The 70,671-nt window shown below is 48.2% G+C and overlaps 2 protein-coding genes across 2 annotated transcripts in view; one reads left to right on the top strand and one right to left on the bottom strand.

Annotated features, from left to right (window-relative positions):
- The window catches only part of PLEKHG4 (pleckstrin homology and RhoGEF domain containing G4), a 76,953-nt gene extending 56,694 nt beyond the window's left edge, over positions 1 to 20,259 (top strand). The window contains exons 16-25 of the mRNA XM_015408394.1: positions 6,724 to 7,604; positions 9,105 to 9,354; positions 10,193 to 10,282; positions 11,435 to 11,659; positions 12,843 to 13,013; positions 14,241 to 14,418; positions 15,324 to 15,440; positions 15,536 to 15,781; positions 17,495 to 17,691; positions 18,062 to 20,259. Of these exons, the coding sequence (XP_015263880.1) occupies positions 6,724 to 7,604; positions 9,105 to 9,354; positions 10,193 to 10,282; positions 11,435 to 11,659; positions 12,843 to 13,013; positions 14,241 to 14,418; positions 15,324 to 15,440; positions 15,536 to 15,781; positions 17,495 to 17,691; positions 18,062 to 18,067 (2,361 nt within the window). The 3' untranslated portion in view covers positions 18,068 to 20,259. The remainder of the gene's footprint in view (positions 1 to 6,723; positions 7,605 to 9,104; positions 9,355 to 10,192; positions 10,283 to 11,434; positions 11,660 to 12,842; positions 13,014 to 14,240; positions 14,419 to 15,323; positions 15,441 to 15,535; positions 15,782 to 17,494; positions 17,692 to 18,061) is intronic.
- Positions 20,260 to 22,909: 2,650 nt separating this feature from the next.
- Positions 22,910 to 61,685, bottom strand: KCTD19 (potassium channel tetramerization domain containing 19). The gene is made up of 21 exons (XM_015408393.1): positions 61,674 to 61,685; positions 60,974 to 61,273; positions 58,221 to 58,371; positions 57,085 to 57,276; positions 53,531 to 53,667; positions 53,372 to 53,381; positions 52,986 to 53,199; positions 51,019 to 51,179; positions 49,395 to 49,492; positions 46,365 to 46,507; positions 43,371 to 43,454; positions 42,588 to 42,699; positions 41,187 to 41,832; positions 38,357 to 38,551; positions 34,239 to 34,406; positions 33,956 to 34,130; positions 31,632 to 31,795; positions 25,129 to 25,266; positions 24,036 to 24,190; positions 23,414 to 23,515; positions 22,910 to 23,023 (listed from the first exon to the last, which is right to left on the bottom strand). The coding sequence occupies exons 1-21, from the start codon at positions 61,683 to 61,685 to the stop codon at positions 22,910 to 22,912; spliced, it is 3,471 nt and encodes a 1,156-aa protein (XP_015263879.1).
- Between the last annotated feature and the right edge of the window lie 8,986 nt (positions 61,686 to 70,671).

Raw genomic sequence — 70,671 nt, 5'->3', positions numbered from 1 at the left:
ACCCAGCGAGGTTCCAGGGTAGGGGGGGTGGGATTTGAATCCAGGTCTGCCACTTCTCAGTCCAGCACTCTTAACTGCTGTACCTGATGCGCATAACTGGTGACCCAATTAGGATCCAAGATGGGATACCTCAGTTGCCGTCCTTTCCCACCCCGCAATTCCTCTGTGTGCTGTGAGATTCAGAATGAGCTGGCAGGCATTGGCTGGTAACGGTAAGCTCGTGAAGACTGAGTGGGCACGCAAGGAGCTCCTTGTGCTTGTGAGAGATCTTGACAGCCTTTGGAAGTGTGTATGTGTCTTTTGTGAGAGCAGAGGTTGCACTCTTTGACAAGGAGCGGTGCTCTGTGGCTGAACACACAAGGTTGGCTGCCTGGGTCCTCCTCTCCAGCTGGCTCCAGCTGTCCTAGCAGCCCTGCCCCCCCGCCCCCCTTCTTTCTTCCAGTTACCAGGGGCAGTCCATCTGGTATTTCGGTATTTCGTTTGCCTGTGCAGGGGGCTCCCCTCATTGGTTGCTTGGGCCTTCAGGCTGGACTGCAAAGGATGAGGGAGAGCAGCCCCAGGGCTTGATGCCTGCTCTGCACTATGGACCCTCTTGGCAGAACCATGAAGGTATGCCGCTCAAGCGGATTCCCTTTGCATTTTTTGTTCTGGTTGTGTCTTTGAGTGGATGCAGTTTCTTTCTGTCTGGGTGTTGTGGGGGGGGGGGGATGGGGGCAGGCAGCCCTCAGGCGTCTGGAAGGAATTTCTCACGCAAGCAGAGCCAACAGGGAGCAGGGACATCCGTGTGCTGGTGAGTTTGGCCTAGGTATGGAAGCACCAAGATCTGGTTTCTAGCTCATGAGAAGAGACCTCCTTGTCGGCCGCACCTGGGCAGCCATAACTGGTTAATGGAGGCAGTGAGGCAGTCGCGAGGCCAGGGTTGGGTTTTGGTCCTCTGAACCAAACTGCAAAGACCTGTTGCCGGCTGGCCTTTGGGCTCCGCTTTTGAGCACTGGCAAAATGAAATGACAGTTCTCTGGGCTTTCCGTTTCTTGAGCAGAGGCTCCCAGGAAGGTTTTTACAGAGTTCGTTTCCTTCAAACATTAGTGACTCAGGGCTGCTGATTTACAAACCAAGACGGAGGGAGGGGGTAGTAGGAGAAGCAGGCTCGCTTTAGACAGTGCTAGCCTGATTTATCAGCCCAGAAGCCCCCCCCCCAGCTTCACATTCTTTCAGTGTCTCAAGGTTTGCTTCCAGAGCACTGTGGAGGAAGAATGCCCCCTAGTGGTGAGGAAGACCCAGAGGGAGCTCACACCGTGAATAAAACTTCGTTGGTCTTATAGGTGTCACTGGACTCTAACATTTCCCTCCTAAGATCTCCCTGGGTCTAGTCTCCTAGGTTTTAACTCGATTTCAAGATTCCCCAGCCAGCTTGAAATTCTTTCTGGAGCAAAATCTGCTTGCCCCTTCGGAAATCCCACCCTTGCACACTAGCTGAGCATAAGCTTAGGGAAACTGTGGCAACTGAGCAAGAAAAGGAGCAGAAAAACTTGGCTGTGCTACAGATGTGATCCAGCAAATACCCAGGAGCGACTAGCTGTAGAGTCTCCCCAGACAGGCTCCCAAAAGAGCAGAAAGTTAGACACATTATGCTCCCAGAGACAAAAGCTGGCTGTTAACTAGCCTGTTGCAGGCTTAAAGAGGCCGGCAGGAGGTACAGTGAGATTGTCGGTGTTAGCATCTTTCCATGCTCCCTTCCTGGCACAAAGCCACCAAGTCTCGGGAAGTGGTTCATGTCCCTGGATTGGCTTGAATGAGTCCAGACTCTTCATCAGCCTTTTTAGGCTGGCCAGCTTCAGTATTTCCAGAAAGGGAAATCCTTGTGGTTCTGCCCTTTGCAACCTTTTGAAAACTGTAAGCAAGATCTGGTATGGCAGAGGGAAAAGGAAATGATGCATAAGATGTATATGGGGAGAACATGAACAGGAACTGTCCTGCACCGTTGAACAACTTCAAGGTCTTTTCTGCGAGCTAAATCTTCTCCCCCCTTCCAAAAAAAATTAAAAGCTGCTCTTTGTCCTCCTGAGGGAGAAGTATTTAGGTACCTGTATTTTTCCTACTAGGGTTTAGATCAAGAAAACAATATGGGGTGGGGGCAGGGGTCTGGATTAGCCATTCCTCCCTCCAGCATGGTGGCCCCAATTCAATTTAGGGAGCAACTGCTCTTCTATAAAATTAAAGACATTTTGAGATCCAACCACAGATTTTCCACAGTTCATGCAGTAGTGCCATATGGCACCCATAGTTTCCAGCATTGATGTCCAAACAGCGTGGTGTAGGGAGAGCCCATGTGGTGTAGTGGTTAAGAGTGGCAGACTCTAATCTGAAGCACCGGCTTTGATTCCCCACTGCTCTTCCACATGAAGCCAGCTGGGTGACCTTCGGCCAATCCCAGTTATCTCGGAACTCTCTCAGCCCCACCTGCCTCACAAGGTGCCTGTGGTAGGAGAGGGAAGGCGATTGTAAGCCACTTTGAGACTCCTTAAAGTAGAGAAAAGTGGGATATAAAGACTAACTCTTCCTCTGTTCTTCAGCTGTGAAGAACTAGAGCTAGAAACTACTGACTCTGGAATACCCAGGGGCCAGATTCTGAACCATATATTATATGCAGTAAGATTTGGATCTGTCTTGGATCTGCAGGCTTTTCATCAGGAGCTGGCTTTATACTGATTCTGTACAGTGGCTCCCATGGTCTGCTCTCAGACGTGACCCTAGCCTGTGAGGATTTGAGGCTGCAGAAGTCTTTTCCAGCCCTGCTCCTTGAAGTCTCAAATGGAGAATGATTGATTTTTATCGATTTTATTTCCTTCGTACCCTGCCTTTCTCCCCAACAGCATTCTCCTCTCCTCCAATTTATCCTCACGTCAACCTTGTGAAGCAGGTTAGGCTGGGAGAGTGTGACTGGATCCAAGGTCACCCAGTGAAATTCCTTGGTCGAGTGGGGATTCAAACCTGGATCTCCCAGGTCCTGGTCTGACACTCTGACCACTGCACCACACTGCCTCTCAAGCATTATGCATGCAAACAGAGTTCCCTCTCCCTGGCACCCAGTGACTACCTGTGTGCATTGCCCTCATTCAAACTGTGCAGTCTGAAGTCAATCAAAGGAGCCTGTTGAAGGCGCAAAAAGATGCAAGCAGGCTTTTTGGAAAGTTGGACAGAATGCAGAGGAGAGCGATGAGGATGATTAGGGGGCCTGGAGACCAAGCCCTGTGAGGAAAGGCTGAGGGACTTGGGAATGTTTAGTCTGGAGAAGAGGTTGAGGGGGGACAGGATTGCTCTCTTTAAGTATTTGAAGGGCTGTCACTTGGAGGAGGGCAGGGAGCAGTTCCTGTTGGCAGCAGCGGATAGGACTCGCAATCATGGGTTTGGATTAAGGGTGGGAAGGTACCGGCTGGATATTCGGAAAAACTTTTTTGCAGTCAAAGTTGTGCGACAGTGGCATCAGCTGCCTAGGGAGGTGGTGAGCTCCCCCTCACTGGCAGTCTTTAAGCAGCGGCTGGACAAGCACTTGTCAGGGATGCTCTAGGCTGATCCTGCCTTGAGCAGGGGGTTGGATTGGTTGGCCTGTCTGGCCCCTTCCAACTCTGTGATTCTGTGACAAATTTATATCTACCTACCAGGTAGACTCTGATTATCTCCTGGCTTCTTCTTGTTTTTAAAAAAAGGCCTGATGAAGTTCAAGCAGATGTCCCGGTCACATTTTCCATGTCCCTTTGGCTGGGTACTGAGTAGAACTAGTTTCTGAAAGGGCCAGCCTGTGTGTGATAGCACTTGGTTGCATTTTGTTTTAGAAAAGCTGCCAAAAAAGCCCTCTAGTTTTCTGAAACGGTGTTAGAGGTTGAGCCCGCCTGGTCCTAGTGGGTAGATTCAGGATTCACGCTTGTCTGAACTCATTTGATGGATGGCCCGGGGGGGGGGAGCTCATCACGTGTGTCTGTCTGAGGCTGGGAATGGAGTGTGGGGGGGTTTGCTGCTGCCACTCGTGGATGCAGCCTGTGTTTGCAAATGATTTCCCAGTCCCAGCTGCTTTGCATGTGCAATGAGGGAGGCCGGGCACTTAGCACAAAGAAGGATGGGGAGGGGAGGAGGTGCGAGGCGCTGTGCATCTGCTCCTCTCTTCTGCCCCACACCCTGATTTTTGCACTCTTCCGTAAGGCGCCTGTGGCTGTGCATCCCATGTTGGGGAAGCTTCTTAGCACACGCTGTATGTTGTTGTGTTGCCTGCATAGGATATGCCTTCTTCAAGGAGCAGATGCAGCAAAGCAAACAGGCACCAGGAACCCTTTGCAAGGAGCCCGGGGATGCTCAGAGAGCCAGCTGGTGTAGTGGTCAGGAGCGGTAGACTCTAAATCTGGAGAACGGGGTTTGATTCCCCACTCTTCCATGTGAAGCCTGCTGGGTGACCTTGGGCCAGTCACAGTTTTCTCAGAACTCTCTCCTACCTCACAGGGTGTCTGTTGTGGGGAGAGGAGGGGAAGGCGATTGTAAACTGTTCAAAGACTCCTTCAGGTATAAAAAGGGGTATAAAACCAACTCTCCTCCTCCTTCCTCAGTTGACTTGGACATGTATTTGTCAAACGGTCCCCCCGCCCCCCAGGGCTTCATTTCTGAGTGCCCCACTGGAGACCAGGGCCACACATTTACTTACACTGGCATTCTCTGTGTATCTGATCCATGCTGCATGAGAACTGCAGCCCAGTGGGAACGACGCTGGGATTGTTCTGACGCAAATTCCCCTTGGCCAAAACACAGCAGAAAGGACCATCTGCCCCTCCAAAGAGTCACTTGCAGGGCCTGATGCCACGCATGTTGGGGAGTGGGGGGGAGCGAGGGCATCCATCCCCACCTTCATGCACCGGGTTCCTGAGGATCGCCTCCAGGACGTCAGGTAAGCCCACAGCTGAAGGCTACTACCCTGGGCTAATGGGGTCCTGTGACTGAGGAAACCCCATTGTTGTCCTTGACGCGATGCTGAAGGAGGCCTTTCTTGCCTTCTTCCTGCATCTGCCCCTCATCTTCTGTTATGCCGGATCAGGGGCAGACTGAGACATCAACACGGCCCTGGAGGAAGCGAAGCGGAGTGGCTCCTGCAGCCCTTGAGAGTGCCGTAGGGCCTGCTTGGCTCAAGATGCAGAAACGATGACAGCGTAGGTAGGCTAGCCCATCAGGGTGAGACAACATGCCGGCAGTTGCTGTGGGCTGAGCTGAGTGAACCTGGCAGCATCCAAGAACCATTTGAATGTAACCAGGTTTTTCTGTGGTTTCGAAGCTCGCTATATCTCTGCCAGGGGGCCTTTGGCTGGCAGTGGCCCTGAGCTAGATGGGACTCTGTTGCTCGATTGTTGCGCAATCTGAAAAAACCCAAACTGGTGGTAATGGCATAGTCAAGACCATTGGGGGATGAGGAGGGAATCCAGCACGGATGTCCTTCTGCACCTGGACTTGTCTTTTCAGGTACGCAGTTCAGGACCATGAGAGGAGAGACTCTTGAGGGGCTAACGTTGTACCCTCACGAGGGGAAGAATGTTTGCGTGGACCGCATAGCGTAACCAGAGTGCTTTCCAAAGTTTTCAGTTATTTTCAAAACTTGTAGATGAGCTCAAATTTCTTTGCAGGAAGTACCCAGGTCCTGCTTTGTGGCCTTCCTCTGAATCTCTGTGTTGTCTCTGGGAAAGAGAAAGACAGACAGAGGTCTCCCCTGTTCATTTTGGAGGCAGCTGGGAGGGTCATGGCTGGGAGCCCTCTCTGGAACAAAGCTTGCCCTCCTTTCACTGCTTTCCAAGAGGATCTGGACCCTCTGCCTACAGTCCCTGGTGTGCAACCCCTGGCCCACTTCTGGGCAAGGCAGATGTAGACATTTGGAGGCAGGTCTCGCAGCTCAGGCTTATCTTACTCCTGGAACCCTTAGGAGAGGCATTTGGACAACAATCTCACCTCGCTCTTGGACACTGCTTATCCCTTAGGGACTTGCGCACACAGAAGCGCATGTTCCAGTAATTGTGCAAGACATCACATAGATGAGGAAGTGAAGACAGGTGTGAAGAGCAGCCGTAGAGAGGCCTGACACCAGAAACAGGTTACAAGATCACCCCGGAAGGCCCCGAATGCTGTAGCCAGGCTGGAAGAGCGACCCGCCATCTGTGCCTGTGCGTTGCATGCATATCCAAGTATCACAGTCAGCCTGGGCTGCAGCGGCCCCAGTGTCCCTTGCCTGAAGTGTTGGGGCGGGCCAGCCCACTCCTAGCACCCACAAGGCTTGGGGATGTGGAACGGACATGGCAGCAGCCACCGCAGGCGTTTCAAGGGCTGCAGGGAGTGGCTGGGCAGGCTCAGAGAGAGATGTGAGGAGACCCGCGTGAAGGCACTGAAGAGCAGGGCTGTGTTTCTCAGGCCGCTCCGAGCAAAGCCCCGGTCTTTTGCCTTTCCCCCAGGGAAACCCTTCGGAGACCAAGCTGCTGTCTCTGTCGCGGCCTGGCAGAGAAGCGAGCAGATCTTCGACGAGCTTGGCTGGCATTCAGACTGATGACAGGGCCTGGCACAGCTGAAGCCTCATATAGAGAGACACTTGTTTTGCCGCCAACCCCCCCCACACACTCTGCTAGGCCCCTCCCCCCCACGCCAAGTAGCATTTCTGTGTTTTCACCAGCTAAACTCTTTGTTCCACCCCCCTTCCCCCTGCAGGCATACGAGTGGGCACTGGAAGGGATGCGACAGCTCGCCAGCATCAGCATGGAGGACTGCAGCTCCCGGGAGCACTGCTCAGCAGCCCTCAGATGCCTGGAGAGCTACAAGGAGCAGCACCCAGAGCTGGGCAAGGCCAGGTTCCAGGAGGCAAAGGAGCTGGCGTGTCAGCTGCGGAGCAGCAATGGCCTGAAGCAGTGGCAGTTTGCGTGGTCCAAGTGCCAGGAGACCAAGCTGGCCTTCGAGATGAAGCTCGAGGCTGCCCTGAGGACCAAGAGGTCTCTGTGTCCAGAGGGAGAGTGGGGCTTGCCCGGCCAGGAGGGCAGGCTGCCCTCGGAGGGGGCCGCTTGGGGGCTGGTCGCTGGCGTGGCTTCAAGTGTGCCTCACTGCCAGGGGAGGCCCAGGCAGCCTTCTGGGGGGGACAAGGAGAATCCCGCAGGCCAGCGAGAGGGTGTTGGAGCTGGGGAGCGGATTGTACTGCAAACCGCCACTCCTGAGGCTCCAAGGCCACCCCACTGCACATGGGATGAGAAGTCGGCCCTCGAGAGCATTGTGGAAGCCCTGGGCGCCTCGCCTTCCTGCCCTTCCACCCCAGCCTCCAGGCAGCCGTTTCCCAAAAGAATCCTGAGGAAGGCCCAGAGTTTCGACCTGGCCTGCGCCGAGAGCCTACGCTCCAGCTGCCAGCGGGCTCTGAGTGAGCCGGCCCGCTACGGCAACACGGGGGTCTTCATCAGAGGGCTGGAAGTCAGCAGCACCGAGCTGGTGGACTGGCCTGGTGCAGCCCGGCAGCACCTCGGCCCAGCCAACTGGACTGCAGGCTGCGAGCAAGAGGAGCAGAGGAGCAGTGCGTCTGTGCCAGAGGCCAACAAGAGCTGGGGCAGGTATGCCAAGGGCCAGGGTCGCCCCGCTGGGTTGTGGGCTTAGCCAGGCTGCAGACGGAAACAGGGTTTAGTTATCCCTTCCCTGGGGAACTGAAGGAGTAAGCCGGGAGTTCGAGATCTGTGTGCCAGAGAGCTCTACCATAATCTACAAATTGGGTGAAGTTATGACTGCAGGGGACACTCACTCAGTGGCCCAGGAGCCACGTGTAGTTCTTTGACATGTGGCTCATCTGAGTGCCGTTCTCCAATGTGTCACCTTCCCCATGTTTCAGGAAAACTGTCAAGGTCTTTGCCCAGAGGGGCTTGTGGGTGAGCAGGTCGCTCCCGCCTTTGAAACAGCTCCTGTCAGAGGAACAGTGAAACTGCGAGCTCCCCTGAGGTGCAGGCCTCTCCCACCAGGGACGGAAGGACATGTGTCTCATTTGGTTGACGACAATCATGAAGGTGGTTCTTCCTGAGAACCACCTGAATACTGCTGTCCCAAGACGCTGTCAGATTTAGGAGGCCCCATAGCATTACCCTCCCAATGGTATTTTAGTGATTATATTCATGTATTTGTATTTAGAGGACCCTCGTAATCTGAGGCCCTAGGCTGTAGCTGAGCTTGTGTGTCAGTCTGACTCTGCATGACAGTTGAAGTGGAATAAAAGCAGTGGATGTTTACACTGTGGAAGCCTCTGTCATCTCAGGTGCCATTTACTGTCGTGGGGTGGGTCTAGACCAACCAGATGAGGGAAGAACTGAAACTCGGGGGAAAGGCCATTGTGGCAAGCAGGGGAATCTTCCTCCTTCCTTAACCCAGATCATGTTCTCCACGTGCCATGAGATAGGGATGTGTGGGCAAGGGCAGGCCAGAAACGAGCCAAGAAAGCGTGTCTGCCTGTCACCTGTCGTCCCCCCGTCAAGCAGCAGCCAGTGGGCAGGGGTCTTGTCTTCTGAGGGAGGGGTTCTGGCTCTCCCTTGGATTCCTCTTCCTGGTCTTAGTCTGGGAAGGGAGTGGCATGGATCCCAAGAGGAAGCAGTGAGGCCTTCCAGGGGAGGCTGGCACGGTGCAGTGCTCGGGCAGCCTGGTCCCTCCCTCCCATATGCAGACACACAGGCATGGTGCCTCTGCTGGCAACGTGGCTGATGGTTGGACCGATTGGCCTAGCTGGAGAGGGCCACAGAGAAAAATCCTCATTGGCTGCCTCGGACCCACCTCGCAGAATGCCCACCTGCTTCTGGTTGCATCTGTAGAGCGTGCTGGCTGATTGCAGGAGCTGCACATCACAGCAAACCAACTTTTATGAACAGCAGTCTGAAATCAGTGACACGTACCTCTTCACAGGAGTCCATTGCTGTGTTGTCACCTCCCGTGCTGTCGAGGGGCTTGATGTATTTGCATCCGCACAACAGAAGCAACCCTTCTGTGGTGCTTTGCTGGGCTGTGTTGCACTGGAATGTAAAGCTCTTCAGAATCGTCAGCTCCTCCCTTTCCTCCCCCTCCTGTTTCTTGGACAGCAAACTGCGGCACATCATCGACGAGATGGTGACAACGGAGCAGGAGTATGTCCGGTCCCTGCGCTACATCATTGAGAGCTACTTCCCCGAGATGGAGCGTGTGGACCTGCCTCAGGACCTGAGGGGGAAGCGAAGCGTCATCTTTGGGAACCTGGAGAAGCTCTATGACTTCCACAGCCAGTACTTCCTGCGGGAGCTGGAGAGCTGCTGCAACCACCCTCTGCGCGTCAGCCACTGCTTCCTGAGACATGTGAGCTGCGCCTGGGGATTGGTAGCAGGGGAGAGGAATGGAAGGGTCAGGAACGGCCTCGAAGGGAGCACTGTCCTGCTCCTTCAGGCTTCCTGGATGGCTTCAGAAATAAAATCCATGTGATACTGAGCTGCTGCTAGCAAGCTAGGAGGATCTTCCCGACTTCCTTCCCTGTCTCCCCCCCGCCCATGCACACTCACGTGCACACCCCCTGAACTAATCAGATACAAACAAATAAAACAGAATTAACAAAAAGCCTGGGTAAAAGGGAAAAAAAGCCTTAGCCAGGAACCAAAAAATGAAGAAACAAGGCCAACAGCTGTGGGAAGGGGTTTCCACAGTTAAGGTGCCACCACAGGAAAAGCCCTCTCAAAGGGAGCCTGCCACCATTGCAGGCTGTGATGGTGAGGACACCCAGGGCAGGGTCTCAGGAGAGGGTCTGAAATGGATTAAGAGTCCAGCCAGTTTTCCTGAATCCTGTTGTTCGAGTATGGCTGCCTGTTGCTGGCCAGGTGGATGGGATGAGAAGCTGGTGAGACGAGTTCTTCACGGTGTTGGTGAAGAAAACTGATCCTGGGGAGCTGACCAGATATCAGCCAGGAGACATGCAAGGGGTCTCAGCAAAGTCCTTGCCACAGAGGAAGCCACTGGGGGCCTCTGGCAGTCAGCACAGGGGGCACCTCCATCCCATGCTTGGCCTTACGTTTCCCACTTGTAGCCTGCCTGTAGACATGCCTCTGTTCCTGGGATACCCCATCATGGTACCAAAGGCACATAGCAACTTGGAAAATGAGAAATCTGTGGCCTGTCTCGTATTGTGTTTCTAACCCTTCTGCAGAAAGACCAGTTTGGAATGTACGCACTGTACAGCAAAAACAAGCCCAAGTCCGACGCACTCCTGGCGAGCCGCGGAAACACTTTCTTCAAGGTAAAAATCTGCCCTGAGAATGAAGGCCCGCGCTTCCCTCCTCCCTCCCCTTTAGAAGAGAGTGCCTAGGCTCCTGGGGTAGAGCTCACGCAAGGCCCAGGGAAGCTGCGGTCTGGATTCAAGCTCCTCCGTCTGCTGACTGCTGGTCATAGAGTGCTGCTCAGTCATCCAGGGCAGACGGGCACTTCGGCTCACTGGGAGAGTCTTGGGTGAAGCCCTGCACTGGAGGGCCACCGGCAACCAGGAGCCAGCTGAGCAAGCATTGGCAGCCTGTCGCTGCTGGCCAGGCCAAGTGCCCCCTGCAGTGTTGCTCGGACCACTCGGCTAATCTGGCTCCTGATTTGCTTTAGTGTCCCAGTCTCTTCCCCCTGCGGTCACCTCTGACCAGGCCAGTAGCCAGAAAATTCTTACTGGGGGAGGCAAGTGAGTACAGCGGTGGTCACCCCATCGTTATTTATTTATTATATATTCTTTACTAGTTATTTACCGATTTTCTACTTGAAACTCAAAGTGGATTAAATAGTATAGAACATTGTAATCAAACAGCATGAGAGATCTAATATAAACGCAATAAAATGTATCAAACATGCTTACGTCAAGCAATGCAGAAAATGGAATTACAAAAAATGAAAACAGCACTGAAAGAGCATGATAGAACAAACAACAAATCAAAAATATATAGTGTATGTACATTCCTACTCTGTATACGCTTTATAAAAATGCCCTCCCAAGCAACTGTTTTACATAGTTTGCAGAATTAAACAAATGTGAGAGCCTTCTTCCACTTACTGAAACCTGAAACTGTAAATTCAACCTTCTTTTCTCTCTAAATGGCTAACTATAAGGGCTTTTAAAGGTGCCACCCAACAGCCCTGAAGGCTTTTAAAATCAGGACTCTTCAGCCCTGCTAACTGTTAATTCTGTTCTAGCCAATTGCATAGAGAATTCACCCTTGGAAGCTTTATGACAGGATTCACACTTTTTACCTCAGCTCCTTCCTTTTTTACAAAGAAAATCTATCCCTGAAAGACGTGTGACACATTTCACAGCAACCTGTAATACTGATTGGAGGGGCATGGCAAATGATTGATGGGGCACTGCCCGCTTTTGCCCCACCATGGTTACGGGTCTGCCTCTGACTTTGGCTTTCAGTTCAAGCAGATGCAGCTTGGGGACAAGATGGACCTGGCTTCTTACCTCCTGAAGCCAATCCAGCGCAGAAGCATGTATGCCCTCCTGCTGAAGGACCTCATTAAGCAGTGTGGGGAGGCGCAGGAACAGGAGTTGGTCTACCTGCGGGCTGCCGAGGAGATGGTGCGCTTCCAGCTGCGGCACGGCAATGACCTCTTGGCTATGGACGCCATTCGAAACTGCGACGTACGTCCCATCAGGCGAGGGCTGAGTGGTGGGAGAGGGTCAGAGATCCAAGGAGGGGCTGGGGGGCAGAGGCAGCTCCTGCTAAGATTCAGGCTGCTCCCAGGTCTCTCTGGGCCTGTTGAATTGTGAGCTCTGGGAAAGGCAGTGGAAGCTGAGCAACGGGGTGAACCAGAAAAGACTGAAGAAAAAAGATTTATACAGGGTATACACAAATGAAATATGAGTCCAGTAGCACCTTAAAGACTAACAAAATTTGTGGCAGGCTACGAGCTTTCATGAGTCACTGCTCACTTCTTCAGATACGGAAGATATCTGAAGAAGTGAGCAGTGACTCACGAAAGCTTGTAGCCTACCACAAATTTTGTTAGTTTTTAAGATGCTACGGGACTCTTGCTCTTTTCCACTACTACAGACAAAATCTGCTATTCAGAATAAATAGAATCTAAGCAAGTAAACTATTCCTTAATAAACATTCCTAACCTACAAAATGTTGCCATTAATAAACATGGAAGACGTGGGAGTTTGTGGTCATATTTTGTAGGCTGTTTTATTTTAGGATATTTAACTTGATTAGAATCTATTTATTCTGAATAACAGATTTTATTTGTGTATATCTTGAATATCTTTTTTTCCTCTTCGTTTTCTGGTTTGTTTGGTTTGTATATTGGTAGTAGGTTTATTCTCCCCCCTTTTTTATCTCTGTACCTCTCCCTCCCTACCTCTGAAGCCGGTGTTCCCTCTGTGCCCATCTTCCTAACTCCCCAGTATTTGTAAACGGCTCTGCCACTTGAGGCCTCTGCCTCACTTCACCTTATCGTGTAGCCTGTTAGGGGAAAAGGGTTCCCACTGCAACTTGTGCATGGCTGCTCTGCACCATGTGCCAAGCCACATACCACCAGCCACACAGGACAGGCCTGACAGGTGGTGAGCCAGACCAGACTGGTACTCTGAGGGGCAGCGGTTCCAGGCCTTGACCGAAGCAAGCTGCCCCGGTGGGAGGAATGAGTTGGTGTGACCTGTCTTCCTCTCGTCTGTCTCTCCATCCCTTGGCTCTTCCTTGGCTGGCTGGCTGGCTGGCTGCCACAGATGACTGTCGGGCTGTTTTTACTCACAGGGGACTGTGTGACTTCTCTGGTCCCTGCATGTCCCTCCTCCTGCCTAACTGATCATGTTCTGCACCCAGGTGAACCTCAAGGAGCAGGGGCAGCTGGTGCGCCAGGATGAGTTCAGTGTCAACCTGGGGCGCAGGAAGTGCCAACGCCATGTCTTCCTCTTTGAGGACCTGATCCTCTTCAGCAAGCCCAAGAGGATCGAGGGAGGACTCGACGTCTACATCTACAAGCGCTCCTTCAAGGCAAGCCTCCCTCTGCTGCTTCATACCGTAGGGGTTGGTGGGACAGTGCTGGTAGAAAGGACCTTCATGGGGGATAGGGGGGGGGGGGGGGGGGGGGGGCAGCGTGTCCCAGGACTGGACTGCATTCACACATTCTGGTCGCCAGATTGACACTTGGCTCACAAGTCAGGACAGGCCTGCACAGCTGATGAACACACCCACAGCCTTGCAGTGCAGCCTGCCATGTGTTTCCCTGCCCTCTTGTTTGACCGTCTTGGGTAGGTGGTGGAATAGGGACCGATTCCACAAAACAGTTGTTCTGCCCTCGGTCTGCTATTTCCACCAGTTGTACTGCTCAGTTTCCCACTATTTGCTGTGCAGCTGCATTTTGACCTGCATCTCCCCCTGATTTCCCCCGAGTCTTCTTGGTCCTTATTTTTTAGGATCAAGAAGACACGGGGGAAATCGGGGGGAGATGCAGGTCAAAATGTAGCCGCACAGCAAATAGTGGGGAATTGAGCAGTACAACCAGGGGAAATGGCAGACCGAGGGCGGAACAACTGTTTTTGCAGAATCGGTCAGGGTGTTCCTTGGCCCCGGGTGGGCCACCACGTGAGGCTAAAGAGCTGCATTGGACTTTGAATTACAGGTTGGTCAATCCAGTGTGGAATTTCACTGGGGGACCATGCGCCTCTCATTCTCCTTCAGCCTAGTCTCCCTTACAGGGGGCCATTAGGATAAAAAAAGGTAAGTCCTGTGTATGCTGCCCTGAGCCTCTTGGTGAAAAGACAGGATAAAAACGTGAGAGGCAATAGATCCAGATTCTGTGGTGGGATCACATAGCCTCCCCTTACCCATCAAGCTTAGACAAGGCTGAATGTTTTAGAACCAGGGACTGCGGTGCAGTGGTGGTAGACCATCTGTTTGGCATGCAGAAGTTCCCAGGTTCAATCCCCAGCCTCTCCACTTAAGGATCAGGGAGCAGATGACGTGAAAGACGTCTGCCTGAGACCCCAGAGAGCAGCTGCCAGCCTGAGTAGATCGTACTGACCTTGATGGACCAATGCTCTGATTCAGTATAAGGCAGCTTGTTCAACTTGTTTTCAGGTCAGTTCACACTTAGTACTAACAAATGGGACATGCCTACATCCCTCTTCCTTATCCTCCCATTCCCAGTCATATGGATGTCCAACCCAGCAGGTTTCTTCCACACATCTTGGATTTGAACTTCCCTCTCCCTCCCTGCAGACAGCAGACATTGGGCTGACGGAGAACTCTGGTGAAAGCGGCCTGCGCTTTGAGATCTGGTTTAGGCGACGGAAATCGAGTGACACGTACATCCTGCAGGCCAGCAGCCCAGAGACCAAGCAGTCCTGGACCAGTGACATCACCAAGATCCTGTGGGAACAGGCAACCCGCAATAAAGGTTGGCCTGAATGCAACACACACACATGCGCACGCACACACTGGTTTCTTCACCAGTGGAACCCTCCCCATGGTTTCCCACGGCAGGGGGAAGATATGTGCCTATTTTCTGCAGCCAGGGCGGTGTAATAGTCAACCAATGCAGACTAGGTTCTGGGAAATCCAGGTTTGAATCCCCACTGGTGCCATGGAAGCGATGGAAGCTGTCTGGGTCCTTTGACCAGGTGTACTTGCTCAGCCTGAGTGACCTCAGAGCTGTTGATGTGAGGATAAAAAATGCAAGAATGGGCCCTACCCAGAAAGCCCAGGCAAGCCCGATCTCACCAGATCTCAGAAGCTAAGCAGGGACAACCCTGTCAAGTACTTGGAAGGGAGACCTCCAAGGAAAACCAGGGCCAGAACACAGAGGCAGGCAGTATCAAAGCCACCTCTCTGAAATGTCCAAGCCCCACTAGGGGTCACCAGCAGTCAAACATGACTTCCAGGCAGACACACACACACAGAATCCTCACACACAAAAAATGTCAGAATGGGAGAATGTTGTTGTACACATCACTTTGGGTCCCTGTTAGGGAGAAAAGCAAGGTATTGCTTAAAATAAGCAAGGGAGAAGCCTACTGTGGTGACCACAGAGGGCTTCATGTGGAGCAGAGGGCATTTTGTCGGGTGCGACATGCCCTGCCATTGTGCTGAAGAAGGGGGAGAAGCTGCCCCTGCTGATGTTCCTTCTTCAGACGACAAGTTTGTCCTCTGTTGCATCTGGTCACCCAGGGGTGAGGGTCCCGGGGCCTTAGCAGATCATACATATGCCAAGGATAAGCCTGTCTTGCAGGAGAGCATGGGAGCCTACAACACAACTGTCAGCTGCCAGGGCATTTCCATCATGGTCTCTTGTCTCCCCACCAGAAATCCGCATGCAGGAGATGGTGTCCATGGGTGTGGGCAACAAACCTTTCCTGGACATCAAGCCGAGCGAAGCTGCCATCCACGACCGTGCCATCGATTACATTATGAAAGGCAGGGGTAAGTCCAGCCCCACCTCCTTGCCATCGCCACCTCGCCCCTTGCAGCTCAGCCCAGGGGGCGCTCACACTTGAATGTGTTGCTATGTGTGGCAGGAGCAAGGACCCGGGCTTCCATCGCCGTGTCGCTGTTTGACCACACCAATCCCTACAAGCGATCACCAGCCCCTCTGCCTGCCGGTGGCCCTTCTTCCTGCTCAGTGCTCGGGCCCCTCAACCTGCACATGTACCTGGATCAGGCCCTGCTGCCAAGCATGCTGAGTGCCAGCCGGCCCTTCGACGCTGATGCTTGCATTGAGGAGGACGAGATGGAGAATGAGACCAGCAGCCAGCCTTCAATGAGTACGTATGGCATGCCTTTGCTCCTTATCCTGGGATTGTAGGAGTCAGTGGCCATCCCAGAAATGTATCAGAAGCAAGAACTCTTCGGGGCAGATGGGATTGCTAGGCATAATGGGAGAGGTGGGGAACAGCTAGGTCGGTGAGCCTGAGTGGGGTCTTGTGGATAGTGTGGCGCCCACTTGTGGATTTACTGCTGCCATTTGCATCTTTTTCTAATCGAAACAACTATCAAGTTGTGGCTTTCCTCTGCTGCAGTGGAGCAGGAGTTGCTTCCAAGAAACTCAGGAGCATCCATTCAGAAACATTCGTCAGCATTTCCATCCTAAGAGATGCTTGGTGTGCAGTCGCCCAACATTTTGTGATTGGTCCCACCCCCCGGTGGCTGCCATTTTGTGGCCACAGCCACTTCTGTTCTGCTCATGTCAACAAGATGTGCATGGGCTCAACAAGACCAGGGCCCCCAGGTCTAGCCCAAATCTTAGCCTAAGTCAGTCACACAGTGAATGCGCAGTAGACCAGCCCCTCTCCTAACCTCCTGCCCCCCATGAAAGCCCTTCAGTGCACCAACTGTTCATTTCAGCTGCTGGCATCCAAAATCCATCTTCCAGGAATATTGTGCATGGAGCCTTAGGGGTGACAACCGTAATGAGTAGGTGAGAAGTCCGTGAAGGGAAGGATGAGAAGGGAACTCTGTGGACTTGATATAGACCACAGATAGGGTTGCCAACCTCCAGATGGGACCTGGAGTTCCCCCATCACTACACTGATCTCCCCTGGAGGAAATGGCAGATTTGTAGGGTGGACTGTATAGCATCACATCCTCCCTTCCCTAAATTCTGCTGCAGAAGTAGTGCTGCTTTGGCCTTTACAGAAGGGCCTGTGGATACTCTGACCGCCCGTGAAATGACTTCCAGCAAAACGGCTGCCTCTGGGCTCTAAGGAGACGGACCAGGCCCTTGTGACCCAAAGGCGGTCAGTCTTTCCAGGCCAGTACAATGAATGGGGAACTTAAAAGACAAAGCGTCTCAGCCTTCTCCTCCTCCTTCAGCATTCCCTGCTCCCATTTTGGTCAGTTTGCAGCGAGCAGGACATTCTCAATCTGCTAAACTTCAGGATTGCTCTTCGTTTGCACAGCATGCTCCAAGCAAGGTGCGCAACTGAAGGTTGAAAGCAAGCCTAGAAACCAGAGAAGAGAGCAGATTTGGGGCTGATAGCCACCCACGTGAGGGCACATCTTCAGTGAATCCTTGCTTGGGAAAGTTTTATCTTAGAGAAAACTGTTTGTGTGTTTGTTGTCTGACAGCCACTTTGCACATGCAAGTCAATCAGTATGAGGTGAACCAACTTGCACGAACTTACTTTAACAAATGACGTATCTTCCTATTGATACTATTACTGGTACTGATCTTAAGTGGGACATGCGTGTGATGGGACTTCTTGCCATGTGTGTGAGTTGTCCCTCCAAGTGTGTATCTCTAACATCCCCCCATAGCCCCCACCTTGCAGTCTTCACCTTTGTTTTCATTTTACTGACAAAACGGAATCAGGACTGGATGCTTCTTTTACTCCAAGGTTCCTTTGGTGGGCTGTTCAGCAGGGCTGTTCTACCCTTGCATGGCTCTGAGCGGCAAGCTGGATGGACATTGGTTCAGGAGGGGTGTTTGGGGAGTGGGCCAGGTCTCTTCCTGACACTTCTGCCCTCTCTTTGCTCAGCAACAGAGAGCTCCGAGTCCTCCCACTACATGTCTGGCAGTGGCTCCAGCAGTTCGGACAGCGGCTGTGTCTCTGGCATTCCTCGGGACAGTTTCTGTGAAGACCCGGGTTCTCCGCTTTCCATTCCCACAGGTTCTTCCTTGGCCTCCCCCCTGGAGGAGAAAAGCTGTTTCCCCAAAAGCCAGTATGTTTCAGCGGTGAGTAAGCAGGAGCCCGTGTGCAGACTTGGCCGGCCTGCATACATGTTAGTGGTAGAAAAGAGTAAGAGTCCAATTGCGCCTTAAAGACTAACAAAATTTGTGGCAGGGAATGAGCTTTCTTGAGCCACTTCTCACTTCTTCAGATAAGAAGAACCCTTTCCGTCAAGGGATATGTTTGGCCACCACTAGACAGGGACCCTTCCCAGTCAGCGGACATGCCGGGCTTCATGCTATAAATGGAGCCTGGATGGTGTTGGTTAGTGGCAGGGGGAGAGAGTGGGGTTTGTGGAGGATCAGTCCCTTCCAGGGCATGGCTATCTGTGAGTGGCTCCTGGATCCCCTGACTGTGTATGATGCTGTGTTACAGGTTTGAATGCCAGTTTCCGTTGACGTTTTGGAGGAGCCCGGAAGAAGGAACTTCCCTACAGTGCTCCGGAGGCCACAACAGTAGCTAGGGAGATCAGTGTCTCTACAGGCCCACAACTGACCAGACATGACAAAGACCCCCTTTTTAGAGTAGTGCCACCCAATACAGTTGAAGAGTGGGCCAAGACTGCCACCTCAGGGGACAGACCTGGCTTGTTCCACGGAGTCTACTGCAGTCAGATCCGAGCCACCGTGTTTCCTTCTGTTAGCGCATCAGAAAGCAATATGGCGGCTGGACCTGGGGAACTGGAAGCAGCAGTAAGCAACAGCGAAATGGGGGTGGTGGTGGGAGGGGTCAGGGGTTCCGTGGCAGAACACAGAGGACTGGTGGGCCAGGGGTGATCCTGTTTAGATGAATGGCCAACAATCTGCACCAACGGACTGGAGAGATCAGAGGCATCAAGAAACTGTTTACTACTCGTTTTTGTTTTCAGTTGACCGGAGTTTTGTTCTGCAACCTGCACATTTCTAACCCTTTTTTTCAAAGGGTAGAAGGAAGCAAAGTTATTTATTGGGGGGGGGATGCCCTCTCTTGGGGTGAACCTTCTTATCCAGGCCTGTTCTCTTTGTTTAATTTTGCCTGGTGCTGAGATAATTTATTGCCTTTTCTTCCTATGAATTCATATGCAAAATCCCCAGGAGCCTCAGTGCCAAGTTGTGCTCTTCATGTAGTTGCCCCCAAAATAGCACTCTGTCTCTGATGGGCAGAAAAGGGTTTCCATCAGTGAGAAGCTCAACCAGCTACTTGGGCGGCAGCAGAGAGCTGGAGAAGCACTCGAGGGGGTAGGGCCCAAGACTGGCCTGATCTATATTGACAGCAGAATAAGACAGGAGTGTCCTTTGGGGGCATGAAGACTGCCCTAGAGACTCTAGGGGAGGGACCATGTTTTTCAGGGTTTTTTTCTCATTTAACAACAACCTCGACGCAAAAAGAAAACATGCCTAGCAAAGAGCAAGCTGGGCTAACACCTATCTCCATGATTTGCTAGTTTTCAGCTTGCAAGGCATTCCTCCCCCCAACCCAAGGAGGGAAACCATTCAGGACTGTCATTTCCTCACCTGCATTTGGGAGTTGCTCAAACCACTCCGGCACCTTCCTTTGGCTGCTCCTGTGCTGGAGGTGTCTGTTCATCATCGTTGTCCTGTGCAGTCCCACATGGGAACTGCACAGGCGCACAGGCCAACCACCAGAAGATTTCTTAGCTAGCCTTCTGAGAGAGCAGGAGGAGCCAACTGGAGCCGTTGGAGCCGTTTTCCTGCCCAGCGGTCACGTGCTGCAGGGATGGTCTCTGCACTCTCCCTCAGTTCTCCAACTCTGGCTCTCAGTCACCAAGAGAGTAACACAAAGGCTCTGGGTGGGAGGATGAAGGGGAAGCACGGGCAAGGCTCACAGGGGGTAGGGAAGAGTTCAGAGGGGTGTTCCAGCCAGTGCTGTTCAGGCATAAATTGTTGCTGATAGAAGCGCCTCTGGCAATTGGTTGTCTCTGCCGGTCTAGTTGAGAAAGGGCTGGTGAGCGCCATTTGCAAAGCATCCAAGGGGCCCCCTTTGAGCTGTCAGCAAGGGCTGCAGCATCTCTCAGCACTGTAGGTGTTTGCCTGTCACACCTGACTCAAGGATGCCATCACATCCTGGCTAATGTTATGGTTCTGCTCCCTAACCTCTTGCTTCAAGGCCTTGAATGCACTTCTGTTACCCCTTGCGCATTAATCAGACTCCATTTTCATTCTGAAAATCCAAGTGCTGTAAATATGACTCTTATTTTATACATTTATTTAATAAGCTGGATTTTTTCCAGCCTTCTCTTTTTTGATTCTAAGAATGGAGTTACAGAACCTTTTGCCATTTTGGGTAGAATACTGTCTGAAAAGCACCTGGATTTAGATGCTTCCAAATTTAGATGCTTCCAAACTCTTGATTAATCTAACCTTTGCTTTTAAAAAGGAAGAGAGGTGAGCAGAAAACTGGAGGAAGTATGAAAGAAATTTCACATTAACCATTTTCTGACCAATATCTGGTCAGAAAACAAGTAAGACAAGTTCTTTCATTGCTGGGGAGAAATGCCTTAATGTCCTGCTAACATCTATGTTGTTTTTAAGATTTGACTGAATTACTTAATAAAAGTTATTTCTTCCAGTGCATTTTGGTTTGAATACATGTTCATTTCTAAAAGAAGATCTGGGAAGTTTGTTAATTACATGTAACACTCAATATTTACATTTTAGGCTAGACTCCAAGAGACCGAATATTTTGCCATCTGCGGCACTTCTACAGAGGGCTGCATTTACCTGTAATTGCTATTCATCAGCTGGTAGTATGCTAGAGCATCAGACAAAGAGCTGGGAGCCAGATTCAAATCCCCAATCTGCCCTGAAGCTCACTGGGTGACCTTAGATCTATCACTCTCTTCTGGCCCGACATACCTCGTAGGGTCGTTGTGAGGATAAAATGGGGCAGGGGAGAACTGCGTATTCCACCCTGAACTCCCTGGAGGAAGGGCAGCAAAAGATGCACTAGGTAGAGCGGTCCTCAAGTGGGAACTGCCTGTGCAACCCAGCTGTGAAAACTTCTAGGCCTCTCCTGAGCACAAGCTACTCTGCCTCCTCTCCTTATGCGAAAGCGAGTGGGAGATCACTGGCCTCTTAGTTCCCTTCTGAACTGCTGCCAGGGATCACTCGAATATCAGTTATAAGTCACTGCAACTCTGTTTTTATCTTGGCCTCGATGCAGTCCCACATTGGAAGACTACCAAAGGAGTAGCGCTTGAGGCTCTTAAGAAAGCAAGCTGTGCAGCACTGCCTTGTTTGTGAAGCTGCGTACCTGTCACTAACCAGGTTCTATGCACTGTATTGCCCTGTACCATGTGCATCCCAGCCCTCTTGTGATAGGAGTTTAGAAGCTGAAGCACAACTCCACTCACTATGCTATGTCTGTTACCCTACTGGTCTAGTCACAGTACATGAGCTCTTCCAAATGTCCAACAATTTCCTGACTCCTCTCATAGGACTGAATACCCTGACAAACCAGTTCTGTAGGACTCTCATCTTCTGCAGGAGATGTGCCATTAAGCCCAACAAGCTCTGGATGCTGCACGTAGCATACGTTGCATTTATTTGGTAACAAAGTGATGTCCTTATCCTGCCCCTCCAGAATGCAGTACCATCCCTATGATACGCTACATGGGAAACAACTTAAGCTTTTCCGAATACACCTGCATATGGGGCTGCTGATTCCTTCGGGTTCCTCCCTCAAACTGTGAGAAGCACACTCCTACCCACTTACCGAACCCCCAGAAGAGTAAAAACATGTCCCCACACTTTATGCAGGAACCAGATCTGCCCCTTTTGATTATGCATTTTCTTTCCTCTAGAAGTTGCTGTGACAAGCATGACCCCTGGAACTCAGTGGCTTAACCTTGGGAACTATGGATTTAAACACACTCATCTGAACTAACTGCTGGCCACTGATCCCTGAAAGGATGCAATTTGTCACTAAACTGGAGGTCAGCCTGGTGTGCTAGAAAGATGGAATCAAGACCCCAGTGCTGGCCCCCCACATGGGAGTCCTTTGGGGGTCTGAGATCTCAGTTTGCTCTTATAGTTGCCTTACACTGAATGAGACCCTTGATCTTTCAATGTCAGTATTGTCTACTCAGACGAGCAGAGGCTTTCCAGGGTATCAGGTAGAGCTTTTTCACATCACCTACCACGTGATCCTTTTAGCTGGAGATGCTGTGGATTGAACCTGGGACCTTATGCATGCCAAACAGAGGCTCTTTCACTGAGCCATGGTCCTTCCCTCTCCATCATCTTCATTATTGCTGACTTTAGTCCTGAGATCAGTGGCCAGTCATAATCAAGTAGGAAGTCGCACAGCAAAGATGCATCAGAGAAGGGTAGGTGTAGTTTGGAGCTGCACATCGCCATTGTGAAGGTTGGCGTGCCTCAGCTTCTGTCAATAGGCCACATTGCCTGTCGATGCCCTTGCTGCCAGTGCCACAAACCAGCCTTGTCTGAAACGATGACTAGGAAATTGAAAGTGGGGTGATGCTGAGATGCAAGTGTCCCGTGCTTATCCCTCTTCCCCAGCCAGAATTCCATGCAACTAGGATGGTGTGGGTGGGAAAGCAGGGAAATGAGAGGGGCCAGGCCTTGAAACAGCCTGCCGGGCTCCTGGAACTCCTGCTCCTCTCACAGCAGCGGAATGCCTGTTTGAAGTTGACACGACCTGACCTGACGGAGCAGCCGGCAGCAGAATGAGAATGAACCCTGGCAAAGGGGCAGATGACTATGAGGTGATCCCCAACCTGTGCAGACACCCATCTTGTGGAAGAAGGGAGAGCGCCGGCGAGCTCCTGCCCAACCTCCTGCTACTGGCAGGGAGGAGAGGATATTATTCACATCGTGATTTCTCTTTTGTGTTTGTTCCCCAAACATCCCAGTAAGAGCCCTTCCTCACACTCTGCGGAACGTGGTAGAATTCTGGATAGGCTACTGGGCTGCAGGTGGGAGGACACCTCTGAATGCTCTGAAATTGTTTCCCTCTGCTGTGTACAGGGAGCTTTTGAAATGTAGGAGTGTTCAAGCACCCAGCTGCAGGACAGGGAACCAGTGTAGCACAGCCCTGGCCCAGCTACCATGCTCCTTGGCTGCATCCATGGAAGTGCACTTAAAGATAGGATTCCCCTTAAAGTTTGAAGTGGAATAAAACGTGGTCCCTGTAGTCAACTGAAATGGAGAGAGGACGCTGCCAAGGTATCCAAAGAGGAGCAAGTCGAAGGCTTAGGCTTTATTAAGACTTCTGAAAATATTTTCCTAAAACAACACGAGAGAGTGATTTAAAGTACCCTTTTCTTATCAGCTGGTCAATGCAACAACTGTACTTCCAGGCAAATGGCAGCGTAAACTGAAAGAGAAACAGGAACGCACTAACAAGCAGCTAAAAGAGCCCTGCTCTGCTACGAGGTGCCTCCTTGAACCCAAAGCCAAAAGGCTGGGAGTCAGCTACATTTCATGTCATAAATAATAATACAAATTACATCAGGAGCAACAGCATCGTTTTGTCTGGGGTGTGAGGGGATGTTAGTAAGTTTTTATAAAAGGGAAGGAAAGAGAGAGGAGAGACACAAGCATAATTAAAAACCAAAAGGAGGACCCACCTTGCATGTCAAAGGTGGGTTTGAGCACCAGACATTTCAAGTCTACTTAACTAAAATAAGCCTCCCACATGTAAGAAAAAAGCCACAAAAGGGATAGCCCAGTGCTTTGCACAAATGAGGCAGTAGCTCATACTTACCTCAAGCCATTTCAACAGCATCTCACAGGTATGACTCTTGGCTTTAAAAGGTGCCACATTCAGTAGGTTGGCCACAAACTCCTTCACTGTGATCTGCAGGGTCTGCAAGAAATGAGGTCACTCAAACACTGACAGAGGCAAGCCCACAGCCGCCTGAAAACCCACTTGCCTTGTCCCTTCAGGGGGCGGCTTCCCCCAATTTGGCTAAGCAACGCCCCAAAAATCAGTCAAGTTAGTGCCTCAGAGTGGTGGGGATGGGGATGTTCTTGGGAGCTCTAATTTGGCCCGGGGCTTGTTAAGGACAGGAGTTAACTCCTATGCCTGGTTGTGGCTTTCTCATCTCCTCTGTAAACATCTCAGCAGAAGGGAAAGAAAGGCCAACACTGTGCTGATGAATAAAAATGCTCTTCAGAACCCATTCCCAAGCTGTCAGAAGCCAGACTAGAAGGATGGGGAAAGCTCTGGTTGGCAGTCCTGCCTCAGACTAGAAAAGGTGCCCTCGGAGTTAAGAGTCAGAGTCAGAGTTACGAGTCAGAGAAGGGCCAGGGCCTGCTACCCGCCCACCCCACACAGGCACCCACTGCGAAGATCTCCATCCGCTCAAGCTGCAATCTCCACTTACCCACAACCTCTGTACAAACAGCTCCACTTGGGCAGTAATTTCCTTGGGGTCCTTCTGCCTTATGGAGTCCAAGATGACATCCGTGAGAAAGCAGTGGCACATCCGGGCATAAAAGATCTCCTCACGAGACAACGGGAAGCTCAGAAAGACGATGTCTAAGAGGGCAAAGAATTAGAGCTAAGGTGGCCTGCAGCCATCTCTGCCTCATCACTGTGAAGCATTTGGGGGTGCCCCGAGGCCACTGTGGGTAATGGGGGGAAAAGGCACCGAAGCTACTCTTCCCCACCACTGTCCCAATCTAAATCGGGCCTCTGCAGCACAGCAGAAGTGAGGTTCCACAGAGGACTTGCCACTGCTCTCTGACCGCAAGTCCCCATGGCAGTGAAGAGCTCAATGTAACATCTAGTTTGGCCCTGAGGTCAATTATTGTAAGGAAGATTATCTTCGTCGTGGTCTCTATGCATCACACCGATGGGTTAGGCACCTGCACTGGTTCCGATCCAGGAAACTTCTTAACAAGCTCAGAGAGGATCTGGAGCCCCTCCCCCCAGCATGCTCGGGAACTCCAACCACGCATGCCCAGGGGGTGGGGCTCCAGTATCCTGCCAGTTCTCTTCTGACCACCGCACTGATTACTCGGTCTGCTTCAGTCTGGGAACTTCTGCTGTGAGGGAAAGTTTTTCTCTTTAGAATTTTTTTCTCTCCCCTTAGCTCTTCTCTGTTTTTCCTTTTTTGTTCTTGATTTTTAAAAAAGAGAGAGAGAGGAGGATTTCCCTTAGTTTCTCTTTCCCCCTTCAGACACTGTTGGATCCCCCCCTTTTTTTTATTCTATCTGTCTTTTGTCTATGGCAAATTGGCTGGGGGTTCTTTAAGCGTTGCACGCAGTGCAGGTGCAAGCTTGCTCCAACAGTCAGTCACTCCCTGGGAGAGGCACATAGGATGGACACCTGCATCCATTGCGCAAAATTTTCAAACCAGACACGAAAAAACAGAGCGGCAAGACTCCAATCTGCTCTTCGACCCAAGCCTATGGCCTCCGCTCAGCCTGAGGGGACTCTCAAGTTGACGTCAACCAATCGCCCTCACTCAGCACCGACTGATCGGCCTCGATCGATGCTGAAAGATCGGCCCCGAACGTTAAACACTTTGGCGGCCACCACCTCTACTACTGGACCTTCCACATCAAGGCTCCTGGCCCTGACAGCTACATTTGTGGCGTCAACACCAACTTCTAAGAAAAAGAAAGAGGGCAAGGGCCACATTAACATTAAACACAAACACCTTAAAACTGACCCGAAACCGACTGAGGTGAGTGCTGTAATGGGCTCTGACACCCAAACAGCTACTCCTCTCACCCATTCTGCTCTACCGGACCTGACCAGTGTCCCAGTGATACCACCAATTATGTTACTGGACTTGCCAGTTAGGCAGCTGGGTTCCACGGTGGATCAATCGGCACAGACCAATCTCCATTTCTCAGTGTCTGATGTTGAAGAGGTGCCGCCTCATCAAGCAACACCCTACCGGAGCTCCCGCTCCTCAGTCTCTGACCATTCCCAATCCTGATTGCCAATCAAGGTCACTCACTGACACCGACATCAGTCTAAACGTAGGCTAGACCACTCGTCCCCCAGGCATAGCAGGCCTCGGGACCAATCCTCTCGCGATCAATCGCAGGCTACTTTTGCTCTACCACCGCCTTCTGTGATGGTACCGTGAGACCAGAAGCAACTGCAGAATTTCTACAGCACTTTCCTGTTAGCTTCAGCATTGCCATGGCTCAATCCTGGAAGGCAGATGGACTGGGACAGGCAATCAGTCACTTCCCACTGTGCACGCTCCCCTGCCAGGGACCATCCTCCTTCGACACCCATCTTACCACTTCCATCGGGCAAACCCTCAACACCAATGGCTCCCCCTACTTCCCACAACTCCAGATTGAACCCATTGATACCGACAACTTTGATCCTGACTGAGCCATAGAGCTGGTCCCTCCTCCAGAATGGGGGGAAGGGGTTTTACTCCTGATATTTCACAGTTCCGAAGAGAGATGAAGGGCTTAAACCAATACTAGATCTCAGGTCCCTGAACAAGTTCATCACATACCGCAAATTCAGAATGACTTCTCTACAAAACACACTGCCTCTTCTGGAGCCAAAGTTCTGGATGGCCACATTAGATTTACAGAACACTTATTTTCACATCGACATCTTCTCTCCTCACAGGAGATTTCTTCGTTTTGCTGTGGGGGAGTTCCACTATCAATACAAGGTGCTGCCCTTCAGTCTTTCTACGGCCCCCAGGTCTTCACCAAGACAATGGTGGCAGTGGCGGCTTACCTGCAACTCCAGGGGGCTATAGTTTTCCCATACATTGACGACTGGCTTCTGGTAGCAGGTTCCAGAAGTCTTTTGTTAGACAATATCCACTTCACGTTAAAACCTCTACACAATCTGGGGCTCTTTGTCAACCACAGAAAATCCAATCTCACCCCTCCCAAAGGGTGAACTTAATTGGGGTGACCATTGATTCAGCCTTAGGCAGGGCATTCCTCCCTACTCAGAGGGCACACACCCTGGCCCTGTTGGCGTGTCTACTTCAGCTGTCTCCGGTTGTCACGGCTCTAGACATTCAAAGGCTTCTGGGATTAATGGTGGCTACGACAGGGGTTTTACCTCTGACAAGACTTCGTATGCATCCCCTGCAGCTCTGGTTTGTCCAGACCTTCAAACCCTCCCAACACCCCGAAACCAAGCAACTCCAGCTACCAGGAGATATGAGGGATTCTCTGATATGATGGGAGCATGTCCCCAATCTGACAACAGGCACCCCCTTCCATCCTCCTACATCGGTCACCATCGCCACAGATGCATCAATGTGGGGATGTGGAGCGCACCTCCTAGTGCGCCCTAAAGCGCCCCGGATCCGAGCTCCTCTCTTCTGAGGGGCTCGTTCGGGTCTCCGCTCGCGCAGATTCCCTCCTCCACCGCGGGCGGGCGAGGCGCCCTCGGGCAGTCTCTGACCATTCGTCCGCCTGGCGCGGGAGCCAGACCGGAAGCCGACACCGACATCAGTCTAAACGTAGGCTAGACCACTCGTCCCCCAGGCATAGCAGGCCTCGGGACCAATCCTCTCGCGATCAATCGCAGGCTACTTTTGCTCTACCACCGCCTTCTGTGATGGTACCGTGAGACCAGAAGCAACTGCAGAATTTCTACAGCACTTTCCTGTTAGCTTCAGCATTGCCATGGCTCAATCCTGGAAGGCAGATGGACTGGGACAGGCAATCAGTCACTTCCCACTGTGCACGCTCCCCTGCCAGGGACCATCCTCCTTCGACACCCATCTTACCACTTCCATCGGGAAAACCCTCAACACCAATGGCTCCCCCTAATTCCCACAACTCCAGATTGAACCCATTGATACCGACAACTTTGATCCTGACTGAGCCATAGAGCTGGTCCCTCCTCCAGAATGGGGGGAAGGGGTTTTACTCCTGATATTTCACAGTTCCGAAGAGAGATGAAGGGCTTCAACCAATACTAGATCTCAGGTCCCTGAACAAGTTCATCACATACCGCAAATTCAGAATGACTTCTCTACAAAACACACTGCCTCTTCTGGAGCCAAAGTTCTGGATGGCCACATTAGATTTACAGAACACTTATTTTCACATCGACATCTTCTCTCCTCACAGGAGATTTCTTCGTTTTGCTGTGGGGGAGTTCCACTATCAATACAAGGTGCTGCCCTTCAGTCTTTCTACGGCCCCCAGGTCTTCACCAAGACAATGGTGGCAGTGGCGGCTTACCTGCAACTCCAGGGGGCTATAGTTTTCCCATACATTGACGACTGGCTTCTGGTAGCAGGTTCCAGAAGTCTTTTGTTAGACAATATCCACTTCACGTTAAAACCTCTACACAATCTGGGGCTCTTTGTCAACCACAGAAAATCCAATCTCACCCCTCCCAAAGGGTGAACTTAATTGGGGTGACCATTGATTCAGCCTTAGGCAGGGCATTCCTCCCTACTCAGAGGGCACACACCCTGGCCCTGTTGGCGTGTCTACTTCAGCTGTCTCCAGTTGTCACGGCTCTAGACATTCAAAGGCTTCTGGGATTAATGGTGGCTACGACAGGGGTTTTACCTCTGACAAGACTTCGTATGCATCCCCTGCAGCTCTGGTTTGTCCAGACCTTCAAACCCTCCCAACACCCCGAAACCAAGCAACTCCAGCTACCAGGAGATATGAGGGATTCTCTGATATGATGGGAGCATGTCCCCAATCTGACAACAGGCACCCCCTTCCATCCTCCTACATCGGTCACCATCGCCACAGATGCATCAATGTGGGGATGTGGAGCGCACCTGGGCAGATTATGCGTGGGAACTCAGCGGAAGGCACACCGTAGGAGTGCTCACATAAACTTTCTAGAACTCCTGGCGGTTCGGTATGCCATACAATCTTTTCTAGAATTGATCAGGGGTCAAACAGTTATGATCCTGATGGACAATACCACCGCCCTCGCCCATATAAACAGACAAGGGGGCGCTGTCTCACACTGTCTTTGTCACTTGACTCTGATCCTGTGGAATTGGTGTCTAAAACACGACATTTGGATACTGGCAACTCACCTTCCAGGTCCCCAGAATGTGGAGGCGGACACTCTCAGAAGAGGGGGGGGGGATGCAATTGCACAAATGGGAACTGAACTGGAAGTATCTGCTCCCAATATTCCGGCACTGGGGCCAACCACAAATAGATGTCTTTGCCACACGCCAAAACTCCAAATGTCCCCAGTTCTGCTGCAGAGGGGGAACGGACCCTCTCTATCTGGGGGATAGGTTCTTGCTTCCCTGGAAGAGGAAGTTACTGTTTCTTTTCCTACCAATTCCCCTCCTTACAAGGGTGCTGAACAAGATATTGCGTCACAGACTGAACTGTATTCTAGTGACCCCTTGCTGGCCATGACAAAAACAGGTTGCTTACCAGTAACTGGTGATCTTCAAGTGGTCATCTGTGCATTCACACCAATGGGTTTAGTGCGCACGCGCTGACCCAACCAGTGCTGTAGCAAGCTCTGTTTCAACGGATTTTCGTGCCGAGCCCCTCCAGGCATGCACAGGAACCCCACTGTGCATGCCCAGAGGGACGGGCGCGGACATCCCGCCAGTTCCTTCAAAGCACCGCCGCAAATCAACACCTATTAATAAAATGTAGGAGCTGACAGCAGAGGGGAAGGAGGGCGGGTGGTGTGAATGCACAGATGACCACTCAAAGATCACCAGTTACTGGTAAGCAACCTGTTTATCTTCTTCGTGGTCTCTGTGCTTCACACCAATGGGAGACTAGCGAGCCATATCCTACCTGGAGGAGGGTGCTGGCAGGATGTTCATCGCTGGGCTGAAGACAAAACGTGATGCCCGATGCTGGCATTGGTTTTTCGGACGTCCAGGGTATAGTGCCGGATAAAAGTATTAGGCGTGGCCCATGTAGCAGCTTTGCAGATGTCATGTAGCGGCACTCCCTTGAGAAAGGCCGTGGACGTTGCAAGAGCTCTGGTGGAGTGAGCCCTGATAGGGCCCGGCAACGGTTGTTTTGCCAGGAGATAGCAAAGCCGAATCAATTCCACGATCCATTTGGATAGACGTTGGGATGTAATGCGAGTTCCCTGGTGCGGTGATGCATAAGAGAGGAATAGATGAGGGTCTTTTCTAGTCGATTGTGTCCTTTGTAAGTAAAACAAGAGAGCCCTCTTGACATCCAATGTATGGAGCAATAGATCCTCATCAGAAACTGGATTTGGGAAGAAATTCGGCAAGAAAACTTCTGCTTGCAGATGGAATTCTGAAATCACCTTTGGCAAGAACGATATGTCCGGTAGTAGGCGGATTCCGTCAGGGAGTATAGAAAGGTAAGGAGAATCGTGCCTAAAGGCTAAGAGCTCTCCAACCCGTCTGGCCGACGTGATTGCAACCAAGAAAGCTGTCTTCCATGCTAGGAGACGCAGCTCGCATGTAGCCAAAGGTTCGAACGGCTTCCGTGTAAGTTGACGCAAGACCAGAGGCAGGTCCCAAGGTACAGTTGGCGACTTAACTGGGGGATAGAGTCTAAGCAAACCTTTCAGAAAACATTTGGTAACTGGATGGGTAAACAGCGAATAACCATCAACTTGAACATGAAAAGCTGACAAAGCAGCTAGATAAACACGCAACGAGGAGTGGGAGAGCCCCGAGTCAGCAAGGGACAAAATAAACAAAAAAACTTTCTCCAGACCAGCAGTGGTCGCTAGAGAGGTATCAGTCCCGATAAAGGAGCAAAACCTAGTCCATTTTAGGTCATAAGATTTGCGTGTAGAAGGTTTTCTGGAATTTAATAGCACATGAGCTTTGCGAGCAGAGAAACCTTGGGTAGTATTCGCCACGCCGTGAGCTTCAGTGTTTTCACATCGTGGTGAAGTAACGGGGAGTCGTTGAGACAAAGCAAGTCTGGAACAGGAGGGAAATGGTAATACGTTCCCCGAGACAGGTCTAGAAGAGTGGAGAACCAGGTTTGCCTGGGCCACCAGGGTGTTACCAATATCACGTGTGCATTGTCCTTGAGGATCTTGCGTACCACCCTGAGGAGCAGTGGAAGGGGGGGAACATGTATAGATGTTTCGCGGACCATGGGTAAAGAAGGCCGTCTCCCAACGATTGGGTGTCGTATCCCCCTCGACTGCAGAAAAGATGACATTTTTTGTTGTGTCGTGTGACGAAGATGTCAACTTGGGGAGTGCCCCACAGTTGGAAAATTGGGAGCAGGTAGGGTTGTTTTATTCCCCATTCGTGAAGGCTGAGGCCAGAGCGGCTGAGATGGTCCACCTCCAGATTCAACTCTCCAGGTATGTGAGTTTCCACCAGGAAAATGTCGTTGGCCCTGCAGAAGTCCCACAGATGTATCGCGAGGCTGCATAGACGATTGGAAACCGTTCCCCCTTGGCGGTTTATATACGACATTGCCGTAGTGTTGTTGGTCAGGATGTTGATGTACTTTCCCTTGATTAGAGGGAGGAAACTGGTTACTGCGTTTTGGACAGCAAGAAGTTCTAGGAAGTTGATATGATTTCTTCTTGTGTCGTCGTCCCATGTGCTCCCAATGGAGTACCCCATGGAATGGGCGCCCCATCCCGTCATAGATGCGTCAGTGGTCAGGATGATCTCCGGGAACGGAGTGTGGAAGGGGGCACCTTGTAGCAGATTGGATGGCACAGTCCACCAGCGGACAGCGTCCCGGACTGAGGGAGGAGGGGAAAGCAAGACAACATGGGCATTCATGTGAGGCTTGTAATAGTGGAGGAACCAAAGTTGCAGCCTTCTCATCCTGAGTCTTGCGAAGACCAACACTGTAGTTGCCGCAGCCATGAGGCCCAGCAGCCTTTGAATGTTGTAGGCCGTAGTGGTAGGTTGTGTACACAGCTGAACGGCCAGAGAAATTATGTCCTCGGCTCTGTCTGGCGGAAGATAGGCCATGCAAGCGTTGGAGTCCAGTATCGCTCCTATACTGGATGCGTTGGACTGGAGAAAGATGTGACTTTTGGTAATTGACCTGCAGACCTAGTTCAGCCAGTAGGGACAAAGTGACTGAAACGTTGGCTTCTAAGATCTCTTCCGAGGATGCGACTATAAGCCAGTTGTCGATGTAAGGATACACCGAAATTCCCTTGAGCCTTAGGAATGCTGCCACTACCACCATGGTCTTCGTGAACACCCGAGGGGCACTTGACAGACCGAAAGGGAGAACCGCGTATTGGAAATGATCTCGACCGATTGCAAACCGTAGGTATTGATGGTGGAAAGGGTGGATTGACAGATGAAAGTACGCATCCTGTAGGTCCAGGGTAACCATCCAAACACCCTGGCGAAGCAACGGCAGGATTTGTTGAAGCGAGGTCATGCAAAAACGACAGTAGGACACAAAGCGGTTGAGGCCTCGTAGATCCAGAATGGGTCGCAAGCCTCCGTCCCACTTCGGTACCGTAAAGTATCGGGAGTAGAATCCCTTCCTTTGGAAGTGTGATGGCACACGTTCGATGGCCCCCTTCTGCAGAAGGAGGGACACCTCCTGGAGGAGGGGTTGCGAGGGTGGCGTGAGGACGAAAACTGGCACATCGGGGTTCTGGTGGAATTAAATCCTGTAGCCTCTGGTCAAGATGGAGAGGACCCATTGGTCCGATGTTATTGCACGCCATGTATGGAGAAACGGATAAAGGCGGGTTAAAGTAAAGTTGGGAGCTGACTCGGGGATAGGGAAGTCAAAAGCCCTGCTTGGAGGCTTGTTTGGGCTGCTTGGCACGAGGTTGTTGCTGATTTGTGCCAAACCTTGGCTTCTGGTAGCTCTGCTTCTGGGATCCAGAGTAAGTTCTAGGTCGCCACCTAGGCTCTGGAGATTGGTGCGATTGAGTACGTCGCTGCCACGGTCGTGGCCATGTGCGAGACCGTTGTGGGTGTCTAGTTGAAGATGACACTCCCAGCGGCCTGGAAGCTTTAATGCTCTTATCGAGCTCCTGAAGGGAGGAATCGGTGTTAGCATGGAATAGACCGAGTCCATCAAAGGGCATGTCCTCTACTTGTGCTCTGGTGTCAATCGAAAGGGCAGTGCTCCGGAGCCACGAATGACGTCTGAGTGCAACTGCCGACATCATAGTGCGCGATGAAGCTTCCAAGACATGTTTAGTGGTTGTTAATTGCTGTTTGGCAACTGTTATGCCCTCTTTTTGAAGAGTCTTAGCCTCAACTTGCTTGTCTTCCAGAAGGCTGTTGATCAGATCCGTAAATGTTTCCCAAAGGGAGTACTGGTAGCGGCTCATGCACGCTAAATAAGTGGATTGTTTAATTGCCAATGCGCCCGAAGAGTAAAACCTGCGTCCAAACGCATCTAGCTTCTTCCCTTCTTTATCAGATGGAGTAGTGTGTGTTCTTCTAGATTTAGAAGACGATGTCACGATCATTGAGTTAGGAGTCGGATGTGTCATTAAAAACTCTGCTTCTGGGTCCTGAATCTTATACATGTGATCCAGTTTCCGTGTGGATACTGGAGCGGAGGATGGGTTCTTCCACGGAGATTTAGCCACCTGGACTAGAACAGATGATATGGGTAGAGCCACCACCGAGGAAGTGTCCATTTGGACAACATCGTAGAGTGAGTCGGTGGACTGAGGGGGCTTCTGGACCACAGAGAGGTTCAGGGCAATGGCCATTCGTTTAATCAAGTCTGCATAAGTATGCAAATTATCGGATGGAGAAATTGGTAAGTCCTGGGAAACGTCTGGTGTTGGAGATGTGTGGTCCGGAGATGTAGGTACCACTGAAGCTTCGGAGTCGGAACCCTCAGTCATATCATCAGATGAGTCTTGTTCCGAATCAGTTTGAGGTGTAATAGGGACAAGTGGTACTGCAGGCACCAAGGGTTTCGGTGTCGGGACCTTAGGTTGTGTCTCCAAGGGTAGTGGAGGAGGCAGAGGACCAACTTGAGAGAGGTCTGTAACTGGAGGCCTTGATATCGTTGCAGAAGGTCGTGTTCGAGTAGGTGACCGGGATCTGTGCTCAGAACGAACGGAGTAATGGTCCCAGTCTGAATAGGCAGCAGGCGTGAGCCACGGCATTGGAGGGTGATATGGTCCGTACAAATACCTCATTTGTTTCTCATCCCATGAAAACGGTGGTCGGAAGGACCGAGGGGAGCGGCTTCTAGCCCTCGTATGTCCTTGTCCATGGGGTGCATGCCGATAGCCAGACATATCGGTATCGATGGCCTGTACAAACTGAGATGGATGATAACGCTCGTTTGGTCTTGGTCGGTGTCGACGGCCATCGGTATCGGGCAGCTCTGAAATCATCGATGCCGATGAAGTAGATTGTGTGGGGGGGGAACTCTGCACCTATCGGATGACTCATGAGTTCCGCCGTATCGATATCGACAATCTCTGGAATCTGTTGGCTCAAGGAAGAGGCCAGTAGACCAGAAGGTGACAATTGAGGAGGCGGAGGCTCCGGTATCGACGCCTCCTTCGATATCGATGTCACCGTCGGTTCCGTCATAGTTGGTGCCGGGGTCTGCAAAGGAACGCCCTCAGAGGGCACTGCCTTACCCGCCTTAGATGACTTGGGCGGCTTATCCTTCTTAGCAGAATGGCCTTTCATGGGCTTGTCTTTAGAGCCTGCCTGTGTGGTAGATTTCGAAGCGGTTTTCGATGTCGATTTCGTCGATGTCGACGCACCGGTATTGACGGCTACTCGGGATGTCGAAGTCTGGTCCGCCATAGGAGACGACGGGTGAAGTGCAGATTCCAATAAAGCGACCTTTAGACGTGCCGCACGGTTCTTCTTCGTCTGATTTGAGAATTTGGCGCAATGCTTACAAGTTTCCGGCTTATGAGATTCACCTAAGCAGAACAAACAGAGTTCATGGCCGTCTGGGGGAGCCAATTTACTTCCACACGTTTTACAACGATTAAAAAATCCCCACTTTTTGCTCTTCTTCTTTTTCTTTTCCATGCGGCGATAACAATAAATTAAAGCCGAAGAAAAAAAGGAGGGGGGGGCGAAGGCCTGAGGGAAATTTCCCTCAAGAAACTGAAAACTTTTTTTTTTTTGGTAAGGAAAACGTAGAGAAAAGATCGAACGGAGAAGAGTTCCGAAGAAACGTAGATGAGCTGGAGGCCCGAAGGCAGCTACAACAATCCGGTCAGGAGAAAAGGTAAGAAAGTCCTTTCAACGCGGCGGTAGAAAGAGAACTGGCGGGATGTCCGCGCCCGTCCCTCTGGGCATGCGCAGTGGGGTTCCTGCGCATGCCTGGAGAGGCTTGGCGCGAAAATCCGTTGAAACAGAGCTTGCTACAGCACCGGTTTGGTCAGCGCGTGCGCACTAAACCCATTGGTGTGAAGCACAGAGACCACGAAGAAGATCCATGGTTTTCTCTACTACTTCATCTCTCCAACAGGACATTCCTCCACTTTCCCCGTGCGTCGGACGTCCTCTTACCATTGGAGGGATGGATCCTCTCACAACGTCCCACACCTCAAGTTAACAGCCTGGAGAATACTCAGCGAGTTTTCTCCAACAGGGTAGAGGCTGTCCTTCTCAATAGCAGGAAACTGTCTACTTGTTCTTCGTATGCGTATAAATGGTCAAAGTTTCTTGCATTCCTCAGACCTTATGAGGGAGACCCCACCAATGCCGGACTGCCACACATATTTGACTTCTTCCTTTCACTTGCGGATGCAGGCCTCAGCCATTCCTCACTAAGAGTCTACCTGGCGGCTATCTCCACCTTCCATCGGAGATTAGACAACACCTTGGTTTTTGCTCACCCTGATTCTAAAAGATTTTTGAAGGGTTTGCTTCACCTTTACCCACTGGTTAAATTACCAGCAGAAGCCTGGGATTTACCCACGGTACTACACAGGCTTACCGGTAAACCCTTCAAACCCATGGCTACCTGTGAGCTTAGGCTTTTATCCTGGAAAACAGCATTTCTAGTGGCAGTTACATCTGCAGGCAGAGTAAGCAACATCCTAGCTTTCTGCCATGATGCTCCATATCTCAGCTTCCTACCAGGTGGGGTAGCCCTGACTCCTGACATTTCTTTCCTACAAAAGGTGGTCTCTGAATTCCACTTGCATAGACAGGGTGTCCTACCTGACTTTTATCTGAATCCTGAAATGGATACTGAGCGTCTCTGGCACACCCTACATGTTAAGTTGGCGCTCTTATTCTACCTGAATAGAATACGTGGGTTTCACAGGGATCCCCATCTTTTCATGTCTTATGCTGCACATATTTTGGGACATAAACTCCTGACACAGAGATTATCCAAATGGATCCTAGAGACTATAAAGTTCTGCTACCTTTTGGACAAGAGGCCTTTGCCTGTTCGGCCTAGAGCCCATTCTACCCACTCGATAGCAACTTCCACTGCCTTTCTCAGAGGGGTGCCTCTACAGGACATAAGTCAAGCAGCCTCATGGGCTACTCCGAACACATTCATCAGACATTATGCAGTGTATCTTCAGGCTCAACATCACACCAGTATGGGTCATTCGGTTCTGCAGTCTGTGGTGTCCTGAGATGCTGCCAGCACCTTCCTCCAGGTAGGCCTAAACTTGTTAATCTCCCATTGGTGTGATGCATAGAGACCACGATGAAGATAAACAGGTTGCTTACCTGTAAATGATGATCTTCAAGTGGTCATCTATGCATTCACACCACCCACCCTCCTTCCCCACTGCTGTCAGCCTTTGTTTCATTGCCTCTCTTGAAGGTTGGCAGCGGTCAGAAGGAACTGGTGGGAAACTGGAGCCCCGCCCTCTGGGCATGCACAGTTGGAGTTCCTGCACATGCTGGGAGGAGGTGCTCCAGATCCTCTCTGAGCTTGTTGTTTCCCGGATCAGAGCTGGTGCAGGCACCTAACCCATCAGTGTGAATGCATAGATGACCACTCGAAGATCATCTGTTACAGGTAAGCAACCTGTTTTTCTTCCTTACGCTCAGACTGTTCATGTGAATCTGGGCTTGGATTGGAAAGTGGGCCACAATCCCACTGTCTCATGGATTCACATGTCTTCTGACTACCCACGGAAGAAGCAGAGCTGAACTCTGCATGAATCTCACTCAGCCCCGTTCTTAGCAGGTCAATCTGATAGGCTATGAGTTTAATTCAGCCTGCTTTTTCGCTCAGTCCTGCCCAATTTCCCTCCTCAATAAAGCCCTTGTCCCACACAGCTTTGGTGCATGCAGGTCCCATCATGCCTAGCCTAGCCTTTTTGGTGGTCAAAGGAAGCTGTAATAAGGTGGAAAAGTCGTAAGGATCCAGCACAAAATCATGAGGACATTACTCAACTATCCTGTAAATAGCATGTTACAAGCAGGGGACCCACAAGGACTTGCAGGGGCATCTCATTTTCCCCTCCCCCGCTATTTCCTCTTTTCCTTCCCTGAAGGGCCTCACAGACTCTCCCCTTTGCTGCTTCCTTCTCTCCTTCCCACCCACCTGCCAACCTACCTTTATCTGCCTCTCCTTCCCTCCCCCTGCAGCCTAACCCTTGGAAAACTACAGCACAGTTGGTGCAGTGCCAGCAGCCAAGCTGGGCCCAGTTGTGCAGTGAGTAACCAGCATGGATTTGCAGGGGGGCACCTCATTTCCCCCTCTATCCCCTTCTCTACACTATTTCTTCTTTCCCCAGGAACCTCATATCCTCAACTTTGCTTCTCTCCTTCCCACCTACCAACCTACCCACCTTTTTTCTGCCCCCATTTTCAGCTTTATTTATTTACTTCATTTATATGCCATCTTTCTCCCCAATGGGGACCCAAAGCAACTTACATCATTCTGCTCTCCTCCATTTCATCCTCACAACAACCCTGTGAGGTAAGTGAGGCTGAGAATGTGTAGTTTGCCCAAAGTCAGCCAGTGAGCTTCCATGGAAGAGTGGTTATTCGCACCTGGGTCTCCCAGATCCTAGTCTGAAATTCTAGACACATTGGCTTTTGTGGAGGTGGGGGACTGCTGTTGAACAGTAGCAAGATGCCACGCCCAAATGAGCCATACCAGTTGCATAGTATCATGTCTCGCACCTGGTGCTTCCAGACCTGGCCATGATGAGTCCTCCCTCAAGGACAGCCTGGAAAGGGCCCTGCCCCCTCCCTCTGCCTTGTACTGACAGAAAATGAGGCTTGAAGGCTGGCAATATTGTTGTAGTTGCCTAACAATAGCCACTGAGGCCATTTGTTTCTTAAACGTACAAGTGCTGCTTCTATTATTTTGGGGGATTTTGACCAATTTATTATTTTTAGATTTCAGATTTTTCTGCAAGTCTGAGGCTTTAGGTTTGTTGAAAGAACTGTCTTGTCTGTTCATAGTTCCAGTTTCTAGATTTAAGTATTCCCAGATCTGGCCATGTTGAGAACAGGTATATTGATGCTCATGTATGTGGGAGGGGAACCAGCACAGTGTTGGAACAAATGCCAGCTCATCTAATGTGAAAGGCTGCTCAAAGCAGGGCCTTCCAGTCAGCATCCCTGCTGCTAACCGCTACAACCAAAACGAAACTGCGCCCTGAGCAGACAACAAAAGTCCTTTACCACCTTAAAGGTCAAGTGTTTATTCCAGCCTCAGTTCTCATGAGTAAAAGCACACTTCTTCAAATGCATGGGATTAATAATCGTTCACGAATATTTTTATAACAGATCACAGAAAGGGGAACAGATTTTGTTTTGCATGTTGTTTTAGGGCAGAGTATATGTACCTTTACCCAAAGCCCATCTTAGATTGCAGGCAATACCTTTGGCCACCAGTTGTGTCTGTGCACTGGCCCACTGGATACCTTCCTGGCACATGCTGTAGAGGGTGCTGTCTTCATGAGACATGCATGAACCATCGCCAGCCACAATTGGAGGGTGTTCGACTTTAAGAATCAACCCAGCACTGCTGTCGCCTGGCTCATCAATGACCTTCTTAACTGGTTCAGAGAATGTTGCTGTGGAGAGAAATGTGATGCTGTTCAAACGAACAGCCATAAGGTGGCTCTATCTTGCATCCTAGTTGCTCTATTGGAAGGGGAAGAAGAGGCTGATTTTGTCCTTTTCCTCCTCCCTGTACTCTTAAAAACTGCTGGATCCAGCCTTTTATCTGCTATTAGACTATTTTAAAATGTCCCTTTTTACTTTGCAATGACTGAGCAATGCCCAGGCGAAAAGCACCATCAAACAAAGGGTTCTCCACACAGAGCAACAGCGACAGCAAGATTTAATGAAAGATTTAATAAAAGCTCCTTTTTTCCTGGCCCCTAGCGAGTCCAAATATGTGATGAATATGGCCAAATATCTTACTTATTAGGATGTGCCATCTTATAGAAGAGCTTTTACTTTGGCTTGTTGAGCGGTTATTCCCTCAAGTATTCTAGATGGGAAATATAGGAAGGTAACAGATGAAGACAGATGTTGCTCTTGCTGTATTGGAGAAGTGGAATCGATGGTTCATATGTTCCTTCAGTGCCCATTTCATCAAGTGTATAGGGATACGTTTATTTCCCCATTTTTAGACAGACCATCAGTTGATGCAGATAATACCTGCCTGGAGAAACTCTTAATTAATGAAAATCCAACTATCTCCAGACAAATAGCCAAATTCTGCTTCCACTTGGTAAAATTCCACAAAATGTATAGTTTATTTATATGATTAATAATCATTTTACATATACTAGACATTTTAGATTTATCTTGGACTTTTTGGATTGTTATATTTCATAAATATTTTCAGGTTTTTATGACTAAACATATTTTCTGCACTAGAATGAATCTCTTTGGCTGTTATAAGAATGTATTCCTACGATTAATGGGCTTTGACCGCAAATAAACATTGATTGATTGATTGATTCATTCATTCATTCATTGACTGCTATCTGTAAGCAACACATGATAAACCAGTATTTTTAATTCTTCTGAGTTCTCCCTTATTAATTTGCCTAGCCATACTAGCCAAACATACTAGCAAATATCAACAAGGGGGGAGATATTTTGGGTATTTCATTTATTTATTTTGCTTTTTAAACTGAAAATGTTTTTAATTATTACTGTAAGCTGCCTTGAACCATGAGGAAATGTGGAATATTAATGTTTTAATTAATGATTTGTAATGTATTCAGAAGCTGCCCTGAATGCATTAAGATGAACGTGGAATCATCTCATAGGGAAGCTATGTTAAGCTTCGTCTTGGCCAGGGATTCGCGCCAAGACTAATGCGACCAATCACATTCAAACAGATGGGAAGCGGGAACGCTTGTGATTGGACTATATGCGCTCAACCGGATAGGTTGATATCTGTATAGGAGGTGTGGCTACATTAGCCCGGAATGTTTAAATACCGAGCAGCTGCAATGGAATAGCTGTTCGGGCTATCGAATGTTGTACCGTGTTGGAGAAGTGATCATCGAGCTGAATAAACCTGAGTTTTTGCTGAAATCACTCTCTGACTATTTGTTAAGCACCAGACTTAACAAATATAAATAATTCCCTTCTCTAGCACAGCAGTGCACTACCAATTTGTGGGTTTTAAAAGTTCTCCGGGAAGCTTTGTGCTCCACCTGCCCTTTTGAAATGAACTTTAGAGTGCAAGTAGAATAGTGCACTACTGTTCTGAAAAAGGGAACCTGGAGACCATTCATGCACAGGTGCAAGTGCTGTTTGATATGCATCATCTGATCACACAGAAAGGCTCACTGATCATCCTACCACCTGGCTCAGAGCATCAGCATCTTCTGGCTCAGCATCAAAAAAGTGTGACACTGAGCAAGATGCTAGGCGGCCATGTGAACCTACGGTCATCTTCATGGCTGTCCTTTTGCTGCCCCCGCCATCTGAGTAGGTTTACCGGTTGCTTGCCCCTGTGCTGCATCCCCCATGTTCACACGATAGAGCAATGGTATAAAGAAAATAGGGGACATGGCACAGAAACCATGATGTCACTTCTGAGCGAGCACCCAGGGGTGATGTCAGTGTCCATGAAAGTCTAGGAACGTCACCAAGTCTTTGTGATATTGGCTGGGGAGATTCCTAAAGTGTCGTGGATGTCAGGATATCACTTCCAGTGCTCACCCTGAAGTGACATCACAGCATCAGTGCTGCTTTCCCTCTGCAGTCTCTGCCCCCCACCTGCTCCCAGAGGTTGACAGCACAGGACTGACAGCCCTATATCTGAAACCAGATAGATGGCAGCCTTTTTGGTCACCGTACCAAAACTACAGAGTTTCCTCCCCAGGGGGATTTGTCTGTGCTCCTCTATCATGGTCTTCTACCAGCAGGTGAAAACTCTTCTGTTATGTTTGGCATTCCTTCCCTGGACTCAACTTCTTGTTTATGTGTTTTATACTTGTTGATTTGTTTTATATATGTATTTTATGTTTTTAATGGTTTTGATAATGCTTGGGGGCCCTGTCATTTAAAAAAGCAGCACAAAAATAGCTTAAGTGAACAAATAAATGTGCTGGACTGAGTTTCCCTTACAAGGTCCCATTCCCCCCCCCCCCCCCAATAAATCTCTAAATTCTGACATAGGCTGACATCATCACCAGGGAGCTCATTTGCAAGCAGCAAACGTGGTCCATTCACCCTCACCTTCTTCTCTCTCTGCTTGGCTACTCAGCTTCTTGACTGGGATGTTTTCCACCACTGGACAGATCCCTTCCAGCATGCTTGGTCCACGAGACCTGACCAGCCATCCCCCCGTAGCTGGGGTGCCTGGCCAGCACTGGCCAGTGTTTGTCAAGTGCTGTTGAATGCTTGGTGCAGCTCTGAGAACCAGGCCATTCCCAGGTCGTTCTGGAGCTGTAATCCTTGCCAGACTGGCTGGCAGCAGCGTGCAGGGAGCCATCCTTTCAGGGTCTTTGCGAGAAGGCTCTCCCTCAGATGTACTGGGCACCTGCGGGGCTTCGTAGGCTTTGTGATTTGCCATATCCCAGCCCTGCACCAGGGAAATGAGCCTCTGGATAGGAGTGTCTTTGCAGTCAGACTTCTTTGGTAAATTCCCTTTTGTCCCCTTTTTCCTTGGGGGGCTCCCTGGCTGTGTGTGCCCACAGGAATTTTCCCACACATCTGTAGCCGGACCGTATCCTTCCCAGCTGTTTCTTCGTTTTACTCCCTTGACTGGAGAAATACGTGTGTATCTATCCTTCTCCTGGTCGCTCTCTTCTGCATCTTCTGCTTCTCTGACTATGCTCCAGTTATTAGCACATTGGTTTACATTCATGGCAATATAAGAGTGCTCGAAAAAAGAAAAAAGGCAAGTTTTTAAAAAGCTAAAGATGCATTTACTCAGTCCAATTATACTGCTGGCTTTTAACTGGTTTTCTCAATCAGAGTTCCCCCAAGGATTACTAGGAATTGTACACTTTTGTTTTTTGGGTAGGGTTTTTTTTTTTTTTTTTTTTAAAGGTTGAAGACATTTCAGTATGGGAGAGCTCACAGAACTGCAGCTGCTGGAAAGCTTTTTTTTTTTTGGGGGGGGGGAGCTGTGGTCCCCAAACTCCAGGCTTTAACCTAACCACTTTCCTAGTCTCCCCCCGTCAAACATGCTGAGGTGTTCAAAATGTCTAATGTATCAAGGGACAGTTTTCCCAGTCAGTAGCATCAAGGAGAGAAGCTTCTTCTAGACTGGTCCATTTCAGGCAATGGACAGGCAGACCACCTTGTTGAGAATGCCTTGCAGCTAGAAAGCTAGCATGCTAGTGGAAAGGCCGATGTCAGTGCTGAGGATTTCTTCTCTGAGAGATCACCCTACAGCCTTATCTCTTGCAGCCTGAAGTGTGTCAGTCCAGGGAACACTTTGCCATTTGATACTACTCCTGACTGCACAAATCCTTCCTCAAACCAGGGCACCATGAATATGTTCTCTGTCTGGAGAGTGCAAATCTGTACCTCTGCCAAGGGAGGAGGATAATATAGACAGGGACTTACCCACAAGAATTATATCTGGATGGCAACAGTCTTTCATCCATAGGGCTACTGAAAGGGAAGTACCTGTACAACTTGAGGATCTTTACCAGGTCCTTTCTCCTTCTCTGACACCACAGGTTCAAGACTTCTCAACGGGAAACCTTCGCTGTGAGCGTCTCGTTGTTTTAGCCATATTCTGCAAAGCAATACATTTCACGTATTCAGCAATATGCAATAGGGCATCTTGTGCTGTTGTTCCTCCAAATATCGTCTGCACCATGAAAAAAAATTGGCTAATCTTTTCCTATTATTGAGTCAATCAAGAAGAGGTGGGTGGTTATCTCTGTGCCAGCAAAAGCAGACATCTCACCTGACAAGCAAGAGGTGAAGGAGGAGATTGTGTTACTAGTTCCCCAAAAGAACTAATGACCAGAAATTGTCTAGTACTGGTATGGAACACCATGGGCTGTCAAAAATGCAAATCTTGCCTCTGCCAGAAATTGATGGGTGGCCCTAGGTAAAACACTCTCAATAATACTCGCCTACTTTGCAGGGTTGTGTTGCAAAAAATGTATGCAAACATAAGTGTGCTGTAAAGAAGAATGGTGGTGACTTGTATCTGGAGGGGCACTGGGCCCTTTCATTTTAGGGGTGCCATTTTGGGGACCCTACTCTGGAGGTACATGGCCAAGCCAGCCAGGAACTGCTGCCTTTGGCAATTCTGTTTGCTCTCTCCTCAATTCCTCTACCTGTTCATCCTGAGCATCCCTGCTGGGAATGCTTTCCTATCCATCATCCGATCTATCAGTGGTTGAAGTGTGTGTTTTAATCAAGGGGGGGGGGATAGAAAACCAGACTCTTCTTTACCTGTATGGGTCACAATGAGAAAGGGCTTCCACAAGAGAAGGGATCTGGTATTCTACCACTTCTTGGCATAAAAGAGGCCATTCTCTATGAAATAACATTCAAAGGTTATTCAGATCACTTATATATAAACTCTCTTAAACTGTATCCCCCAAAAGTGCATTTTATGTCTTGGTTATAAATATGATTTTTTTAAAAAAAATTCAAATACAGACACAAGTCAGGTGTTGCTAGTGCCATCTTCTAGTAAGAATCGTTCAAAAGCTAGGGAGATGGTCTAGGAAGCTTCCAGTGAAAACACTCCAGTCGTGTGAGTGAGAAAGGGCCTTGCAGGGGTTATGGACAGCTAGATCCAAATGAAGCCTGGAATAAAGAGAAGGCTGGTACTAGCAGAATAGTATGCGTGGCAAGGACAGATGGCCAACCAGCCACTGTATGTCTATGATCCTGAGGCTCTTTACTGCTTCTGCACCCAACGAAGCTTGAGCCGAGTACACACAAGCCACAATGGTTTGCCAAGCCCAAAGGTATGAAAGGCCCAAAGGCAAGGGTGTGCCTTGTTTGGCGAACTGTCTCAGATTTCATTCATGAACCTAGCCTTCCTTTGACAACTAAGACAGCATGTCCTACAGCACAAATCATTATCCTTTTATGGAGGTTTTTGCACCAGGGACAACTACAGTTTTTATTTTAATTGTTCCTGAGTTTATATTTTAATACCAGCCATTCTAATTTATCCACTCTGGCTATGGGTAAGATCCAGCCAGCTTTTTCACTCAGTCTGACCCAGTTCATCTCCTTGTACAGTCTCTATTCCACATTGTTTTTTGCAAGGCTATTTTTGGACAGGAACGCACCGGAACAGCGTTCTGGCTGGCTTCCAAGTTTGCCATGCCTGCAGGCATTCTAAACATGCCTGGGTTTCCTGCCAGATCTTCTCTAGGTGGAGAAGATCTTCTCTAGGTGGAGATCTTCTCACCTGGAGAAGATCTCCTCACCTGGAGAAGATCGGGCAGGGAACGCACGCATGTCTGCCTGCCTGCCCTTCCCTTCTGCAGCCAGCCCGCTGTAGCGGGTTGGCTGGGGAGGGGAAGGGGAGATGGGCAGACATGCCCCCCTTTCCCCATGAGACTGTCTGGTTTTGCGGAGAAACTCAGGGAAGGGGAGAGGATTTAAATGGAGTGTCCTAATATGGGACGCGCCCTAATATGCTAATGAGTTGTGCTCAGGGGTGTGGCCTAATATGCTAATGAGTTTCTGCTGCTGGGTGTGGCCTAATATGCTAATGAGTTCCTGCTGGGCTTTTTCTACAAAAAAAATCCGTGTTTTTTTGTATATACAGGTCCCATGACCCCCAGCCCAGCCTTTTTGGCGGTCAGATGGGACCCCCTCTTCTAATGAGTTTCTGCTGCTGGGTGTGGCCTAATATGCTAATGAGTTCCTGCTGGGCTTTTTCTACAAAAAAAATCCGTGTTTTTTTGTATATACAGGTCCCATGACACCCAGCCCAGCCTTTTTGGCGGTCAGATGGGACCCCCCTTCTTTTTCACCAGTAGAAAAATTACTTGGCTCCAACCCTATTTCTATAAATTTTGTCCCCCATGATTGTTCTCTCTTATATTTACCCATGCAATATGAAATAAAATCAGAGTTCTCCTTCAAACATCCATCTTTTAATCTTCAAAATATTCATTTTTATAACGATATGAATTAAAGACGTGGAGAGTCTACAGAGTCAGGAGACGTGAAAAATACTCCCCCCCATTGCTCTAATTCCCCAAGTTTATCCTGCTTAATATACCTGGGGAAACCTTGAGGTTTCCAAATTGCCTGCCCATGAAAATGTTCATGCAGAATCGAATAGCCTGCTCATACTCTCATAGAGGGGAAAGCATGATGAATAAAAGAGAAAGGACACATAGTGCCTGAAATCATATTACCACATTTGAGGACCTTTTGCCAAAAGCAGTACAATCCCATGACAGCCCCAATGCACATGACCAAGAATGGCTTCTCCAGTAATACATACCTCTGTGCAAAAGCATTAGACGAGAAGGCATCATGTCCAACAAGGATATGGGAGACCCAGGACTAAATTTTCTCTCTCTCCTCTCTCTCTCTCTCTCTCTCTGCCTAACCTACCTCACAGGGTTGTTGGTATAAAGATAACATAGAGGGAATAATGTTGTAAGCTGCCTTCTACTGAATCAGTATTGTCTGCTCAGACTGGCAGTGACTCTCCAGGGTCTCAGGCAGAGGTCTTTACATTGCATACTACCTGGTCTTTAAAAATAAACACTGGAGGTGCCGGGGGTTGAACTTGGGACCTTCTGCATGCCAAGCAGATGCTCTACCACTGAGCCACAGCCCCTCTCCCATACAGTAAAAATATCTAAGTAAATAAATCATGTGACCTTTAAATAACATTTTCTGCTCTATCGAGAAAAGTTTAATGTTCAGGAAATACACTTGGATAATCCTGCTCTCTTTCACTGATGTTTGTGTGTGTTTCATGTTTAACTGTCTCCATGAGTCTGTTGTCCACTTCAGGGCCACACCCCACAGCCTTCAAGTAACTGGAGGCAAAGTATCCTGTATGGGGTGGCCAGTGCAGGCTGCGAATCCTGTTTCTGACATTCTTGGGTGCTCATTGCAAAGTGAAAAGTTTTGTGCTGTTAGACCGGATGGCCTTTGGCTGGATTTGCCACCCCCAGCAAATGCCTGACCTCACCACCTAGGTGATCTTGTCTGGATCACCAACAATCTTTTTGGTGATGGCAGGTAAAAAATTTATCGGTCCTAGCCATGGAGGCTAAGATTGCTGCAGTACTTGACCCCACGAAATCCAGCAGCAACTCTTGTTTTGTAATCTTAGCCTGTGCGTTTCCAGAAAGATCTCCTGATATGATTCTGGAGCAATGAATTCTTGGTCCTCCTGACCAAAGAAATGCTCTGTCAACATATTGGAAAGTAGCTCAAGGGATCATTTCCACTCACTTAAATTCTGAGGGCAAGAAGAGCTTGCCAAGCCTAAGGAAGTTGAGGATGTGTCGAAACATTTGTCCATCTCCATGGATGAAGAGACTCTGACCATGAACAATCCAATATACTTTATTGTAATTCGACAGCAGCTCTGGAAACTGGTGGAAAACGAAAACAAGACCCTGAGGAAGAAACTGTCGGAAAGCAGAGTATTTTCAAACCAGCCTCTTTCCCACCAACTCTTCCCCCTCAGTGAAGCAATTCTTCTCTTAGCCAAGGGAAATTAATGGTAGCTGAGGGATGAAAGCATTCTGATTTGGAACTGCCCAGTGTGACACGTGGATATCAACACCACAATCACTTTGGAGAGGCTGCCAGGTTGCTTCTGTCCACAGTTGCACTCTTTCTCATGGTATTCTCATGATGTGAGGGGTAATGATCGTCATACTGGTCTCAAGGTATAACAGTATATATTGTAATTAAAAAAAACCCAATAAGATTCGTATTGGACCGAGTTCTCTTTCTCCTCACTAAAGGGAAGAAATCTCATGTTTCCCCAAAATGTCCACCAATGTCTTCCTTTGAATCCTCTCAGACTCCTTCCATTCTACCTCAGGGAACCACACAATACCATTTGTTCACAAGATCTTTTCTGAACCCAGCTTGTTTTCCCTGCAGTCATGCATTAGCTGCCCGAATGTCATTTTAAAGATCAGAGGTAGCCTTTTGGGGCTTGAACTGCTGCTTGGGAGGAGGGGCTCCAGCCTTTCCCACCCCTGCACTTTTCAGACAATGACCCTCACCCTATCCCCGGAGTTATTTACATAACAGCAGCACTTGGAATAATCCACGCGCTGCTCTAACTGTAAATAATTCCTCTGAGGGGTTGTTTCAAAAACAGCCTGGGTGGAACGCGGGAGCCCCCCCCCCAAGCAGTAGTTCAAACCAGAAATCCCTGGATCTGACATGTGACTAATGACTACAGTAAAAACAGGTTGAGTTCAGGAAACCCAGAGTCATGTAGTAAAGTAACAAATGTGTCTTTTGGCCCTGAGACTTCATTGATTAAAGTGGCTGGTGTCACAGGAGAAATCCTTTTGCTCTCTTGCCTACTGCACTAACACGCACACCCGCACAGACATATCCTGCAAGCATGGCACACTAAAGGCCAGATTTTTTAAAAAGTCAATCTGCAACCTTTTGCCTGTCCTTCAAGGTGGTTAAAAAGGCCTCACAAATGAATGAGAGCTTTGCTTAGAAACGTTGAGGTGGGGGGGAGATCATTTCAGCCTGAGTCTCTATGGAGACTTGCTCGGAAGTAAGTCCCCCTGCGCTCAACTGGGTTTATTCCTGAGTAAGTCCTGCAAGCCCCCGTTTTGGATCGGGTACTCTGTCGCTGGCGAAACAGGCCAAACTCCCAGCCGCCGCCTTGCTTTGCCGGGGTGTGTGTGTCCTTCCCAGGCTCTTTTCTGCTCCAGAGTGTGCGGCTTGCCAGAGTCCCCAGGGCCCGCGGACCCCTCTCCAAGGCAGGCTGCAATCCATGACCACCACCCGAAATAAAATATCCGACCTGCTGCTTCACCTTTGGAGCCAGTCTCATTGACGTCAGCAGGGCTCGCTCCTTCCGAGTAAACAGGCACTGAGGAGCGCTTCTTGCAGCAGCAGCGGCAGGAGGAAGCTTAAAAGTTCCGCAATGCTTGGTTTGCTAATCGGGGAAAGGGGGGTGAAGGAGGCAAAGGGCGGGTGAAGGGGGGGTGCTGGTGGCCCCCAATCGCCGGCTGGGGGAGGGCAGGATTGTGGCCGCGCTTTGGCCCCGGAGAAGTTTGGACTAACTTACAGCACAGCGCAGCTTGCAGGGTGATCCGGGAGGGGTGGCAGGCCGGGTGCGCCCCCTCTTAAGGGGCCTCTCTAGGCCGCTGCCTAAAAATTGTCTATGACGGACCAGCCCTGGGTGGTTTTAGGTTAGTAATACACAGGGAGGGAAAAACAAACCTGACCCCGAAACTGGAATTAAGAACCAAAAGGGTGAGAAGAAAGTCTAATGAAGGGCCAATATTAAAAACCTAGTTAAAACTTATAATATACAAAAATACAAGTATTTATTAGAAAGACAGTTAAAAACATACATAAGGGCCCAATGAAAGCCTCGTAAGAAAGTATAGCCTAAACACAAGGGCCAATACACATGGCCTGATGTGTTTCTGCCCTATTGGGGCCTTCTTCAGAGGTCAAACAATATTGAGGTACACATAACTTAAATACATATTGCAATAAGATAACCAATAAGTGAATATTCGACCAGGAAGAGGAAGGTTAAGCAGCAAGATCTAAAGACACATGACAAAGATGTTTGTGAGGCCTCAAAAGGTGAAAGTCATGTGTCTGGTGCCAAATGCACAGTTGCTGAATTAGAACATCTTCCAATTTAGGTCCAAAAAGCACCTGTGTGGCCATCAAAGTTAGAGCTAGAGTGTCCTCAAGCAAATAGCAAAAACCCTTTTGATTTTAGGTTAACCTCTGAGCATCCAGGGAGTGATCAATAAGCATTTATCAGACCAAACTGTATTTTTTTTACACAGATGCCCTTGAATTCATTTAGGCAACAAGGGCTATAAAGAAAGCTATAAGGATCAATGCCTGATCCAGGATAAGGCAACTTCAAATGCTCCCTTGAATGCACAGTAGGAGAGGGGTATTCGATTGTCTCTCACATAAACTAAATGAGTTTCAGAGGGTGGTTTTGTTGGTCTGCAGTAAAAGAACTAGATTCGAATCCATTAGCACCTCAGAGACCAACTAGAGTTTCAGGGTATGGACTTCCAAAAGTGAAACCTCCCTTCATCGAACAACACCACCAAAAACCAAAAAAAAAAAAAAAATCCCTGCAAACTGAGTAGAGTGCTTCTCCGCAATATGCCAGTTTTTGGAGCAAAATACTTTTTTGATGTGCGGAACTATATTATTCTAAAGAAGTGAACAGACCATGAAGTTAATGCCATGAGGCAAGCTACAAAAAGATTCTGTGAACTTACTGAAGAACTGTACCTTCAATAATGTTTGCAAGTATGTTGCATACCAATGGCTTCCCACATACACTTTGACAATATGATGGAGTGAAAAGACCTCAATTTCTGCTGTCCAGTCTGCATCTACAAGACACAATTCCAAATTGTACAGAACAGAATGTGACATGCATTAAAGCTTTGACAACACAGAGCTGTGGGTTCATGGGCCAGAACGGAGGAGTACGGTCAACAGCCTTATCCAAAGAACTTCATGCTGCTGGAATTTCTTGGACAATGCTTTTGCCCACACAAGGAGCAACAGAGAAGTTGTAGACTTGCACCACCACTCCCTGCTCATGCCTCTCCTCTCCTTTCACATTTGGCCTTTTCATTATCAGTCTTAGGACTGAGGTCCTGATAATCACCAATGTTCAATCTGTCCATGAAGAATTCCATCCATGAAAGGCTTGAGAGCAGTACACGTTTGTGTACATGCCAGCACCACATGCTGAAAAATGCAACCCTTTGGAACCACTATTATAAATGCTGGGGAAAGTGACATTTGCAATGCCAGGCCAACATTCAACCCAGGCTGAAGTTTAAAGTACAGTGGCAGCAGGTTCAGCTAAAAATCTGCAAATTTATACAAGCTGAATCCACAGTAAGTTGTGTAAGCAAAACAGAGATGCAGTCCCTGCCAAGTGGATTCTTGGCAGGCTGCATCTGCATGTTTCTTGTTGTACATAACCTTTCCCCAACAAAACAGAATACCATGTGGCAGTTTTTAATGACCTGAGATCCTTTGTTTTTTCTGTGCTTCTTGGTGGTGGTGAAAGGTGCCATTAAGAAGCAGCTAACTTATAGCAACCCTTTGGGGTTTTCAAGGCAAAAGACATTCAGAGGTGGTATGCCATTGCCTGCCTCTGCACTTCCTTGAAGGTCTCCCATCCAAGTACTAACCAGGGTTGACCTTGCTTAGTTTCCTAGATCTGATGAGATCAAGCGAGCTGAGCCCATTCAGGTCAGAGCAAGTCTCTTCTACAATTAGATACGCAAGCTAGCTTGGAGCTTCTGCATATGACTATGGGGAAAGCATGACAAAGCCTCCACTTCAGATATTATGGATAAATACAGAAGTTTATGAAAGGTCTTTTCCTGTAAATGACCAAATTTACTTTAAGAAACCCCTTTGGCTGGGGGTGGGGAGTGAGAGTATGTTTGTGTGTGCACTGGCATATTCTTGCAAATATTTTAAGAGTGGAAAATCAACCATTCTAAATTAAAGGTTTGTATTATGCATTCCAACGGAGTTTAGTAGCTGCCAGTTTATTAAGTGCAAGAATGCAGAAGAAGGAGAATGTGTCTCTCTGTAGTCCCGTAAGTACTTTCCATATTCCTGTGGAATTCCGCAGTAAGTGATTCTGAACATAATCTCTTATTATCTAGATCTGCAATGGTATTCCTTACACAGTCACTAGGAACTTCTGTACCAATACACCAGTTGGGAACAAATAGTAGTTTGTAACAGCCCCTGATTCAAACTGACAGGTCCTTACTCATCCCTTTTGTGGAAGGTGGCAGTCACTATTCAGTATCGTTCATGACTCATGTCATAGAGCTCATACCCTTAAAAGTCAAGGAAAGGCTCAGAGCAACTGGCTTACCTTTCCCCACAGTGTCTGTAGGTATCTTTTGTTTTAGATATGTTTTCAAAGCATCCTTCATGGGCTGATAAGTGATGTCCATTTGATCCAAATAGGAGCAGAGCTCAACGAGCTCGGACATACTTCGTGTCAGAGGGAGCTTGGAAGTACCTAACCAGTTCCTTTGCACACAAAGAGAAAAGAATTTCCAATAAATCAACTACTCCATATATTGATTACATATTCCTTCTGAAAGCACCCTTTCTTACTGTCTAAGCTATACAGGGACTGTTTCTAAGAAGAGCCTTGCCGGATGAGACCACTGGTCCATCTAGTCCAGAATATTGTCTCACACAGGGGGCTAGTCAGTTCCTCTGGAGGGCCAACAATGGCACAGAGGTCAAGGCAGTCCCCAGTGTTCTTACTAGAAGCACCCTCTCTTATGCTTGCCAGTCAGTGTGATGTAGTGATTGGAGTGTTGGATTAGGACCAGGGTGACCCATGTTTGAATCCCAACTCATGCCATGGAAGCTTGCCAAGTAAATTTGGGCCATCACACATTCTCGGTCTAACCTACCTCTCAGTTAGGATAAAATGGAGGAAAGGGTAATATATGTAAGCCCCTTTGGTTCCCCACTGGGAAGAAAGGGAGGGTATAAATAAATAAATTTAGCTGCAGCCACTTCTTTTCCATTCATGCAGCTCTTGAAGTTTCACAAGACTGAGGTGCCAGTCCTATAAAGCAGGTCTAGATTTTATTTAATGTGACAAACTGTTCCGTTTGGACATAATTCTTGATCCTTAGAAAAGCTGCACCAGCAGATGAACGCCAAGACAGACTGTACCAGTTTGTTGTATGCTTTGCCTCTGCTGAGACCAACTTGTACATTTCACACTCTTCTGTCTTTTTTACTGACATCTCTTACTCTCGCTGCTCTCCCCTTTTATTCCCCGTGATCATCTGCTTGATAAATCACTGACAGCACAATCCTAAGAGTGGGCTTCACTCTGCTTCGGATGGCACTGCCAGTCACTTTTCTGTTCTTATCTTCAGGGTTTTTTTTAAGGCTAGTGATCATTCTACACTTCTCTTTGCCTGGATGTGCTAAAGAATTTTTGTGCCTAAAAGCTAGATCAAGAGGCTTCCAAATCGAAGCTGCACACAGGCACAGAGCTCTTCAGCACAATGCACAGAGACTGCAAAGAGGAACGAGAAAATAAGGAGCAAAGCCATTGGCACAGTAGCTGACAAGGCCCTGTGGCAAGGACAGGCAACCTTATTAAAATCCCCAGGTCAGGCCTTGGTACTGTATGACTTGCTTGGGGGGGAGCAACAGTGGGAGGGCTTCTAGTGTCCTGGCCTCACTGCTGGACCTCCTGATGGTACCTGGTATTTTTGGCCACTGTGTGACAGAGTGTTGGACTAGATGGGCCATTGGCCTGATCCAACATTGGCTTCTCTTATGTTCTCTTATGTTCTCATGGTAGAAGCCAGATCTGACCATCAGGAGCTGGGACTAGTGTTCCTTCTAAGCTGTGCGCATGAGCAGCCGCTCATGAACACAGGAAGCCTTGCTCAGCAGGTGCTGCACAGGGTCTTGCACTGCCCATTGCCCATGTTAAGATTACAGCAGTTATATTCTATGCAGGATGTGAACTGTTCCACTCAGTAGGGGGGAAATTAGAGGGGACATTAGAAGGGACTCTACATTTGCTGAAAGAGAGGGACAGCCTTGAGAGAAGATGTGTGTACTGAGTCCAACATTTTGTTTATTCCATGTTCACCTAAGTTCTTCGGTCAAACATAACAAGGATCACATTCTGTGTTTTTGCTCATTACAAGATTACTGGAAAGACTTTTCTCTCTTGGCTTTATTAAATGTTGTGTCTGACCAACATCTGAGAGGGATGGGGAGGATGGGCTAATATCCAAAGAGTACTCTTCCTTAAAATCAGTGCAACCTAATCTGCAAATCATACAGACGTACATGACATGTTGAAAGAGAACTCCATTTCCTGATATGTAGAGCTTGTTCCCATCCAGGGTGTTCTCCATATGGAGCTGCCCCAAAGCTGAATCAGGATATTTGACTAAGAGACCGAGCACCATTGGATACAAGGGGAGGCTGGCTGCTTTTGGCTGCTTATGTACTGTACGTTTCACAAAGCCTTGCAGACCAGGTGTTCCCTCTGGGTGGGTCTCTGGAAGACAAAAGCATGGATGAATCATCAACAACAAACAATAAAGAATTCTGATCAGAAAAGGGGCGACCCCCTCCTGCCCCGTGCTGCATTTTTTCACTGGCAGCAGTGGGGCGGGATGGACACTGGAAGTTCCTTCTCCCCTCTCACAGTGCTCTTTTGTGGGGCCGACTGGCTGAGCACTTTTTAGTGGAGTCCCCCCAGTTTGTGTCTGACTGTAAGTCTGGTCATACACCCATGACTCAGCATGTCAGGCGTATCATGTCACTTGGCCCAAAGAGATCCCTTTTTCACTTGGAAAGGTGGTTTACGCTGAAAATGTCAAAAGAACGGCACCAGGCTGACTCCTAAAGATCTTCATTGCTTCCATAAGCTCAGGGATCCCCAATACTTCAGCTTCAGCTTCCAGCACATCCATGTTTGAGAAGTTGTCAGGCAAAAAAATCTTCCCTGAACGTAGAAAATTAGCTGGGGGGGGGATGTTAAACAAGACAGAGAGAGAGAAATTACTATAATGAAACAAAGAAGAAGAGTTGGTTTTTATACTCCACTTTTCTCTACCCTGAGGAGTTTCAAAGCAGCGTACAATCACCTTATTTATTTATTTATTTTATTTATTTATTCAATTTATAGCCCTCCCTCCCCTGCACAGCAAGGATCAGGGCAGGTCACAACATTGATAATAACAATCCATAGTAAAAATTAACAATTCTACAATACAGCAGCAACTAGTACATAAGAACATAAGGCCAAAGGCCCATCCAGTCCAACACTCTGTCACACAGTGGCCAAAAATACCAGATGCCATCAGGAGGTCCACCAGTGGGGCCAGGACACTAGAAGCCCTCCCACTTTTGCCCCCCCCCCAAGCACCGACAGAGCATCACTTGGCCCAGAGTCCCTATCTTCTATACCTTGTGGCTAATAGCCACTGATGGACCTCTGCTCCATACGCTTATCTAATTCCCTTTTGAAGCTGTCCATGCTTGTAGCCACCACCACTTCCTGTGGCAGTGAATTCCATGTGTTAATCACTCTTCGGGTGAAGAAGTACTTCCTTTTATCCGTTCTAACCCAACCGCTCAGCAATTTCATTGAGTGCCCACGAGCTCTTGTATTGTGAGAAAGGGAGAAAAGTACCTCTTTCTCTACCTGCTCTATCCCATGCATAACCTTGTAAACCTCAATCATGTCACCCCTCAGTCGTCGTTTCTCCAAGCTAAAGAGCCCGAAGTGCTTTAACCTTTCCTCATAGGGAAAGTGTTCCAACCCTTTTATCATTCGAGTTGCCCTTTTCTGCACTTTTTCCAAAGCTATAATATCGTTTTTAAGGTGTGGTGACCAGAACTGCACACAGTATTCCAAATGAGGTCGCACCATTGATTTATATAGGGGCATTATGATATTGGCTGATTCTGTTTTCAATAGTAGATGGTGTATAAAGGGCACACCTGGTGCTCCTTACTCCAGGCGAGCAATAAATATTCTAAGATCAATCTGATAAGGAGATGGGGGAAGAAAAGGAAAGGTGAGGAAGGGGAAAGGAAGAAAATAAGGAAGGAGGGGGGAGGGGAGGGGAGGCCAATTCAGAGCAGACAACCATCACAACACTCAGCCTTAGACCTGGGTGAACAGCTCTGTCTTGCAAGCCCTGTGGAACTGTATCAGATCCTGCAGGGCCCAGATATCAGATGGCAGAGCATTCTACCAGGTCGGAGCCAGGGCCAAAAAAGCCCTGGTTCTGGTTGAGGACAACGAGACACTCTTTGGGCCAGGGATCACCAGTAAGTTGTTGTCACTAGAGCATAATGCTCTTTGGGGGGTATGCCAAGAGAGACGGTCCCAAAGATATGCTGGTCCCAGACCTTCCCTTCCTCTCTCCACAACAGTCACCTTGTGAGGTAGGTGGGGCTGAGAGAGTTCTGAGAGAACAGCGACTGCCCCAAGGTCACCCAGCAGGCTTCATGTGGAGGAGAACTGGGAAATCAAACCTGGTTCTCCAGATTAGAATCCACCGCTCTTAACCACCACACCATGCTGGCTCTCAAGCCAGCTAACAAGATATTGTGGTTCCTGCCATTTTATTTAATGTTAATATACTGATCCCAGTTTCAGTGGGGGGGAAAACTACTATAGAGATTCCTAGACATACACTTGCAACAGAAAAGTTACATGGCTCAGTAGAAACTGCTGGGAAGGCATGGGCTGCAAACCATAAAGCACTCTATACCCTGAAAATCCCATAGAAATTATGTAAAGCAACCATGGTAAATATGAATAACAATAAAGGCAAATATGATGATTCCTAGTGCCACATAGTACAACCAGCAAATAATAACAGAAGACAGGACAGATGGACTATCTTTGTTCTTAATAAGCAACAATCTTTCTCAATCCTGAGAATTTAAGACTGGGACGGCAGCAGGTGGTGGTAGTCCTGTTTACTCAAACAGCAGGGTCTCAAGAAGTTAAGTAGAAACTCTCTGAGGTTTCTTTCCATGGAAAGTTAATGTGTTAATTAAACATGGCTGCATGTTCTATTGTAACTGGATTTCAATGCATATACTAATCACATAGTTGACTCTTGAGCATGATACATCAGACAATTTCCCATTAAACGTCTCCACATTATCCACTTTACATCTGGTGAGATATAATGGTTCTCCTAAAGCAGGAGGTGTAGAGTATCTTGGAGTTTTTGGTGGCAGTGATACAATGGTATTCTTGCCTGTTACTCCAAAGTTCAGCTCTAGCTTCCGTAGGATGTTTGTTTGGTCCATGCACTAGAATTGTTCTTCCTCAAAACCTAATTCCCACCCCTAATTCACACATGCAATGCACACTTTCTGCCTTTTATTTCTTTAATGCTATATTTTTAATGGTTTTAGATCTGAAGTATATGTTTGAAAATATGGATACTTCAAGTAAATTGGAAATATTGAGATCCAGAGGATTGTTTTGCCAAAGCTCAATTTCTGCTGTGACACCCTTGGCCCTTATGCTAACAAACACATGCCATAGCTTTGCAGCACCTCCCATTGGCTATGCCATGGACCCAGCTGATGCCTCAGCTCACTCCGACCTGTTGTTCATGCTCAGACTAAGCATAGTACCACTGGACTTTAGTGCCTCCTCTTTTGACTGCCTCTGTGCACCTGACCCTCTGGCCAGATCACATCAGTTCTACAGCTATGCTTTCTAGACCAACATATGTTACACCACTCTTGAAATGACCTTGCAGTGAAAGTTGAAAGCTGAATAAATTAACTCCACATTCAGAGGTAGCATCTGCAGATCTCTTGTTACCCGCAGCTTGGAGCCAACAGCAGGGGACAGACCCCAATCTCCATCAAATTTTGGTGCAACCTTCACTGGAGCCCCTGGTTGACCATTGTCAAGAAGAATCTGTGGCACTACACAGACCCTTGGTCTGGCCAAGCAAGGCTATTCATGCATGCTAAACCAGACCTGCTCCAACATATCCCACTGAATCCATCCCTTCAGACATCTGAGTGCCTGAGACCTTAACAATTTCAAGACTGCTTATGCTGGCTAAGGATGTATAGCAAGATTGATGGAAAGTGCTGCCAAGTCGTCATGGGGTTTTCAAGGCAAGAGATGAACAGCAGCAGTTTGCCATTGCCTGTCTCTGAGTACCAGCCCTGGACTTCTTTGATGGTCTCCCATACGAACACAAACCAGGGCCAGACCTGCTTAAGCTATTGGGATTTAACAAGATTGGGCTAGCCTGTGCCATCTAGGTCATCACAGTAAGAATACCATGATTTAAAAGTGAGAGGGGGGGAAACATGGTTACAGTGTGTCTTATTTCACTGCATTCTGCATTCTTCAACATCCCATGAGCTTTCCCAAGGGAAAGTTTACCTATGAAGCGGAACTCACTGCCTTCACATTCTATCAGAACGGAATTGTCAGACAGCCACAGTAAATTGTCATCATTAACCAGGGAAGGGTATTTTTCAACCAAGCTGAGTGGCAGAAAACAGTAATGCACTTCTTCTTCAGTGTCTAGTAATGGAGTGTCCATTAGTCCAAGAGGAGCTTTCTCATGTAAGCCTAACAGGAAGAAAGAGAAAATGTTAGCATGAAACCTGTCTCTCTGAGTGATGACTAGAAATCTGGATTGCATGTTATGGGGTTATCTGTGCCAACAGTTAACTGTGGGGTAGGATTACTCTGATAGAGCTCTGAAAGATACTTTCTTTGCATTGGTTGCAGGGAGAACATCACTCAACTGGTAAAGGTCTGCAGTGGGAGCCCTTTTCAAGATGCCCACATTTCATCCTACCATTCATTTCTGTATATATATATATATTTATTTAAATATTTAAATCCCCGTAGGGTTTGGGGTTGGGGATCCCTCTCCTGACCTTCGATGGGGCACTGTTGGTGCTGGTGTCGGAGGTTAGGAGTTTGGGAGTGCTCCTGGATCCCTCCCTAACCATGGAGGCCCAGGTGGCAGCCATTGCCAGATCTGCATTTTACCATCTTAGGCAGGTTCGGCAGTCGGTTCCCTTCCTCAACCGCGATGACCCGGCTACAGTGATTCATGCGACAGTCACCTCAAGGTTAGACTACTGTAACGCTCTCTACATGGGGCTGCCTTTGTCGCAGATCCAGAAGCTGCAGCTAGTGCAGAACGAAGCGGCCAGGCTGCTGATGGGTCTCCCCAAGTGGGAGCACATCCGGCCTGGGCTGAAAGCGCTTCACTAGCTGCCAATAGCATACCGAATCCGCTTCAAAGTGCTGGTACTTACCTTTAAAGCCCTACATAGCCAGGGTCCGACTTACCTGAGGGACCGCCTTTCCCCACATATCCCCCCAAGAGCACTTCGGTCAGGGACACAACACCGCCTGGTGATTCCAGGCCCCCGGGAGGCAAAGCTTGCTGCGACCAGGGCCAGATCCTTTTCAGTGGCGGCCCCTACCTGGCGGAATGAGCTCCCGGAGGATTTGCAATTTTAACCCTGAGCATAGGTAGTTGCTTACAATACATTTACCAGTAAATGCTGGACTTTTCAGAGGAAATTCAGGTGGCTTGCTTATACATTTCCGTGTTCTCCAGTAATTCATAGATGCTCTTTCAGCTATTGGTATATCAGCAGGTCGGATGCGCAGGTTGTGTTTTCCTTCCTTCAAATTGTCTAAAGTCTGTTAGAAGAGATAAAAGTTTCTTTAGCACATATAACTTTCTGAACAGAACTATGAAATATATGCTGTTTTGACAGTGCTTTGGTCCTACTAATACAACACAGAATCGCTGAAAAAAGAGGTATCCTACACAGCAAGTAAATAAAATATTGGTAATCAAAGAACTAATGAATATTCTGAGTCCAAAGCCGTTGTGCTTGAACTGTTGGAACTCTTGATCCTAATAAAGGTTGCCAGCTCCTGGTTGGGAAATATTTGGATATTTGGGGGGGGATCACTGTCGCCTGGAGATCAGCTGTAATTCCAGGAGACCTTCAGCTACCATCTGGAAGTTGACAAGACTATCATAATCAGTCATTAACATGTGGGAATGGAGGAAAACCCACAACTCACATATGATTGTGTTAAGTCCCACACGCCAGAGCCAACCTGTATACTCTGTAATATGTGAAGAGGAACTGTCAAGCTATGGTTAGCACTAACCTCTAAACCATGGCTTGCAAGCCGGGGTTGCACTGTGATTTGGAAACATTAACTAACCATGATTTGTCAAATCAGAAATTATGGTTAGCAAATACCAGGAAGTAGAAAAGGGAACTCTTATGTGACAGGGGAAGGAGGGAAAGGAGGAAACATAGGACCTTAGGGGGGTGCTCCTTTTTTTTTAACATTGTTTTTATTGGTTTTTCCATTAAGATATAATAACACAAATTTACAAACTCCACATTAATATATTTTAACAACAAATAATTCTCCTATGCCTAGTGTTCATTCCTAGTCTTATACAATTTAACTATCGCTTTAATCTCTAACCTTATTCTATTATGACTAGCTTAATTTATTTCTATCTTCTTTATCTTCAGCCAGTTGTATATTACTCCCCATCTTTCCCAGAAATTTTCTTCTGACTTATTTTGTAACTCTATATTCACTCTGTCCATTTCCGCTATTTCCAACACCTTATACTTTAATTCCTTTATGGAAGGTAAGTTATTAGATTTCCACCGTTTTGCTATCAAGATTCTTGCCGAGGTTAATATATTATTATCTGCTTATGTCTTTTTACTGTATCCGGAATCATATTTAGAAGATATATTTCTGGTAGTAGCGGTAATTTAGTCTTTAACATTTTTATTATTATGCCCTGGACTTTTTTCCAGAAACTCTGAATCTTGTTGCATCTCCACCAGATATGGATAAACGTCTCTACATTCTTCTTACATCTCCAACATCTATTTGTAGCACCCGGAAAACATCTAGCAATTTTATACAGTGTCCAATGCCACCTATAATACATTTTATAAATATTTTCTTTGTATGATACTGCCCTTAAGTATTTAAGTGATTTCTAAACTTTAAGCCAACTGTTCGGATCTATAGTATGTCCCAGTTCCTTCTCCCACATTGCTTGGGGATTTTTTGTTTCCTCCTCAACTCCGATGTCTTCAAGAAATTTTCTATACATTTTTAAAATTAGTTTATCGCTCGATGAGAGCCAAATTTTGTCTAGTTCAGTTTGTGTCTTGTAAAATCCTATTTTTTAATCTTCACTGAATCTTGTTTTTATTATGTTCTTTTCCCACCATGGCAGCTCAAATTTATGATTTGATAGTGTTTCTTCCCATTTTAGTTCCGTCTCTTTTGTTAAAAGGTTTGCATAGGTCTCTTTCCTTCTACCTAATAATAGAGAGGGTTTTGTAAATGCCTCCACCGGTGAGACCCACAGTGGTATCTTATTATAATTGTTTTTCTTAATAACATTCCAAACTTTGATGAGTGCACTTCTGATTGCATGTGTATGGAAATTGGAGTGGATTTTATCTTTGCCATACCATAGGTATGCATGCCATCCCATTACCAGGTCTGCTCCTTCCAGTGCTAGTAGTCTGTTATCTTCTAATTTGGCCCAGTCCTTAATCCATTCCATAGAGGCCGCATAATAATATATCTGCCAGTTAGGTAGGGCAAATCACCTTAGGGGGGTGCTCCTTTGCTCCTGATATAATGGCTCCAAGTAGGACCTCTGGATGAGAACAGAGCTGTCCATTTAACTTTTAACATGTATGGTGAGTTGCCAAGTGGGGAAAATGGCCGCCATTTGGGTAGCCCAAAATTCAGAGCAAAGCAGGTTTGGGAAAGACTGAAGAAAAGCCATGGAAATACGAGGAAGTACATCAATGCACTATGATGCTATGGGGAATTAGTTAAAAATAACCCACTTCCCAAGACCATTAAACCTGGAGCAGATAACCTGTGTGGAAATGGTTAGAGGCTTGCTCAGCAGGTGAAACTTTCTCATGATATGGAGATAAACATGATCTGCCAACTGCAGATTATATTTGCACTTGAAGGGGCAGCTTAAAAGTTGGCCACACGAACTGGGAAAGACAGTCTGTGGTCCTGGCTGAGCCATTACCCTGGTCTGTGGAGCTCAGTACAGAAGATTCTTGGCCCTCACTTTCCAGCGGTCAGGGAAGAAGATACTGAATTGTGCCACCTGTGTGTTTAGCATAGACGCGCCCCCCTGGATTTCCACCAGACTCAGCCACCTCTCTATACTTTGTACTTATTATTGGAGAGCAGCAACAAATCAGGTCGGTACCTGCAAGAGAGGTATTAGCTGCAAGAACAGTGCCTGCTCGTATAGGAGGTTTAGTTCAGCACAGCTGGAGAAAGACAGTTTGGACGTGTGCAAATAATAATGGATGTGTCTGAAGGTGTATCCATCCCGGTCAATAAACAGTCTTGGGTTTTCATTCTCAGTCAAGGCTGAAGCCTCTTTCCAGAGCAGGGAATCGGGAAACTGGGCCACTTTGCTTTTAGGAACTGAGAAACACCAGCCGCCAACATTGAAATGAATAATCTCTTCCTCAAAGAATTCAGTAATGATTTCTGGCTCTTCCTAATTGGGAAAAAGAAAAAAAAAATCAAGTCAATGCTGTGTAGTGCAAAGATTCCCCTTTAAAAAACAACCAATGAGCCCTTGTTACAGTGGGTTTAGTCCAGCAGAGCACCAGTGCAGGCAACACCTGAGGAGTGCCACATTCTGTTCCCACAGAGCAGCCCAGGCCCCCTCTTTTTCAGTTGTCTTTTTTTGAAGCCTGCTGTCTGCAACATCTGGATTCCGCTCCTGTCCAGAAAAATTGGCCATACAGGCTCAATTCCTGAGCAGCTGCCCACAGTTTTGCTGTCCCCTCACAGTAATCCGGCTGTTTGTGATAAATTAAAGAAGATGCTTGTAAGAATGGAGAGCAGGAGGGGCCCAGGAAAGCCCACAGTTGGCGCCTAGACAGCAGACAGACCAGCAGCGCCATGGCTTGTGTATTTATTTTATTTATTTATATCGTGCTTTTCTCCCCCACGGGGACCCAAAGCGGCTCACATTGTTCTCTCCTCCTCCATTTTATTCTCACAACAGGCCTACAACGTGAGTTAGGCTGAACAAGGTCACCCAGCCGGTTTTCTTGGCAGAAGAGAGATTGGAACCTGGGCCTCCCAGATCCTAGCCTGGCACTATAGTAAGTAACAATGCCCATTGGTAAATGTCAATTAGATTGTGCCTGTCTCATCCTCTCCCCATTGTAGGGTTCCCAACTTCAGGTTGGGAAATTCCTGGAGATTTGGGGGTGGAGGTTGGGGTTTCTCCACTCTCCAAAGCAGCCATTATCTCCAGGGGAACTGATCTCTGTAGTCTGGATACAAACTTTCGTTCTTCCTTTTGCTACTCCCCTGACCTACAGGTCTTGAGTAGTGTCTGTCAGAGGAAGAAAGGAAGGATTCAAGTCAGAGAGAACAAGGGCATGCTATGCAAAGGAGGAGGTCCTGTTACAGGCTGCCTGAGTTTTCTAGCCGGAACAAGAAATTTAGCTAAAAGAAGAATGTTTTCTAATCTAGAATCTATTAAAAATTTAGTAACTAACATATCTGTTGGAGAATCATTCACTGTTGCATAAGGGGTTTCTCTCTAGCCTCATTGTACCATGGACATTCAAACAGAACATGGGTCACAGGTTCTATCGCCCCTAAACCACAACCACAGGATCTATCTGAGAATGGAATCCCTAACATTATCATAATGATAAAGTAATGCATAATTTTGCCATCTTTTAAATTGTTTTAAGCAATTTGTTGTGATAATTTGTTTTAATGGTTCTGTAAATTCTCTTCTTGTCACCCACCCTGAGCCCGCTTGCGGGGAGGGTGGGATATAAACTGAACAAACAAACAATGGCACTTGTGCCCTGTAAGCCGCCCTGAGCCTTCGGGGTAGGGCGGGGTATAAATTTAAATAAATAAATAAATAACACATGTCCGTCAGAATTTGCAGATGGCAGTGCATTTAATCTTGCAAGCATAATTGCTCGTCTATGCCTCGGAACTGTGTGACTAAACAGATCATTTTAGTATTGTGAAGACTGGTGGGATACCCAATTCCAAGAGATCATCAGGCCCCAATGGGAGGCTGACACAACCCTAGAGATGGTCACACGACATGCTCAGAGGCACTCTTTTTTTTTTTTCCCCCTTCGCTCCTAGAGATGAGGGCTGGCTGAGGAGGAGGCACCCGGATCTTGCTTTTTGCTGTCCCCTACCCCTCTCCTGCCAGTTTGAAAGCAAGAAATTGCAAGTAGATAAATAGATACCACTTCAGTGGGAAGGTAACAGCGTTCTGTGCGCCTTGGTGTTTAGTCATGCCGGCCCCATGACCACGGAAACGTCTTCGGACAGCGCTGGCTCTTCGGCTTTGAAACGGAGATGAGCCCCGCAACCCTAGAGTCGGACTCGCTTTCGAGCAAGGGAACCTTTACCTTTTTACCCCTCTCTACCCCACCCCTGGCCCTTCCCCCTTCTCTGCCCTTCTGGCTTCTGGTAAGGGAGGCGGGTCTGGTGCCCTTCTTTCCCCACAGCCCTCTCAGCGCTGCCATTACCATGCTGGGCCAACTGAGGGCCGAAGGTGCATTCCAGGGGGAGGGGGAGGGACGGCCGGGCAACGGCTCAACTGCCTCCCAGCGGCCGACCCCTCCCCCTTTCGGGCGGACGTTGGGCCGGGTTGCCTGGCAACGCGCGGCACGATGGCGCAGGAGCTGGAGCTGAGTGAGGCCTGGGTGCGGGACCAGCCGGCCCTGCAAGGGCTACAGCCAGCGGGGGTTGGGGGCTGGGGCGGGAGGAACGCAGTTGGGGGGGGGGGGAAGCGGGGCCGAGAGAGAGAAAAGCCGCTGGGAGAGAGAGGGACGCTCTGCACGTGCTCAGTGGCACTCATACACTCATGGGCGGCCCCTCTCGGGCCTGGCTGTGTCCCCCCCCCCCGGGCCGGGGGGAGAAAGAAGTCACTAGGAGGGGCCTTAGCTCGCGCCTGGTTCAAGTCTGAGGGATGGTTTTCAAACCCAGATGATAATGATGATGACTTAGGGATGCCAACCTCTAGGTGGGACCTGGGGATTTCCCGGAATTACAGCTGATCTCCAGACGATAGAGATCAGTTCCCCTGGAGAAAATGGCTGCTTTGGAGGGTGGACTCTATGGCTGTGTGTCCCACTGAGGTCCCTATCCTCCCCAAGCTTCATCCCCAAATGTTCAAGGGTTTCCTAACCTGGATCTGGCAACCCTACCGCCTCCCCCCCTTGCGGTGGCCAGGAGGGGAGCTTGGCAACAAGATATGGGCAGGTGCGTGAGCCTTTCCCCTGGGGAGGAAGACTACGGATCACCCTCCCCAGGGGTTGTTCAGGAAAAGGCCCCTTCTGCTTCACCTCCATTCCTTGCCTGGAGTTGAAAGGGTGGGTCCCACATTTAGCATCGTCATAAGTAATGTTTCGTGCCCGCCTTTTCATGCAACCGGTGGTCTGCCAAAGTGGCTCCCAGCAATGGAAAGGGGAGGGGGAGATGAAAAGCAAAGGGAAGGAAGTTAGAAGTTTGTAAAATTATGCCTAGGTTGGAGAAAATGCATAGAGAGAACTTTTTCTCCCTCTCCCATAATATTACAACTTGGGATGGGCAATGATGTTGATGCACATTGTTTATTATTCACATTTATATTCCGCCCTCCCTGCGAATGGGCTCAGGGTGGTTCACAATCAAAAGCTTAGGCATTACAGCATCACAATAACAAGAACATAATAATAATAATAATAAATAAAAAAAACCAGTAAAACAACATTAAGATAATATACATCAGTTTTGTACAGTACATTACATTAGATTCAAGACAGACAAAAGGAAATACTTGCTTTACCCAATGAGAGATTAAATTGTGGAATTCACTGTTAGATGGTGATGGCTTTAAAAGGGGGCCTGGACAGAGTCAGGGAGGAGAATTCCATCAATAGCTACCAGCCATGGTAATGGAAGATGAACCTCCACATTTCAGCGACAATAAATCTCTGAATTCCAATGTCTAGGAGGCAGCATCTCTGCCCTATTTGTTGGACCTCCAGCACAACAGGTTGACTGCTATGTGAAACAAGATGCTGGACTAGATGGACCACTGACCTGATCCAGCAGGGCTCTTCTTATAAGAGCCACATGTGTTGTATTCACCCCCCCCCCGATTTATTTATTCATTAAAATATAAACCTTGCCAAAATGAAAGTTAATGAAATGTGTTCAGCTGCACAACCACATAAAGGATTTTAACACATTTACAAGTCCTCGTTTTTTTCCAGAACAGGTGGATTCCCTCTCACTGCAGGGAACTTATGCAGGCAAAATAGTCTCCCTGGGAAATGGTCTGAAATCTTTTAAAAACCTCAAGTCTTTAGATTTGTCAAAGAACCTGCTTGTGAGCTTGGAGGTGAGTTCTGCATTCTGAGTCTTGACCTATCTGTATACAATCTTAGGACCTGAAAGAGCTGGTTTAACTGTTTCTGTCATGTTAAAACTCTGAAACTGTTAAAACTCTATAAGACAGTGTATGCACTAAAAAATTCCCTAGTGGATGTTGACTCCTTAAAAGAGGTACATTAACATTTCTGTGAATTACAGGAGCAAGGACTAGATTATCAAATTTATTCTTTACCCTTGGGAGTAGGACAGGGAAGATGACTCAGACTGTGCTGTGTGAGTGAGAAGGAATCAGGAGAAACTTGCCTTTGAATTTGTTGCTTAGAGCACTATTCCCTTTGAAAACTGTGTGGCTGCCTTTTTCTCTGTGCAGGGTCTTGAGTCCTTACAGTCATTGGAGTGCCTGGATTTGTATTATAACCACGTTTCCTCCTTGCTGGAGGTAGCCCGCCTCCAGACTCTGCCTCGCCTGAGAGAGCTAGACCTTCGCCTCAACCCAATAACCAGGAAGGTGTCTGATTATCGGCTGTTCACAGTGAGCAAATTACAAGCTCTGGAAAAACTAGGTGAGATAAGAGCCAAGAAGAATATGTACAGCTCTGCGCTGTTTTTGGGTCCTTATCTTAAAGTGGCTGTTTGCATCTGCCATTCAGTTTAACTTGAGGCTTCCTGTTGAGCCAAATTGCCTTGGGAGTTGTGCTTGCTGTTTTGAGACCTGTAATTTCTCATGGAGTGGCATGCTGTTGACTCCTCTGTTCCAGCCTCCTACAGAAGGAGGCGATGAATGCACACACTGCACCAGCAGGCCTCCCTGACATCAGCCTGCTTCCACCTAAACAGAAACCTGAACAAGTGAAGACACAAAGTAGGAGTCCTATAAATTCTAACCCCTAGAAGCTTAGCAAATGTGCAGAGAAAACCCGTATGGAAAGCCCGCACAAGGGATTGGGTCTTGTGGGAAGACTATCCTGAGCAACAGGGGAGAGAGAAGCACTAAACCAGCAGCAAGAGAAGAGAAAATCATGCATTCATAAAAGACATTCTTCTCATCTCCCCAATAACTTCCAGGGGTGAATTACCTGCATGTCACTGTAGGGAGCCTTTTTGCCTTTTCCAATTTGCAGAAAGTGTGAATGATATCTTTCTCTGTAGCACTCTCAAATGGCGAGTTTGTTCCTTGTTTCCTTTAGATGACAGAACTATCAGGGAGAATGAAAGAAAAAATGCCCACCTGCATTTCATCCTCAAGAACAAAGCAAATTTGCTTCCCAAAGAGAAGTCAAGGTATGGATGTTGTTAGGTTTAGCTTTTGTTTCTGGGTTGTGGATTTTGCTTGGTGTACACCCTTTTGTTTCAAGAGATGCAAAACACACAAGAATCCTGTACTTGGGACCACCTCAGTTATACAGCAGGACATGTCTGTGCATCGTGCAGTTCAAAATGTTGCATTCTTGTACAATAAGAAAGGTCAAATGGTGGCAAGGTTGTTCCAGCTGTGTTGCCTGGGGAAGGCCTCTGTATGCCTTGTTAGGCTGTACACTTTTGACTGACAGGAGCTGATTTGGTGGAAGTCCCTTCCTTTTGTCATTCATATTTCTAAGCCACATAACCACAATTCCTGAACCAGACAGTGCTCCCTGTGAAGGCGTCACATCTCTGTCCTTTTGTGCTAGTGGCTATGTCCTGTGGTGCCACTGTAAGGTCACTGTTTAGGACACTATGCTGTATCACCCAAAGCTTCTGGTGCAGCAAGTTGTGGGGATAATTTAAGATGCATCTAAAGTTGTCAAACTGGCTAGGCCAGATGTGAGCCAGACATACACATCTGGAAAACAATCCAAAGGCCCTTTGTCACTGGTACGCATCAGACTATTCTGAGTTGCATCTCTGGCCATATACTCTCTGTTCCCTTGTGTAGGTCTTAAATACATTGAGGCAAATGGCTCCCACAAACACCTCTCTTCTACCACAGCAGAATTTACCAACTGACGTGTCCCAAATGACTAGACCTCAGTGAGAGGAATTCTCTTTTCTAGCCTTGTTCTGCTTCTTTCCCCCTATTTATAACTTCCAGAGGCTTGCAACAGTATATTGATTTAGTCCCTCTAAAAGCCAGACCATCTCCTTTTTTTGTCTTTTTAAAATTTGTCCTTAAATTAGGAGTTCCCCTTCCTTGGGACCATGTTGAGGGCTTTGGATGTGGGTGCTGCATGAACACAATAGCAACAAATTCATAAAAAGAGAAAATTAACTTTATTTGTAGATAAAGTTGTAGGTTACCAAAAGGACCAACTTGTAGTTGGGCAAGAATCATCCATTCACTACGGAGCAAAGGAAAAATAGATAGAGTGATAAAAGCCATCCTCTGTTTCTGGGTCTCACACTTACCCCCTATGACAGGGAGTTAAGGAGTAGACAGGATAGTCTTAAAGTTATCAGATTTCGATCTTCATCTTTTTTGTGCTGGTTCTCTCAAGGGCACTCTCTCAAATCCCTCTTTCCTTCAGTTATGGGTAGGCAATCTTTTTGACCCAGCAGCAGGGAAAAAATGCATTCTTTACCTGTGAAGATGTTGCTGTGCCAGCAAACAAAGTGGGGGGGGGTGTTTGTGGGTTATGCTTGACCAATCACACTTGGAGCAAGCCAAGCCCCCAGCATCACAACAATCACCTTGGACTCAGCTTGTGGGTCTGGAAGGTAGTAGCAGGCATAAGCCTATTGCATTCTGTTTTGCTGGTACCTTGGTTCTTTGGGTGGAGACTTAACCCAGTATGCCAAGCAAAACTGCCTGCTTTGAGGTGGTTGGCAAATGTGCCTACCCCGAGGCTATCTTTTGGTCTCTGCCAGAGCAGGCTCCTTTTTCTCCCCACTCTCAGAAGCTCACACTGAAGATGCTCTCCTGGAATTTTTAGCTTTCCCAGCCAATCTACTGTTGGATTCTCTGGAGTTGGTATTGCCAGGGAAAGTAGCAGAGTGCTCAAGACTTTAACGCAGCAGAGCTGGGGCTAGATGTGGCAACAAACTTACAAAGTTATACAGAGTCAGCAGCCAGTTCTAAAACTAATAAGCAACTTTTATTAAAGAAAATACATGCTGGAGAGTGCAGGTAAGAGATAGATATAGATTGCCTATTCTAATTAACTAGATGGTGCTGGATGCTGGACACATGTCCAGCCTCCTTGGTGCAAGATGGAGATCATGCACCTTCTTTGTGTGCACGAGAGAAAGAAGAGAGTGAGAGAGCAGAAGCAGAGGAAATTGCCCCCAAGAGTACCATTCTACTTCAATGGAAAGGATCAGATAGCAGGAAGGAAAGAATACTCAATGTATCCTGACCTCTGTATCTGTCTAAACCCTTTGGTGCCATATTCTCAAGTTTGAGACAGGAGACAGCACAAAGTCCTCCACTTCTAACATCTACAACAGAGTTCTGTGCCTTAGATACCAACACCAATTTCTAGCTTCTTGGCTTTAGCTGACAGTCTGGTGCTGCAGAAAGAAACCTATTTTACTCCACTGGTCACCTGTGGGAATCTTCCTCACCGTGGCAGGCTGAAAGCTAGACTGGTGCTATGGCCTTTGTTCAGCTGGGAAGGCTGTAGTCCTGTACATGCAGTGGTGAATGTGGGTATATCTGTTCATAAGGAAAAGTCAACACCAACTTTCATTTTTTATTATTATTATTATTATTATTATTATTATTGATAATGATAATAATAAATATAACAACAACAACAACAACAACTGAGGATCAGTACCAATGCAGGTGGAATCTTGTGAGCAAAAATTCTACTTTATGAGCTACTGGCATTCAAGTTGTGAGCGAGCGATTTGGCTACTGCATAAATTAGTTTGCTCTGGAACCATCCTTCCTGAGCTAAGACAAAATTGTGTGAGCTGGAGGCTGAAATACTGTGAGCTAGCTCACACTAACTCAGCTTAGAGGGAACACTGATCAGTACCTGGATAAATCTGTGGCTTAAATTGTAAATTCTGCCTTAATATGTTGAGTGTAAGAAGAATCATTCAGTTTGCCTACAGGAAAAGATCATGTGTACACAGCTTGTGTGCAGACTGTCTGTGACATGTCTACTGGGCTTGAGCTGAGAAACACTGTGCAGTTGTTGGGCCCGTACCTTCCCCTTTCTTGTCAGGAGCTGCAATGGAAATTCTGCTTTGCCGCTCATTGGGGTTTTGTTCCTGCAAGGCTACAGGAATCCTAAGTGTTTGTCCAGCAGTAGCAGTGGTTGGGAGTGCTGGGAGGCCTTGGTACCAGAGTCCATGTTACTGTTAAGTAGTTTGTCATTCTGGGTGAGAAGTTGTTTTAGGTTAGCAGGCTGTCTGTAAGCAAGAAAAGCCCCCCCCCTCCCCCCGTGCCTGTGTAAGGGAAATGTCCCACATGGGTTGTAGGTCATTAATAATGCATTGAACTGGCTTGAGTTGTGAGTTGTAGGTGACTACCAGTGGTGTTCTGTTGTTATTCTCCTTGGGCTTATCTTGTAGCAAGCTGTCCCTGGGTATCATGCTGGCTTTTCCAGTCATCTTTCTCACCTTATCAGGAGGATATTGTAGTTGCAAAAATGCCTGTTGCAGGCCCTTCAAGTGAGTATCTCTGTCTGAAGGGTCAGAGCAGATGTGACTATAGCGTAGGGCTTGACTATGCATTGTTTGATGTGGTTGGGGTGGTAGCTGGAGGCATGCAGATACGGAGATAAGAGAGACTGCTGAATTGCAACTGATAATGAAGCTCAAGACAATGCATCCACCTGGATTGGATCGAGACCTAGGTTTCCTGTCTCATTACCAATGCTGATTTCTCCACGCCTATTACCCCTCTGCATAACTCACCTAAATCCAATCATGCCTGCTATTGTCATTCACCTGCTATTGTCATTTGCCTGCTAATGTCATTTGACATCTGAAATCTCTCCACTTTCCAATAAATAGGACAGATGGACTCCCATTCTAGCTGTATCTGAAAAAGTGGGCAGTGATTCACGAAAGCTCATACGCTGCCACATATTTTGTTAACATTTAAGGTGTTACTGGACTCTTGCTCTTTTCTGCTGCTACAGACAGATTAACACGGCTACCCATCTTGATCTGTCTATGCTCTGTTTACTTTCATTTAACCAGTGTTTAATCCTTAAGTAGGTCCATCCTGTGCCTCATGTCCTGTCATCTATGCTCTGCTTGAGATTTCTGTAGTGCTTGGTAGACGTGGTGGGCTGAGCTCCTATCCTAAGTTGAACCATGACTGTGCCAGCATGGCCAGAGGGTTGTGGCCAGAGGGTTGTCTTTTCATTCTCACTGTGTCTTGTGAGAGTGGTTATTCTTAACGCCAGCATTTTCACCACCATGTTACCCCAGTGCTGGGGGCAGGATATGAGCAGAGGGGAATTTTATGATGGTGCTGTCTTGGAGACCCTGGAAATCATCAACACAGAAACCAAGCAACCCAGAGCTATGTAAGTCTCAAAATGGAGCACTCCCCCCCCCCCGGGCACATTTCAGACATAAGGA

The sequence above is a fragment of the Gekko japonicus genome, unplaced genomic scaffold, assembly GCF_001447785.1.
Source record: "Gekko japonicus isolate JY-2015 unplaced genomic scaffold, Gekko_japonicus_V1.1 scaffold717, whole genome shotgun sequence".
In the NCBI taxonomy this organism is placed as follows: Eukaryota; Metazoa; Chordata; class Lepidosauria; order Squamata; family Gekkonidae; genus Gekko; species Gekko japonicus.
This window is presented reverse-complemented; position numbering and strand designations above follow the sequence as displayed.

What these genes read in the sequence shown, in the direction of transcription:
- KCTD19 (XM_015408393.1), bottom strand. An exon ending in GACACAACTGGTGGCCAAAG is followed by an intron (nt 34,407 to 38,356) that starts GTATTGCCTGCA and finishes TTCTCAAATCAG; the next exon opens with ACGAAGAAGAACCGTGCGGC. An exon ending in TGCTGTTGAAATGGCTTGAG is followed by an intron (nt 23,024 to 23,413) that starts GTAAGTATGAGC and finishes TTTCTCTTTCAG; the next exon opens with TTTACGCTGCCATTTGCCTG.